The sequence below is a fragment of the Salvelinus fontinalis genome, unplaced genomic scaffold, assembly GCF_029448725.1.
Source record: "Salvelinus fontinalis isolate EN_2023a unplaced genomic scaffold, ASM2944872v1 scaffold_0046, whole genome shotgun sequence".
Taxonomy (NCBI): Eukaryota; Metazoa; Chordata; class Actinopteri; order Salmoniformes; family Salmonidae; genus Salvelinus; species Salvelinus fontinalis.
In genome coordinates, this window is record NW_026600255.1 from 440,896 (window position 1) to 512,984 (window position 72,089).

Below are 72,089 nucleotides of genomic sequence, written 5' to 3' on the forward strand. Positions count from 1 at the left end.
AGAGAGAGAGAGACTGTTACCTCTGTCTGTTGTAGTGGTTAGAGAGAGAGAGACTGTTACCTCTGTCTGTTGTAGTGGTTAGAGAGAGAGACTGTTACCTCTGTCTGTTGTAGTGGTTAGAGAGAGAGAGACTGTTACCTCTGTCTGTTGTAGTGGTTAGAGAGAGAGAGACTGTTACCTCTGTCTGTTGTAGTGGTTAGAGAGAGACTGTTACCTCTGTCTGTTGTAGTGGTTAGAGAGAGACTGTTACCTCTGTCTGTTGTAGTGGTTAGAGAGAGAGACTGTTACCTCTGTCTGTTGTAGTGGTTAGAGAGAGAGACTGTTACCTCTGTCTGTTGTAGTGGTTAGAGAGAGAGAGACTGCTTTGTTGTCCACTTCAAAACACCAACTGGCCGAGCATCAAAGGCCTCCACTCCACAGTAGCAACAGCAGTGGATTGTGTGTGTGTGTGTGTGTGTGTGTGTGTTCACGTGCGTCTGTGCGTGTGTTTACTGCACCAGTGATGTGAAGAGAGAGAAAGACTGGGACACTTTGGGCAAAAACACAAGTGAATCAGTCAGTCCCCATGCGTGGTCTACTGGTCACAACAAACAGGAAATATAACTATGTCTTGTGTGTGTGGGAGGGTCTTTATATATATGTGTGTGTGTGTGTGTGTGTGTGTGTGTGTGTGTGTGTGTGTGTGTGTGTGTGTGTGTGTGTGTGTGTGTGTGTGTGTGTGTGTGTGTGTGTGTGTGTGTGTGTGTGTGTGTGTGTGTGTGTGTGTGTGTGTTGATGCCAGGCCACTCTGCTGTCCACTGTCTCTACCTGGTTGACTTTGTCCTTCCCTCTGTCTGCTGCTGGGGGGTTGGATTGGTCCTGGTCTCGCTCTGAATCACCACACACACCAGCGATACACACACACACACACACACACACACACACACACACACACACACACACACACACACACACACACACACACACCCTCCCACACACACAAGACATAGTTAATGTTCCTGTTTGTTGTGACCAGTAGACCTCGCATGGGGACTGACTGGTTCACTTGTGTTTTTGCCCAAAGTGTCCCAGTCTTTCTTTCTCTTCACATCACTGGTGCAGAGGAATGGATTCCTCATAATTAATTATATTTAGATATATCATTTTTACATACCATTATTTGCTACCATTATAACCTAGCATTATTACCTACCAATATTAACTACCGTTATTACCTACTGTTATTACCTACCGTTATTTTTACCTACCGTTAGTATTACCTACCGTTACAACCTACCATTATGACCTACCGTTATAACCTACCGTTATTACCTACCGTTATTACCTACCGTTATAACCTACCGTTATGACCTACCGTTATTACGTACCGTTATAACCTACCATTATGACCTACCGTTATAACCTACCATTATGACCTACCGTTATAACCTACCGTTATGACCTACCGTTATTACGTACCGTTATAACCTACCATTATGACCTACCGTTATTACCTACCGTTATAACCTACCATTATGACCTACCGTTATTACCTACCGTTATAACCTACCATTATTACCTACCGTTATAACCTACCATTATGACCTACCGTTATTACCTACCATTATGACCTACCATTATGACCTACCGTTATTACCTACCGTTATAACCTACCATTATGACCTACCGTTATTACCTACCGTTATGACCTACCGTTATTACCTATTATTATGACCTACCGTTATTACCTACCGTTATAACCTACCATTATGACCTACCGTTATAACCTACCGTTATGACCTACCGGTATTACCTATTATTATGACCTACCGTTATTACCTACCGTTATAACCTACCATTATGACCTACCGTTATTACCTACCATTATGACCTACCGTTATAATCTACCATTATGACCTACCGTTATAACCTACCATTATGACCTACCGTTATAACCTACCATTATGACCTACCGTTATAACCTACCATTATGACCTTCCGTTATAAGCTACCGTTATGACCTACCGTTATAACCTACCATTATGACCTACCGTTATAACCTACCGTTATGACCTACCGTTATTACCTATTATTATTACCTTCCGTTAATACCTACTGTTATAACCTACCATTATGACCTACCGTTATTACCTACCATTATGACCTACCGTTATTACCTACCGTTATTACCTATAATTATGACCTACCGTTATTATCTACCGTTATTACCTACCATTATGACCTACCGTTATAACCTACCATTATGACCTACCGTTATAACCTACCATTATGACCTACCGTTATAACCTACCATTATGACCTACCGTTATTACCTATTATTATGACCTACCGTTATTATCTACCATTATCACCTACCATTAGCAGCTACCGTTATTACCTACCGTTATTACCTATAATTATGACCTACCGTTATTATCTACCATTATCACCTACCATTAGCAGCTACCGTTATTACCTACCGTTATTACCTACCATTATGACCTACCGTTATAACCTACCATTATGACCTACCGTTATAACCTACCATTATGACCTACCGTTATAACCTACCATTATGACCTACCGTTATTACCTATTATTATGACCTACCGTTATTATCTACCATTATCACCTACCATTAGCAGCTACCGTTATTACCTACCGTTATTACCTATAATTATGACCTACCATTATGACCTACCGTTATTATCTACCATTATCACCTACCATTAGCAGCTACCGTTATTACCTACCGTTATTACCTATTATTATGACCTAACATTTTTACTACCATATTTACAACCATTATTACCTTCCTTTGTTAACTACCATTGTTACCTACCATTAGGTAATAACGGTAGTTAGCGCCCCCGCCCCCCCCCCCCCCCCCTTGGGTTCGTGCCGTGGGGGAGATCTTCGTGGGCTATACTTGGCCTTGTCTCAGGGTAGTAAGTTTGTTGTTGAAGATATCTTCTAGTGGTGTGGGGGCTTTGCTTTGGCAAAGTGAGTGGGGTTATATCCTGCCTGGATGACCCTGTCCGGTGGTATCGTCGGACGGGGCCACAATGTCTCCCGACCGCTTCAGTCTCAGCCTGTAGTATTTCTGCTGCAGTAGTTTGAGTCGGGGGGCTAGTGTCAGTCTGTTATATCTGGAGTATTTCTCCAGTGTCCTGTGTGAATTTAAGTATGCTCTCTCTAAATCTCTCTCTCTTTCTTTCTCTCTCTAGGAGGACCTGAGCCCTAGGACTATGCCTCAGGACTACCTGGCATGATGACTCCTTGCTGTCCCCAGTCCACCTGGCCTTGCTGCTGCTCCAGTTTCAACTGTTCTGCCTGCGGCAATGGAACCCTGACCTGTTCACCGGATGTGCTACCTGTCCCTGACCTGCTGTTTTCAACTCTCTAGAGACAGCAAGAGCGGTAGAGATACTCTCAATGATTGGCTATGAAAAGCCAACTGACATTTACTCCTGAGGGGCTGACCTGTTGCACCCTCGACAACCACTGTGATTATTATTATCTGACCCTGCAGGTCATCTATGAACATTTGAACATCTTGGCCATGTTCTGTTATAATCTCCACCCGGCACAGCCAGAAGAGGACTGGCCACCCCTCATAGCCTGGTTCCTCTCAAGGTTTCTTAATAGGTTCTGGCCTTTCTAGGGAGTTTTTCCTAGCCACCGTGCTTCTACACCTGCATTGCTTGCCGTTTGGGGTTTTAGGCTGGGTTTCTGTACAGCACTTTGAGATATCAGCTGATGTTAGAAGGGCTATATAAATACATTTGATTGATTGATTATTAAGTCAAATTATTAAGCTGTTTAGTGTATCTTACAACATCAATAACTCAGTGAATCATCTGCGGTTAATAAAGGTGATGAGCAACGGAGCTGACTAACAGGCTAATGGACACACACACACACACACACACACACACACACACACACACACACACACACACACACACACACACACACACACACACACACACACACACACACACACACACACACACACACACACACACACACACAGTCTACACACACACACACACACACACACACACACACACACACACAAACACACACACACACAGACACACACACACACACACACACACACACACACACACACACACACACACACACACACACACACACACAGACTACACACAGAAACACACACAGACACACAAACACGGACTACACACACACACACACACACACACACGTGGACGACGAACAACCTAATGATATGTAACAGGAAGTAACATAGTGTTCTTCATATGATGTGGTAACGCTGGAACAGGAAGTGACATAGTGTTCTTCATATGATGTGGTAACTCTGGAACAGGAAGTAACATAGTGTTCTACATATGTTGTGGTAACTCTGGTACAGGAAGTAACATAGTGTTCATCATATGATGTGGTAACTCTGGAACAGGAAGTAACATAGTGTTCTTCATATGATGTGGTAACTCTGGAACAGGAAGTAACATAGTGTTCTTCATATGATGTGGTAACTCTGGAACAGGAAGTAACATAGTGTTCTTCATATGATGTGGTAACTCTGGAACAGGAAGTAACATAGTGTTCTACATATGATGTGGTAACTCTGGAACAGGAAGTAACATAGTGTTCTTCATATGATGTGGTAACTCTGGAACAGGAAGTAACATAGTGTTCTTCATATGATGTGGTAACTCTGGAACAGGAAGTAACATAGTGTTCTACATATGATGTGGTAACTCTGGAACAGGAAGTAACATAGTGTTCTTTATATTATGTGGTAACTCTGGAACAGGAAGTAACATAGTGTTCTTCATATGATGTGGTAACGCTGGAACAGGAAGTAACATAGTGTTCTACATATGATGTGGTAACTCTGGAACAGGAAGTAACATAGTGTTCTTCATATGATGTGGTAACTCTGGAACAGGAAGTAACATAGTGTTCTCCATATGATGTGGTAACTCTGGAACAGGAAGTAACATAGTGTTCTTTATATTATGTGGTAACTCTGGAACAGGAAGTAACATAGTGTTCTTTATATTATGTGGTAACTCTGGAACAGGAAGTAACATAGTGTTCTTTATATTATGTGGTAACTCTGGAACAGGAAGTAACATAGTGTTCTACATATGTTGTGGTAACTCTGGAACAGGAAGTAACATAGTGTTCATCATATGATGTGGTAACTCTGGAACAGGAAGTAACATAGTGTTCTACATATGATGTGGTAACTCTGGAACAGGAAGTAACATAGTGTTCTACATATGATGTGGTAACTCTGGAACAGGAAGTAACATAGTGTTCTTCATATGATGTGGTAACTCTGGAACAGGAAGTAACATAGTGTTCTACATATGATGTGGTAACTCTGGAACAGGAAGTAACATAGTGTTCTTCATATGATGTGGTAACTCTGGAACAGGAAGTAACATAGTGTTCTACATATGATGTGGTAACTCTGGAACAGGAAGTAACATAGTCACGTGTGTGTGTTCTGGTGCCAAGCTCTTTGTAGTGATTGGATGAAAGTGGGCACACTAAACAAGGCTGGTGGGCGTATTTCTGGCGACAGAGAGAGAGAAGAGAGAAGCGGGCTGAGGACATAGAAGAACAGAGCAGAGGGCTGAGGAAGTAGAAGAACAGAGCAGTGGGCTGAGGCCATAGAAGAACAGAGCAGAGGGCTGAGGAAGTAGAAGAACAGAGCACAGGGCTGAGGACATAGAAGAACAGAGCAGAGGGCTGAGGACATAGAAGAACAGAGCAGAGGGCTGAGGACATGGAAGATCAGAGCAGAGGGCTGAGGAAGTAGAAGAACAGAGCAGAGGGCTGAGGACACAGAAGAACAGAGCAGAGGGCTGAGGACACAGAAGAACAGAGCAGAGGGCTGAGGAAGTAGAATAACAGAGCAGTGGGCTGAGGACATAGAAGAACAGAGCAGAGGGCTGAGGAAGTAGAAGAACAGAGCAGTGGGCAGAGGAAGTAGAAGAACAGAGCAGTGGGCTGAGGAAGTAGAAGAACAGAGCAGAAGGCTGAGGACATAGAAGAACAGAGCTCTGGGCTGAGGACATAGAAGAACAGAGCAGAGGGCTGAGGAAGTAGAAGAGCACAGCAGTGGGCTGAGGACATAGAAGAACAGAGCAGAAGGCTGAGGACATAGAAGAACAGAGCAGAGGGCTGAGGACATAGAAGAACAGAGCAGAGGGCTGAAGACATAGAAGAACAGAGCAGAGGGCTGAGGACATAGAAGATCAGAGCAGAGGGCTGAGGACATAGAAGAACAGAGCAGTGGGCTGAGGACATAGAAGAACAGAGCAGTGGGCTGAGGAAGTAGAAGAACAGAGCAGAGGGCTGAGGAAGTAGAAGAACAGAGCAGAGGGCTGAGGAAGTAGAAGAACAGAGCACTGGGCTGAGGAAGTAGAAGAACAGAGCAGTGGGCTGAGGAAGTAAAAGAACAGAGCAGTGGGCTGAGGAAGTAGAAGAACAGAGCAGTGGGCTGAGGAAGTAGAAGAACAGAGCAGAGGGCTGAGGAAGTAGAAGACCAGAGCAGTGGGCTGAGGAAGTAGAAGAACAGAGCAGTGGGCTGAGGAAGTAGAAGAACAGAGCAGTGGGCTGAGGAAGTAGAAGAACAGAATGGATCCAATATGGTCCACATCCTGGTTGAAACCATGTAATGTTGAGGATGAACCAGAATTACTTTTCTACTAAATTAACAGTCTGCTATGGTACGTACTTGACAACCAAGTAAATATATATATATATTTATAAATATATATATATATATATATATATATATATATACAGTGAAACAAAGCATTAGGAACACCTAGGGCTTTGTCAGTTATGATATTTTGTCAGACGGTTATTGTCATAATGTCACGCCCTGGCCTTAGTTATCTTTGTTTTCTTTATTATTTTAGTTAGGTCAGGGTGTGACATGGGGGATGTTTGTGTGTTTTTGTCTCGTCGAGGGTGTTTGTAGTGTCTAGGGGGTTTTGGTAGAGTTTATGGGGTTGTGTTCATTGTAGGTGTCTAGGTATGTCTATGGTTGCCTGAATGGTTCTCAATCAGAGACAGCTGTCTATCGTTGTCTCTGATTGGGAGCCATATTTAAGGCAGCCATAGGCATTAGGCAGGTTGTGGGTAATTGTCTATGTCTAAACGGTAGTAGCTTGTGGCTGCACTCACGTTTGGTAGCTTCACGGTTGTTTTTGTTAGTTTGTAAAAGTGTTTTGTTTTCGTGTTCATCTTCTCTCAATAAAAAGGCAGATGTATTGGTATCGCGCTGCGCCTTGGTCCACTCTTTCACCAGAAGACGATCGAGTCAGACTGCCGGTCTCACGGTAACTGACCGTTAATGAACAGTAAACAGGTTTAGCGTCTCCAGGCCTCCACTCATACAAATAAAATACTTCGCTATTGGAAGCATAATTATGCAGTGTTTAGCAGATGTTACTGCAGGTAGAACGAAACGCTTGTGTTCATCGCTCCAACAGTGCAGGAATATCTGGCAATTTCTCACATGGAATAGATTTAATTTCTCAGAACAAGAATAGACTGAAGAGATTCAGAAGAAAGTTCTTTGTTTCTGGACATTGGTTTCTGGCTAACATAATTGCAAAAGGGTTTTCTGATCAATTAGCCTTTTAAAATGATAAACTTGGATTAGCTAACACAACGTGCCATTGGAACACAGGAGTGATGTTTGCTGATAATGGGCCTCTGTACACCTATGAAGATATTCCATAAAAAATCAGCCGTTTCCAGCTACAATAGTCATTTACAACATTAACAATGTCTTCACTGTATTTCTGATCAATTTTATGTTATTTTAATGGACGAAAACTAACTTTTCTTTTAAAAAACAGGGACATTTCTAAGTGACCCCAAACTTTTGAACGGTAGTGTGTATATACAGTGGGGAGACTATGAAATATTACATGAAATCATGTAGTAACCAAAAAAGGCCTGATTCACACAGTCTCCTCTGAACAGTTGATGTTGAGATGTGTCTGTTACTTGATCTCTGTAAATTATTATTTTGGGCTGCAATTTCTGAGGCTGGTAACTCTAATGAACTTATCCTCTGCAGCAGAGGTAACTCTGGGTCTTCCTTTCCTGTGGTGGTCCTCATGAGAGCCAGTTTCATCATAGTGCTTGGTGGTTTTTTGCGACTGCACTTGAAGAAACTTTTGAAGTTCTTGACATTTTTCGTATTGACTGAGCTTCATGTCTTAAAGTAATGATGGAGCTGTCATTTCTCTTTGCTTATTTGAGCTGTTCTTGCCATAATATGGACTTGGTCTTTTACCAAATAGGGCTATCTTCTGTTTACCACCCCTACCGTGTCATAACACAACCGACTGGCTCAAACGCATTAAGGAAAGAAAATCCACAAATTAACTTTTAACAAGGTACACCTGTTAATTGAAATGCATTCCAAGAATGTGCAAATCTGTCATCAAGGCAAAGGGTGGCTACTTTGAAGAATCTGAAATCTGAAATATATTTTGATTTGTTTAAGACTTTTTTGGTTACTACATTATTTCATAGATTTGATGTCTTCAATATTATTCTACGATGTAGAAAATAGTAAAAATAAAGAAAAACCCTTGAATGAGTAGGTGTGTCCAAACTTTTAACTGGTCAACCAGATTGAAACAGTCTGCCGACTGGTCATATCTAGCCGGCCGACACTATCTGGTCCTAGCTGGTCGGCCGACTGGTCCCTTCTGGCCCACTGGTCCTGTCCGGCCGGACGACTGGTTCCATGAAAATTGTAGCTTGCAGTTACAGCTTATTTTGCGCTGGGGTAGAGAGACTCGGGGGGTGAGAGGTAGAGGGTAGGATAGAATACAGGAGAGATATAGAGCTGTAGAGGGTAGGATAGTAGACAGGAGAGATATAGAGGTAGAGGGTAGGATATGAGACAGGAGCGATAGAGAGGGTAGGGAAGGAAAAATGAGAGATAGAGAGGGTAGGAAAAAGGAGAGTTGGAGAGGTAGAGGGTAGGATATGAGACAGGAGAGATAGAGAGGTAGAGGGTAGGATAGGAGACAGGAGATGTGTAGAGGGTAGGATAGGAGACAGGAGAGATAGAGAGGTAGAGGGTAGGATAGGAGACAGGAGATGTGTAGAGGGTAGGATAGGAGACAGGAGAGATAGAGAGGTAGAGGGTAGGATAGGAGACAGGAGATGTGTAGAGTGCAGGATAGGAGACAGGAGAGACAGAGACGTGAGGGTAGGATAGGAGACAGGAGAGATAGAGACGTGAGGGTAGGATAGGAGACAGGAGAGATAGAGAGGTAGAGGGTAGGATAGGAGACAGGATATATGTAGAGGGTAGGAAAGGAGACAGGAGAGATGTAGAGGGTAGGATAGGAGACAGGAGAGATAGAGAGGTAGAGGGTAAGATAGGAGACAGGAGAGGTGTAGAGGGTAGGATAGGAGACAGGAGCGATAGAGAGGTAGAGGGTAGGATAGGAGAAAGGAGAGATAGAGAGGTTAAAGGTGGAGCGGGGGAGCAGGGACAGAGTAGGGCGGGGAGAGGTAGAGGGTAGGATGGGGAGAGAGAGGTTAAGACAGTAGAGTGGGGAGAGGTAGAGGGTAGGATGGGGAGAGAGAGATGTTTAGACAGTAGAGTGGGGGAGAGGTAGAGGGTAGGATGGAGAGAGAGAGGTTTAGACAGTAGAGTGGGGGAGAGGTAGAGAGTAGGATGGGGAGAGAGAGGTTTAGACAGTAGAGTGGGGGAGAGGTAGAGGGTAGGATGGGGAGAGAGAGAGGTTTAGACAGTAGAGTGGGGGAGAGGTAGAGGGTAGGATGGAGAGAGAGAGATGTTTAGACAGTAGAGTGGTGGAGAGGTAGAGGGTAGGATGGGGAGAGAGAGAGGTTTAGACAGTAGAGTGGTGGAGAGGTAGAGGGTAGGATGAGGGAGAGGGAGGTTTAAACAGTAGAGTGGTGGAGAGGTAGAGGGTAGGATGGGGAAAGAGAGGTTTAGACAGTAGAGTGGGGAGAGGTAGAGGGTAGGATGGGGAGAGAGAGGTTTAGACAGTAGAGTGGTGGAGAGGTAGAGGGTAGGATGGGGAAAGAGAGGTTTAGACAGTAGAGTGGGGAGAGGTAGAGGGTAGGATGGGGAGAGAGAGGTTTAGACAGTAGAGTGGGGGAGAGGTAGAGGGTAGGATGGGGAGAGAGAGAGAGGTTTAGACAGTAGAGTGGGGGAGAGGTAGAGGGTAGGATGGAGAGAGAGAGGTTTAGACAGTAGAGTGGGGGAGAGGTAGAGGGTAGGATGGGGAGAGAGAGAGAGATTTAGACAGTAGAGTGGGGGAGAGGTAGAGGGTAGGATGGAGAGAGAGAGGTTTAGACAGTAGAGTGGGGGAGAGGTAGAGGGTAGGATGGAGAGAGAGAGGTTTAGACAGTAGAGTGGGGAGAGGTAGAGGGTAGGATGGGGGAGAGAGAGAGGTTTAGACAGTAGAGTGGTGGAGAGGTAGAGGGTAGGATGGGGAGAGAGAGAGGTTTAGAGAGTAGAGTGGTGGAGAGGTAGAGGGTAGGAAGGGGAGAGAGAGAGGTTTAGACAGTAGAGTGGGGGAGAGGTAGAGGGTAGGATGGGGAGAGAGAGAGAGGTTTAGACAGTAGACTGATGGAGAGGTAGAGAGGTAATATTTCCGCCATAGTTTCCTAATACCGAAAATAACTTCTGGACATCAGAACAGCGAGAACTCACCTGAAATCACTGGAGAATAAACTGGATGATGTCTATTCTATAAACGGGACATTAACTGTGTAATATCATATGTTTCACTGAGTTGTAGCTGAACAAGGACACGGATAATATACAGCTGAGTTTTCCGTTCATCGGCAAGACAGAGCATAGAGGGTACGGTCTCATACAGCCCGGGGTAGTCTGTCTCTTTATTAGGATCAGCTGTTGCGCAATTTCTAATATTAAGGAAGTATCTCGGTTTTCATCTATTTACCACCACAAACCGATGCTGGCACTAAGACTGCACTCAACAAGCTGTATGGGGCCGTAATCTAACAAGAAAATGCTCCCGGTGACTGGGGATTTTAATGCAGGAAAACTGAAATCCGTTTAACCTAACTTCTACCAGTGTGCAACTAGAGGGGAAAAAACCTCTAGATTCCCTTTACACAGAGACACATACAAAGCTGCATTTAGTGAGGAGGAGAGGTGAGAAGAGCAAGAGAGAGGAAAGAGAGAGAGAGAGGGAGATGAGGAGCGAGGAGAAGATGAGAGAGAGACAGAGAGAGAGACAGACAGAGACAGAGACAGAGACAGAGAGAGAGACAGAGAGAGAGACAGACAGACAGAGACAGAGACAGAGACAGAGAGAGAGACAGAGAGGTCCAACAGGGGGAGTTGGGAGAAAAAAGGACCATTTGTATAGGCTGTGGCCCTGGGTAGATTTAGTGTTTGCTGTGTTGTCTCCAGGATACGTTCTGTTTAATAGACAGTATTTATTTTACATTAGCTGACGTACATCAGTAGAACAAGTCCTATTCCGTATAATGGATATCATGTTATAGGATCATTTGTCAGTAAAAACACTACTGTTATTCCTCATTAGTCATTTACTTTTATACTTCTTCCCTTTGTTGCTGCTGTAACTATTTATTAGAAATCTAATATGCCTTGAAAATAAATCACAAGAGGCTTAGTCATGTATGTAGTCATTCATGTGGGTATTCATGTAGTCATGCATGTGGGTATTCATGTAGCCATTCATGTAGCCATGCATGTGGGTATTCATGTAGTCATGCATGTGGGTATTCATGTAGTCATGCATGTGGGTAGTCATGTAGCCATTCATGTAGTCATGCATGTGGGCATTAATGTGGGTATTCATGTAGCCATTCATGTAGCCATGCATGTAGTCATTCATGTAGTCGTTCATGTAGCCAATCATGTAGTCGTGCATGTGGTCATTCATGTAGTCATTCATGTAGTCATTCATGTAGCCATTCATGTGGCCGCCCATGCAGTCATTCATGTAGCCATTCATGTAGTCATTCATGTAGTCATTCATGTAGGCATTCATGTGGCCACCCATGTAGTCACCCATGTAGTCATTCATGTAGTAATTCATGTTGCCGCCCATGTAGTCATTCATGTAGGTATTCATGTGGTCAACCATGTAGTCATTAATGTAGTCATTCATGCGGGCATTCATGTAGTCATTCATGTTGGTATTCATATAGTCATGCATGTGGGCATTAATGTGGGTATTCATGTAGTCATGCATGTATTCATTCATGTAGTCATGCATGTAGTCATTCATGTGGCCACCGATGCAGTCATTCATGTAGGTATTCATGTGGTCACCCATGTAGTCATTCATGTAGTCATTCATGTGGGTATTCATGTAGTCATGCATGTGGGCAATAATGTGGGTATTCATGTAGGCATTCATGTGGGTATTCATGTAGTCATTCATGTAGGTATTAATGTAGTCATTCATGTGGTTACCCATGTAGTCATTCATGTGGCCACCCATGTAGTCATTCAAGTAGTCATTCATGTATGTATTTATGTAGTCATCCATGTAGTCATTCATGTGGGTATTCATGTAGTCATTCATGTGGGTATTCATGTAGTCATGCATGTGGGCATTAATGTGGGCATTCATGTAGTCATTCATGTGGGTATTCATGTAGTCATTCATGTAGGCATTCATGTAGTCATTCAAGTAGTCATTCATGTATGTATTTATGTAGTCATTCATGTAGTCATTCATGTAGGTATTCTACATAATGGACATGTTGATTTTTAACTCATAAAACGAGAATAGGCTCTATTAAAACGTCTCTTCCCTCAATAATGTTGTCATTGTAGTAGTGTACAGAAGCAGAGACGGTAAGGAGACTCTCAGTAGCTCATAAACACAACAGATCTTGCCTATGTAGTATAAGATGACAAGTGTCTGCAACTAGTCCGCCTCAGCCACCTTTTGATTTGTCTTGAAGGTGGGGTGACTTAGAGACATTTGCTGTTATAGCATGAACCTTCTTAAAACCCCTGCACTTGGGATTAATATAGCCTCACAAAGCACTTCATGATAACAGAAGAGAGTGCTACGGGGCGATAGTAGTTTAGTTCAGTTACTGTCACGGCATTCATGGGAAGAAGAAGAGGAATCGTCAGACCGAAATGCAGCGGGGTACGTGTTCATCTTTATTCGCTTAACTGACTGAACACTGAATACAAAATAACAAAAATACTAGCCGGAACAGTTCTGCAAGGTGCCACCAACACTAAACAGAAAATAACCACCCACAACTAACAGTGGGAAAACAGGCTACCTAAGTATGGTTCTCAATCAGAGACAACGAAAGACAGCTGCCTCTGATTGGGAACCATACCAGGCCAAAACATAGAAATACAAAACCTAGACATACAAACATAGAATGCCCACCCACATCACACCCTGACCAAACAAAAAATAGAAACATACAAAGCAATCTACGGTCAGGGCGTGACAGTTACCTTCGCTTTCTTGGGTACAGGAACAATGGTGGCCATCTTGAAGCATGTGGGGACAACAGACTGTGATAGGGAGAGATTGAATATGTTCGTAAACACTCCGGCCAGCTGGTCTGCTCATGCTCTGAAGAGGCGGCTAGGGATGCCGTCTGGGCCGGCAGCCCTGCGAGTTTTAACACGCTTAAATGTCTTACTCACGTCGGCCACGGAGAACGAGAGCTCACAGTCCTCAGGATCGGCCCTGTCGGTGGCACTGTGTTATCCTCAAAAGCAGGCGAAGAAGGTGTTTATCTAGTCCGGGAGAAAGACGTCGGTGTCCGCGACGTGGCTGGTTTTCCCTCCGTGATGGTCTTGAGTCCCTGCCACATACGTCTCGTGTCTGAGCCGTTGAATTGCAACTCCACTCTATCTCTGTACTGACCTTTTGCCTGTTTTATTGCCTTACGGAGGTCATAACTGGACTGTTTGTACTCAACCATATTCCCAGTCACCTTGCCGTAGTTAAATGTGGTTGTTCACGATTTCAGTTTTGCGCGAATGCTGCCATCTATCCAGGGTTTCTGGTTTGGGTTGGTTTTAATAGGCACAGTGGGAACAACATCCCCTATATACTTCCTGATGAACTCAGTCACCGTATCAGTGTATACGTCAATGTAATTCTCAGAGTCAACCCGGAACATATCCCAGTACTTGTGATCAAAACAATCTTGAAGCATGCATTCTGATTGGTCAGACCAGCATTGAATTGACCTTAGCACGGGTACTTAATGTTTGTTTTTATGGCGGTTTTGGAGCAGTGGCTTCTTCCTTGCTGAGCGGTCTTTCAGGTTATGGCGATATAGGACTCGTTTTTACTGTGGATATAGATACTTTTGTACCTGTTTCCTCCAACATCTTCACAAGGTCCTTTGCTGTTGTTCTGGGAATGATTTGCACTTTTAGCACCAAAGTACGTTCATCTCTAGGAGACAGAACGCATCTCCTTCCTGAGCGGTATGACGGCCACGTGGTCCCATGGTGTTTATACTTGCGTACTATTGATTGTACAAATGAACGTAGTACCTTCAGGTATTTGGAAATTGCTCCCAACGATGAACCAAACTTGTGGAGGTCTATACATTTTTTCCGAGGTCTTGGCTGATTTATTTTGATTTTCCCATGATGTCAAGCAAAGAGGTACTGAGTTTGAAGGTAGGTTTTGAAATACATCCACAGGTACACCTCCAATTGACTCAAATTATGTCAAATAGCCTATCAGAAGCTTCTAAAGCCATGACATAATTTTCTCGAATTTTCCAAGCTGTTTAAAGGCACAGTCATCTTAGTGTATGTAAACTTCTTACCCACTGGAATTCTGATACAGTGAATTATAAGTGAAATAATCTGTCTGTAAACAATTTTTGGAAAAATTACTTGTGTCATGCACAAAGTAGATGTCCTTACCAACTTGCCAAAAAACTGTAGTTTGTTAACAAGACATTTGTGGACTGGTTGAAAAACGAGTTTTAATGACTCCAACCTAAGTGTATGTAAACTTCCGACTTCAACTGTACATATCATACCTGTTTTCAGTAAGTATGAGACTGAATACATATTCATATTCATATCATACCTGTTTTCAGTAAGTATGAGACTGAATACACATTCATATTCATATCATACCTGTTTTCAGTAAGTATGAGACTGAATACACATTCATATTCATATCATACCTGTTTTCAGTGAGTATGAGACTGAATACATATTCATATCATACCCGTTTTCAGTAAGTATGCGACTGAATACATATTCATATCATACCTGTTTTCAGTAAGTATGCAACTGAATACATATTCATATCATACCTGTTTTCAGTAAGTATGAGACTGAATACATATTCGTATCATACCTGTTTTCAGTAAGTATGAGACTGAATCCATATTCATATTAATATCATACCTGTTTTCAGTAAGTATGCGACTGAATACATATTCATATCATACCTGTTTTCAGTAAGTATGAGACTGAATACATATTCATATCATACCTGTTTTCAGTAAGTATGAGACTGAATACATATTCATATCATACCTGTTTTCAGTAAGTATGAGACTGAATACATATTCATATACATATCATACCTGTTTTCAGTAAGTATGAGACTGAATACATATTCATATACATATCATACCTGTTTTCAGTAAGTATGAGACTGAATACATATTCATATCATACCTGTTTTCAGTAAGTATGAGACTGAATACATATTCATATCATACCTGTTTTCAGTAAGTATGAGACTGAATACATATTCATATCATACCTGTTTTCAGTAAGTATGAGACTGAATACATATTCATATACATATCATACCTGTTTTCAGTAAGTATGAGACTGAATACATATTCATATCATACCTGTTTTCAGTAAGTATGAGACTGAATACATATTCATATACATATCATACCTGTTTTCAGTAAGTATGAGACTGAATACATATTCATATCATACCTGTTTTCAGTAAGATGAAGGAAACACAACAACACAGCTCCACACCAGCTTATCGATGTGACATCACTTCCTCATCAAGATACGCGCTGCAGACGATAACGCATTAGTAGAAACTAATCAGGTGAGAGAAAATAATATAACATTTGTTTTATAGCGTATTAGTTTGCGAATCATTTAACAATTCATGTAATTAAATCTTCCATTGAAAAGAACATTGGAAATAGAAACAATTAAAAAATGTATCTGATTATTATTGAGGTATGAAACTGTGTTGTCCCAAATGGTACCCTGTTACCTCTATAGAGATCCCTTTTGACCAGGGCCCAGAGCAATAGATAGGGAATAGGCTGCCACTTGGGATTCACACACAGCCTTTATATATAAGTGTGTCACAGTACCTATGGGTTCTATAGATGAAATCTCAGGGTTGAGCCTGAAGGAATGAAACACAGCATAGGTCCATGGAGGTGACTGGACGCACAGGATGAATCACGTACATAGTTTACATTAAAAGAGACCAGGTGTTATTGAAGGTATCAGGGCAGGATGGAGAGATCCATAGAGGATATTAGAGCTGTTAAAAGAGACCAGGTGTTATTGAAGGTATCAGGTCAGGATGGAGAGATCCATAGAGGATATTAGAGCTGTTAAAAGAAATGGACATTATTGAAAGTCTCGGGGCATCAGACATTATTGAAGGTATCACGGCAGGATGGAGAGATCCAGAGAGGATATTAGAGCTGTAACAAAGTTTGGCTGAGACATTTATAGGTTCATAATGTCTCTTCTCTGTGTCCTTCTGTCTGCTTGTCTGTGTCCTTCTGTGTGCTTGTCTGTGTCCTTCTGTGTGCTTGTCTGTGTCCTTCTGTGTGCTTGTCTGTGTCCTTCTGTGTGCTTGTCTGTGTCCTTCTGTGTGCTTGTCTGTGTCCTTCTGTGTCATTCTGTGTCATTCTGTGTCCTTCTGTGTCCTTCTGTGTCCTTCTGTGTCCTTCTGTGTCCTTCTGTGTTCTTCTGTGTGCTTCTGTGTGCTTGTCTGTGTTCTGCTTGAATTCAGTGTAAAACATTCATTACCAAAGTGATCACCAGGTTCCAAAATGGCCGTGCCACAAATATTGGTTTCAAAAAGAACATTGCGTCAGCCCAGTTCCCTAGGACACTTAGATCTGACTGTTACCGTCCACACACACACACACACACACACACACACACACACACACACACACACACACACACACACACACACACACACACACACACACACACACACACACACACACACACACACACACACACACACACACACACACACACACACACGCCGAACTGTAATGTCCCCCCAGACGGGTAATGAGGAAGGATCTCCTGGTTCAACGTGTGTTTGGGAAGGAGAGGAAATGTTACTGAGACTCTAATTTATCGTCAAATTAACGCTCCAACGATTAGATTACAGCAAAAAAATACATAAAATATAGATTTTAATAAGATTCATGCCTGTCATTATAGGTTTATTTAAATTGCACAAACTGCAATGATAATATTAAGAGTTTGAGTTTATTGTGTTGTTTTTACAGGAACAGAACACATTAATCAACGTTTCAGTAAAAGTGACGGTTTTAGTCAGACGGCTAATGTTCAACCGCGGTCCCTGGCCTTGTTATTAAACACTATTACAATAACAATACGGACATACAATGAGCAGTTACCACAGACAGATCAACATAGGGCAAGCAACACGTAGCGCATAGACAGAGTAACGTAGGGCAAGCAACACGTAGCGGACAGATAGAGCAACATAGGGCAAGCAGCACATGGCACACAGACAGAGTAACATAGGGCAAGCAACACGTAGCATTGAGACAGAGCAAAATGGTGCAAGCAACACGTAGCATGCAGACAGAGTAACATAGGACAAGCAACACGCAGCATGCAGACAGAGTAACATAGGACAAGCAACACACAGCATGCAGACAGAGAAACATAGGACAAGCAACACGTAGCATGCAGACAGAGTAACATAGGACAAGCAACACGTAGCATGCAGACAGATCAACATATGACAAGCAACACGCAGCATGCAGACAGAGTAACATAGGGCAAGCAACATGTAGCACACAGACAGAGCAACATAGGGCAAGCAACACGTAGCACTGAGACAGAGTAACATAGGGCAAGCAACACGTAGCATTGAGACAGAGCAACATAGGGCAAGCAACACGCAGCATGCAGACAGATCAACATAGGACAAGCAACACGTAGCATGCAGACAGAGAAACATAGGACAAGCAACAATCAGCATGCAGACAGATCAACGTAAGACAAGCAACACGCATCATGCAGACAGATCAACATAGGAAAAGCAACATGCAGCATGCAGACAGATAAACATAGGACAAGCAACACATATCATGCAGACAGAGTAACAAAGGACAAGAAACACACAGCATGCAGACAGAGTAACATAGGACAAGCAACACACAGCATGCAGTCAGAGAAACATATGACAAGCAACACACAGCATGCAGACAGATCAACGTAAGACAAGCAACACACAGCATGCAGACATATCAACAAAGGACAAGCAACACACAGCATGCAGACAGAGAAACATAGGACAAGCAACACGCAGCATGCAGACAGAGCAACATAGGGCAAGCAACATGTTGAACACAGACAGAGTAACATCCGGGAAAGCAACACGCAGCATGCAGACAGATCAACATAGGACAAGCAACCCGTAGCATGCAGACAGAGTAACATATGACAAGCAACACACAGCATGCAGACAGATCAACGTAAGACAAGCAACACACAGCATGCAGACATATCAACAAAGGACAAGCAACACACAGCATGCAGACAGAGAAACATAGGACAAGCAACACGCAGCATGCAGACAGAGCAACATAGGGCAAGCAACATGTAGAACACAGACAGAGTAACATCCGGGAAAGCAACACGCAGCATGCAGACAGATCAACATAGGACAAGCAACCCGTAGCATGCAGACAGATCAACGTAAGACAAGCAACACGCAGCATGCAGACAGATCAACGTAAGACAAGCAACATGCAGCATGCAGACAGAGTAACAAAGGACAAGCAACACACAGCATGCAGACAGAGAAACATAGGACAAGCAACACGCAGCATGCAGATAGATCAACATAGGACAAGCAACACACAGCATGCAGACAGATCAACAAAGGACAAGCAACACACAGCATGCAGACAGAAAAACATAGGACAAGCAACACAGAGCATGCAGACAGATCAACATACGACAAGCAACACACAGCGTGCAGACAGAGAAACATAGGACAAGCAACACGCAGCATGCAGACAGAGAAACATAGGGCAAGCAACACGTAGCATGCAGACAGATCAACATAGGAAAGCAACACGTAGTATGTAGACAGATCAACGTAAGACAAGCAACACGCAGCATGCAGACAGATTAACAATAGACAAGCAACACGCAGCATGCAGAAAGAGAAACATATGACAAGCAACACTCAGCATGCAGACAGAGTAACAAAGGACAAGCAACACGCAGCATGCACACAGATCAACGTAAGACAAGCAACACACATCATGCAGACCGATCAACAAAGGACAAGCAACACACAGCATGCAGACAGAGAAACATAGGACAAGCAACACGCAGCATGCAGACAGAGTAACAAAGGACAAGCAACACACAGCATGCAGACAGAGAAACATTGGACAAGCAACACGCAGCATGCAGACAGAGAAACATAGGACAAGCAACACGCAGCATGCAGACAGATTAACATATGACAAGCAACACTCAGCATGCAGACAGAGAAACATAGGACAAGCAACACGCAGCATGCAGACAGAGTAACATAGGACAAGCAACACTCAGCATGCAGACAGATCAACATAGGACAAGCAACACGCAGCATGCAGACAGAGAAAAAAGCACAAAAAGCAACAAAACTAAATCCATGAAAGCAACACAAATATGTTTCCACACCTCACCAGCTACAAACAACAGATAACATGGAAAGTGTCAATACACAGCTAGGGATTATGTTCATTAGTCTGATTGGCCTTGAGCCATGTCTTCATCTGTTTTCTGTGAAGGTGTGATAGGTGGTTCCGATATGTGTGTCTAATGGCACAGTGTTCCAGACAGGGGAAGCTCTCACAGTGTTCCAGACAGGGGAAGCTCTCACAGTGACCCAGACAGGGGAAGTTCTCACAGTGTTCCAGACAGGGGAAGCTCTCACAGTGACCCAGACAGGGGAAGCTCTCACAGTGTTCCAGACAGGGGAAGCTCTCACAGTGTTCCAGACAGGGGAAGCTCTCACAGTGTTCCAGACAGGGGAAGCTCTCACTGTGTTCCAGACAGGGGAAGCTCGCACAGTGTTCCAGACAGGGGAAGCTCTCACAGTGTTCCAGACAGGGGAAGCTCTCACTGTGTTCCAGACAGGGGAAGCTCTCACTGTGTTCCAGACAGGGGAAGCTCTCACAGTGTTCCAGACAGGGGAAGCTCTCACAGTGTTCCAGACAGGGGAGGTTCTCACAGTGTTCCAGACAGGGGAAGCTCTCACAGTGTTCCAGACAGGGGAGGTTCTCACAGTGTTCCAGACAGGGGAAGCTCTCACAGTGTTCCAGACAGGGGAAGCTCTCACAGTGTTCCAGACAGGGGAGGTTCTCACAGTGTTCCAGACAGGGGAAGCTCTCACAGTGTTCCAGACAGGGGAGGTTCTCACAGTGTTCCAGACAGGGGAAGCTCTCACAGTGTTCCAGACAGGGGAAGCTCTCACAGTGTTCCAGACAGGGGAAGCTCTCACAGTGTTCCAGACAGGGGAGGTTCTCACAGTGTTCCAGACAGGGGAAGCTCTCACAGTGTTCCAGACAGGGGAAGCTCTCACAGTGTTCCAGACAGGGGAAGCTCTCACAGTGTTCCAGACAGGGGAAGCTCTCACAGTGTTCCAGACAGGGGAAGCTCTCACAGTGTTCCAGACAGGGGAAGCTCTCACAGTGTTCCAGACAGGGGAAGCTCTCACAGTGTTCCAGACAGGGGAAGCTCTCACAGTGTTCCAGACAGGGGAAGCTCTCACAGTGTTCCAGACAGGGGAAGCTCTCACAGTGTTCCAGACAGGGGAAGCTCTCACAGTGTTCCAGACAGGGGAAGCTCTCACAGTGTTCCAGACAGGGGAGGTTCTCACAGTGTTCCAGACAGGGGAAGCTCTCACAGTGTTCCAGACAGGGGAAGTTCTCACAGTGTTCCAGACAGGGGAAGCTCTCACAGTGTTCCAGACAGGGGAGGTTCTCACAGTGTTCCAGACAGGGGAAGCTCTCACAGTGTTCCAGACAGGGGAAGCTCTCACAGTGTTCCAGACAGGGGAAGCTCTCACAGTGTTCCAGACAGGGGAAGCTCTCACAGTGTTCCAGACAGGGGAAGCTCTCACAGTGTTCCAGACAGGGGAAGCTCTCACAGTGTTCCAGACAGGGGAAGCTCTCACAGTGTTCCAGACAGGGGAAGCTCTCACAGTGTTCCAGACAGGGGAAGCTCTCACAGTGTTCCAGACAGGGGAAGCTCTCACAGTGTTCCAGACAGGGGAAGCTCTCACAGTGTTCCAGACAGGGGAAGCTCTCACAGTGTTCCAGACAGGGGAAGCTCTCACAGTGTTCCAGACAGGGGAAGCTCTCACAGTGTTCCAGACAGGGGAAGCTCTCACAGTGTTCCAGACAGGGGAAGCTCTCACAGTGTTCCAGACAGGGGAAGCGCTCACAGAGAAAGTAGATTGACAGAAGGTGCTTTTTCTTTAAGGGAACTATACAGTTACCTCTCATGACCGACCTTGTGGATCAGCTGCCATGTGTTTGGGTTTTCTGTTTGACTGGAGTACTGACTGGAGGGGGAGGGGCCGTTTAGGATCTTGAATACAAGACATGCGTCGGTGTATTGCACCAGATTTTTTTTTCCATCTCAGGAGGTCATCCTTCCTGAGGATGTAAGAGTGATGATGGCTGTTGGGTTTCCTATCAAGCACTTTGAGAGCCTGTTTTGTAGGCAGGCTGAATTTGTTTTAATGTTGTACAGCAAGCTTGGGTCCAACCAGTCAAGCGGTATGTTAAGTGGCGAGAGTATCATAGTATTGATGTACAGTTTTGCTGCCTCTGTAGTCAAACAGTTTAGTATGAATCGGAAATGAGCTAGGTTGAATTTGAGTTATTTGAGTTACCGTGGAAATAGGTTAAAAAAATATATAAAAAAAAATTATTTAACCTTTATTTTCCTAGGCATGTCAGTTATGAACAAATTCTTATTTCCAATGACGGCCTGCCTACAGGGTCAGCCGTAGTAGTACGTCTCTCCTGGAGCAGATTAGGTTTGAGTGGCTTGCTCAAGGACACGTCGACAGGTTTTACATCTTGTCGAATCAGGTATTCGAACCAGCGACCTTTCGGTTACTGGTCCAACGGTCTAACCCGCTAGGCTACCTGCCGCCACTGGATCAATACCCTTTATAATAATGTCTTAGTGAGGACTTGTGCATTATGGACAAAGAGGCATCAAAGATTTCTGGGATCTAAGCTTTGGCCTGAGATGAAGTGTAGAAACAAAAAACACCAGAATCTCCATAGGTCCACGCTGACTGTCAACCAACCAATCAAATGTATTTATAAAGCCCTTCTTACATCGGCTGATATCTCAAAGTGCTGTACAGAAACCCAGTCTAAAACCCCAAACAGCAAGCAATGCAGGTGTAGAAGCACGGTGGCTAGGAAAAACTCCCTAGAAAGGCCAGAACCTAGGAAGAAACCTAGAGAGGAACCAGGCTATGAGAGGGTGGCCAGTCCTCTTCTGGCTGTGCCGGGTAGAGAGGAACCAGGCTATGAGGTGTGACCAGTCCTCTTCTGGCTGTGCCGGGTAGAGAGGAACCAGGCTATGAGGGGTGGCCAGTCCTCTTCTGGCTGTGCCGGGTAGAGAGGAACCAGGCTATGAGGGGTGGCCAGTCCTCTTCTGACTGTGCCTGGTAGAGAGGAACCAGGCTATGAGGGGTGGCCAGTCCTCTTCTGGCTGTGCCGGGTAGAGAGGAACCAGGCTATGAGGGGTGGCCAGTCCTCTTCTGGCTGTGCCGGGTAGAGAGGAACCAGGCTATGAGGGGTTGCCAGTCCTCTTCTGGCTGTGCCGGGTAGAGAGGAACCAGGCTATGAGGGGTGGCCAGTCCTCTTCTGGCTGTGCCGGGTAGAGAGGAACCAGGCTATGAGGGGTGGCCAGTCCTCTTCTGGCTGTGCCTGGTAGAGAGGAACCAGGCTATGAGGAGTGGCCAGTCCTCTTCTGGCTGTACCAGGTAGAGAGGAACCAGGCTATGAGGGGTGGCCAGTCCTCTTCTGGCTGTGCCGGGTAGAGAGGAACCAGGCTATGAGGGGTGGCCAGTCCTCTTCTGGCTGTGCCGGGTAGAGAGGAACCAGGCTATGAGGGGTGGCCAGTCCTCTTCTGGCTGTGCCGGGTAGAGAGGAACCAGGCTCTGAGGGGTGGCCAGTCCTTTTCTGGCTGTTCCAGGTGGACTCCATGTCCCCCTCCAGAAAGAGGTTTCTAAACTGAAGGGTATTTTCCTGTTTAAATAAAGATCACATCTAGCACCAAACAGTGGAGCCAGCAGTGTGTGTTTGTGTGTGTGTGTGTGTGTTTTGTTGTGTGTGTTTGGTTGGTTGCGTGTGTGTGTGTGTGTGTGTGTGTGTGTGTGTGTTTGGTTGCGTGTGTGTGTGTGTGTTTGGTTGGTTGAGTGCGTGTGTGTGTGTTTTTGGTTGTGTGTGTGTGTGTGTGTGTGTGTGTGTGTTTGTTTGGTTGCGTGCGTGAGTGCGTGTGTGTGTGTGTCTTTGGTTGCGTGTGTGTGTGTGTGTGTGTGTGTGCTACTCAACACAGCTAATCAAATGAAGTAGCAATACCCTTGAGTCACTCATTCCAGTCCTGCGTTTGATGTGAGGCCCATATTTACATCGAACAGAGAATATTTACACATTTGGACTGCAGGCAGATACTTGCCCAGGAACGTGGACAGCAACTTCAAACAGAATAGGCAATGCGTATGTACCAAATGGCTCCCTATTCCCTATATAGTGCACTACTTTACTTAGGCCTCTGGTTATAGGTAGTGCACTACTTTACATAGGCTTCTTGTTAAAAGTAGTGCACTACTTTACGTAGGCCTCTGGTTATAGGTAGTGCACTACTTTACATAAGGATCCGGTCCAAAGTAGTGCACTACATAGAAAATAGGGAACCATTTGGGATGTAAATAATACATATTCTGTTTTGAGTTTCTGTCCACGTTCCTTGGCAAGAATCTGACAGTGATATGATTAGACCGCTAAACAGATCAACTATGGGATTTAATAGTGGTCAGAACAAAGGGTTGTTTTTCAAGAAGAGAACTGGTGCCCTCTATAGTATAGTGCTTCTCTATAATGATCCCTAGTCACAAATGGCACCCTATTCCCTATATAGTGCACTTCTTTTGACCAGAACCCTATCGAACCTACTCAAGAAGTAGTGCACTAAGTATAGGGAATAGCGTGCCATAGGGCTCTGGTCTAAAGTAGTGCACTATATAGGGAATAGGGTTCCAATTGGGACAAGGACATAACAATGAGAAGAGGCGGTTAGTTCATGTAGTTACTCATCTCTCCATCATGTTGTAGTGTTACTCATCTCTCCATCATGTTGTAGTGTTCCTCATCTCTCCATCATGTTGTAGTGTTCCTCTCATCTCTCCATCATGTTGTAGTGTTACTCATCTCTCCATCATGTTGTAGTGTTCCTCTCATCTCTCCATCATGTTGTAGTGTTACTCATCTCTCCATCATGTTGTAGTGTTACTCATCTCTCCATCATGTTGTAGTGTTACTCATCTCTCCATCATGTTGTAGTGTTCCTCTCATCTCTCCATCATGTTGTAGTGTTACTCATCTCTCCATCATGTTGTAGTGTTACTCATCTCTCCATCATGTTGTAGTGTTCCTCTCATCTCTCCATCATGTTGTAGTGTTCCTCTCATCTCTCCATCATGTTGTAGCGTTACTCATCTCTCCATCATGTTGTAGTGTTACTCATCTCTCCATCATGTTGTAGTGTTACTCATCTCTCCATCATGTTGTAGTGTTCCTCTCATCTCTCCATCATGTTGTAGCGTTACTCATCTCTCCATCATGTTGTAGTGTTACTCATCTCTCCATCATGTTGTAGTGTTCCTCATCTCTCCATCATGTTGTAGTGTTCCTCTCATCTCTCCATCATGTTGTAGTGTTACTCATCTCTCCATCATGTTGTAGTGTTACTCTCATCTCTCCATCATGTTGTAGTGTTCCTCATCTCTCCATCATGTTGTAGTGTTCCTCATCTCTCCATCATGTTGTAGTGTTCCTCTCATCTCTCCATCATGTTGTAGTGTTACTCATCTCTCCATCATGTTGTAGTGTTCCTCTCATCTCTCCATCATGTTGTAGTGTTCCTCTCATCTCTCCATCATGTTGTAGTGTTCCTCTCATCTCTCCATCATGTTGTAGTGTTCCTCTCATCTCTCCATCATGTTGTAGTGTTCCTCATCTCTCCATCATGTTGTAGTGTTCCTCATCTCTCCATCATGTTGTAGTGTTCCTCTCATCTCTCCATCATGTTGTAGTGTTACTCATCTCTCCATCATGTTGTAGTGTTCCTCTCATCTCTCCATCATGTTGTAGTGTTCCTCTCATCTCTCCATCATGTTGTAGTGTTCCTCTCATCTCTCCATCATGTTGTAGTGTTCCTCTCATCTCTCCATCATGTTGTAGTGTTACTCATCTCTCCATCATGTTGTAGTGTTCCTCTCATCTCTCCATCATGTTGTAGTGTTCCTCTCATCTCTCCATCATGTTGTAGTGTTCCTCTCATCTCTCCATCATGTTGTAGTGTTCCTCTCATCTCTCCATCATGTTGTAGTGTTACTCATCTCTCCATCATGTTGTAGTGTTCCTCATCTCTCCATCATGTTGTAGTGTTCCTCTCATCTCTCCATCATGTTGTAGTGTTACTCATCTCTCCATCATGTTGTAGTGTTCCTCTCATCTCTCCATCATGTTGTAGTGTTCCTCTCATCTCTCCATCATGTTGTAGTGTTCCTCTCATCTCTCCATCATGTTGTAGTGTTACTCATCTCTCCATCATGTTGTAGTGTTCCTCTCATCTCTCCATCATGTTGTAGTGTTCCTCTCATCTCTCCATCATGTTGTAGTGTTACTCATCTCTCCATCATGTTGTAGTGTTACTCATCTCTCCATCATGTTGTAGTGTTCCTCTCATCTCTCCATCATGTTGTAGCGTTACTCATCTCTCCATCATGTTGTAGTGTTACTCATCTCTCCATCATGTTGTAGTGTTCCTCTCATCTCTCCATCATGTTGTAGTGTTACTCATCTCTCCATCATGTTGTAGTGTTACTCATCTCTCCATCATGTTGTAGTGTTCCTCTCATCTCTCCATCATGTTGTAGCGTTACTCATCTCTCCATCATGTTGTAGTGTTACTCATCTCTCCATCATGTTGTAGTGTTACTCATCTCTCCATCACGTTGTAGTGTTCCTCTCATCTCTCCATCATGTTGTAGTGTTTCTCTCATCTCTCCATCATGTTGTAGTGTTCCTCATCTCTCCATCATGTTGTAGTGTTACTCATCTCTCCATCATGTTGTAGTGTTACTCATCTCTCCATCATGTTGTAGTGTTCCTCATCTCTCCATCATGTTGTAGTGTTCCTCTCATCTCTCCATCATGTTGTAGTGTTACTCATCTCTCCATCATGTTGTAGTGTTACTCATCTCTCCATCATGTTGTAGTGTTCCTCTCATCTCTCCATCATGTTGTAGTGTTACTCATCTCTCCATCATGTTGTAGTGTTCCTCTCATCTCTCCATCATGTTGTAGTGTTCCTCTCATCTCTCCATCATGTTGTAGTGTTACTCTCATCTCTCCATCATGTTGTAGTGTTACTCATCTCTCCATCATGTTGTAGTGTTCCTCATCTCTCCATCATGTTGTAGTGTTCCTCATCTCTCCATCATGTTGTAGTGTTACTCATCTCTCCATCATGTTGTAGTGTTCCTCTCATCTCTCCATCATGTTGTAGTGTTACTCATCTCTCCATCATGTTGTAGTGTTCCTCTCATCTCTCCATCATGTTGTAGTGTTACTCATCTCTCCATCATGTTGTAGTGTTACTCATCTCTCCATCATGTTGTAGTGTTCCTCATCTCTCCATCATGTTGTAGTGTTACTCATCTCTCCATCATGTTGTAGTGTTCCTCTCATCTCTCCATCATGTTGTAGTGTTACTCATCTCTCCATCATGTTGTAGTGTTACTCATCTCTCCATCATGTTGTAGTGTTCCTCTCATCTCTCCATCATGTTGTAGTGTTCCTCTCATCTCTCCATCATGTTGTAGTGTTACTCTCATCTCTCCATCATGTTGTAGTGTTACTCATCTCTCCATCATGTTGTAGTGTTCCTCATCTCTCCATCATGTTGTAGTGTTCCTCATCTCTCCATCATGTTGTAGTGTTACTCATCTCTCCATCATGTTGTAGTGTTCCTCTCATCTCTCCATCATGTTGTAGTGTTACTCATCTCTCCATCATGTTGTAGTGTTCCTCTCATCTCTCCATCATGTTGTAGTGTTACTCATCTCTCCATCATGTTGTAGTGTTACTCATCTCTCCATCATGTTGTAGTGTTCCTCTCATCTCTCCATCATGTTGTAGTGTTACTCATCTCTCCATCATGTTGTAGTGTTCCTCTCATCTCTCCATCATGTTGTAGTGTTCCTCTCATCTCTCCATCATGTTGTAGTGTTCCTCTCATCTCTCCATCATGTTGTAGTGTTACTCATCTCTCCATCATGTTGTAGTGTTCCTCTCATCTCTCCATCATGTTGTAGTGTTACTCATCTCTCCATCATGTTGTAGTGTTACTCATCTCTCCATCATGTTGTAGTGTTACTCATCTCTCCATCATGTTGTAGTGTTCCTCTCATCTCTCCATCATGTTGTAGTGTTCCTCTCATCTCTCCATCATGTTGTAGTGTTACTCATCTCTCCATCATGTTGTAGTGTTACTCATCTCTCCATCATGTTGTAGTGTTCCTCTCATCTCTCCATCATGTTGTAGTGTTACTCATCTCTCCATCATGTTGTAGTGTTCCTCTCATCTCTCCATCATGTTGTAGTGTTACTCATCTCTCCATCATGTTGTAGTGTTCCTCTCATCTCTCCATCATGTTGTAGTGTTACTCATCTCTCCATCATGTTGTAGTGTTCCTCTCATCTCTCCATCATGTTGTAGTGTTACTCATCTCTCCATCATGTTGTAGTGTTACTCATCTCTCCATCATGTTGTAGTGTTCCTCATCTCTCCATCATGTTGTAGTGTTACTCATCTCTCCATCATGTTGTAGTGTTCCTCTCATCTCTCCATCATGTTGTAGTGTTCCTCTCATCTCTCCATCATGTTGTAGTGTTCCTCTCATCTCTCCATCATGTTGTAGTGTTACTCATCTCTCCATCATGTTGTAGTGTTACTCATCTCTCCATCATGTTGTAGTGTTCCTCATCTCTCCATCATGTTGTAGTGTTACTCATCTCTCCATCATGTTGTAGTGTTACTCTTCTCTCCATCATGTTGTAGTGTTACTCATCTCTCCATCATGTTGTAGTGTTCCTCATCTCTCCATCATGTTGTAGTGTTCCTCATCTCTCCATCATGTTGTAGTGTTATTCATCTCTCCATCATGTTGTAGTGTTCCTCTCATCTCTCCATCATGTTGTAGTGTTACTCATCTCTCCATCATGTTGTAGTGTTCCTCTCATCTCTCCATCATGTTGTAGTGTTACTCATCTCTCCATCATGTTGTAGTGTTACTCATCTCTCCATCATGTTGTAGTGTTACTCATCTCTCCATCATGTTGTAGTGTTCCTCTCATCTCTCCATCATGTTGTAGTGTTACTCATCTCTCCATCATGTTGTAGTGTTACTCATCTCTCCATCATGTTGTAGTGTTCCTCTCATCTCTCCATCATGTTGTAGTGTTCCTCTCATCTCTCCATCATGTTGTAGTGTTACTCATCTCTCCATCATGTTGTAGTGTTACTCATCTCTCCATCATGTTGTAGTGTTACTCATCTCTCCATCATGTTGTAGTGTTCCTCATCTCTCCATCATGTTGTAGTGTTATTCATCTCTCCATCATGTTGTAGTGTTCCTCTCATCTCTCCATCATGTTGTAGTGTTACTCATCTCTCCATCATGTTGTAGTGTTACTCATCTCTCCATCATGTTGTAGTGTTCCTCTCATCTCTCCATCATGTTGTAGTGTTCCTCATCTCTCCATCATGTTGTAGTGTTCCTCTCATCTCTCCATCATGTTGTAGTGTTACTCATCTCTCCATCATGTTGTAGTGTTCCTCTCATCTCTCCATCATGTTGTAGTGTTACTCATCTCTCCATCATGTTGTAGTGTTCCTCTCATCTCTCCATCATGTTGTAGTGTTACTCTCATCTCTCCATCATGTTGTAGTGTTCCTCTCATCTCTCCATCATGTTGTAGTGTTACTCATCTCTCCATCATGTTGTAGTGTTCCTCTCATCTCTCCATCATGTTGTAGTGTTCCTCTCATCTCTCCATCATGTTGTAGTGTTACTCATCTCTCCATCATGTTGTAGTGTTCCTCATCTCTCCATCATGTTGTAGTGTTCCTCATCTCTCCATCATGTTGTAGTGTTACTCATCTCTCCATCATGTTGTAGTGTTACTCATCTCTCCATCATGTTGTAGTGTTACTCATCTCTCCATCATGTTGTAGTGTTCCTCTCATCTCTCCATCATGTTGTAGTGTTCCTCATCTCTCCATCATGTTGTAGTGTTACTCATCTCTCCATCATGTTGTAGTGTTACTCATCTCTCCATCATGTTGTAGTGTTCCTCTCATCTCTCCATCATGTTGTAGTGTTACTCATCTCTCCATCATGTTGTAGTGTTCCTCTCATCTCTCCATCATGTTGTAGTGTTCCTCATCTCTCCATCATGTTGTAGTGTTACTCATCTCTCCATCATGTTGTAGTGTTCCTCTCATCTCTCCATCATGTTGTAGTGTTACTCATCTCTCCATCATGTTGTAGTGTTACTCATCTCTCCATCATGTTGTAGTGTTACTCATCTCTCCATCATGTTGTAGTGTTCCTCTCATCTCTCCATCATGTTGTAGTGTTCCTCATCTCTCCATCATGTTGTAGTGTTCCTCTCATCTCTCCATCATGTTGTAGTGTTCCTCTCATCTCTCCATCATGTTGTAGTGTTACTCATCTCTCCATCATGTTGTAGTGTTCCTCATCTCTCCATCATGTTGTAGTGTTACTCATCTCTCCATCATGTTGTAGTGTTCCTCTCATCTCTCCATCATGTTGTAGTGTTCCTCTCATCTCTCCATCATGTTGTAGTGTTCCTCATCTCTCCATCATGTTGTAGTGTTCCTCTCATCTCTCCATCATGTTGTAGTGTTCCTCTCATCTCTCCATCATGTTGTAGTGTTACTCATCTCTCCATCATGTTGTAGTGTTACTCATCTCTCCATCATGTTGTAGTGTTCCTCTCATCTCTCCATCATGTTGTAGTGTTCCTCATCTCTCCATCATGTTGTAGTGTTACTCATCTCTCCATCACGTTGTAGTGTTACTCATCTCTCCATCATGTTGTAGTGTTCCTCTCATCTCTCCATCATGTTGTAGTGTTCCTCTCATCTCTCCATCATGTTGTAGTGTTACTCATCTCTCCATCATGTTGTAGTGTTACTCATCTCTCCATCATGTTGTAGTGTTACTCATCTCTCCATCATGTTGTAGTGTTACTCATCTCTCCATCATGTTGTAGTGTTACTCATCTCTCCATCATGTTGTAGTGTTACTCATCTCTCCATCATGTTGTAGTGTTCCTCTCATCTCTCCATCATGTTGTAGTGTTCCTCTCATCTCTCCATCATGTTGTAGTGTTACTCATCTCTCCATCATGTTGTAGTGTTCTCTCATCTCTCCATCATGTTGTAGTGTTCCTCTCATCTCTCCATCATGTTGTAGTGTTACTCATCTCTCCATCATGTTGTAGTGTTACTCATCTCTCCATCATGTTGTAGTGTTCCTCTCATCTCTCCATCATGTTGTAGTGTTACTCATCTCTCCATCATGTTGTAGTGTTCCTCTCATCTCTCCATCATGTTGTAGTGTTACTCATCTCTCCATCATGTTGTAGTGTTACTCATCTCTCCATCATGTTGTAGTGTTACTCATCTCTCCATCATGTTGTAGTGTTCCTCTCATCTCTCCATCATGTTGTAGTGTTCCTCATCTCTCCATCATGTTGTAGTGTTCCTCTCATCTCTCCATCATGTTGTAGTGTTCCTCTCATCTCTCCATCATGTTGTAGTGTTCCTCATCTCTCCATCATGTTGTAGTGTTACTCATCTCTCCATCATGTTGTAGTGTTACTCATCTCTCCATCATGTTGTAGTGTTCCTCTCATCTCTCCATCATGTTGTAGTGTTACTCATCTCTCCATCATGTTGTAGTGTTACTCATCTCTCCATCATGTTGTAGTGTTCCTCTCATCTCTCCATCATGTTGTAGTGTTCCTCTCATCTCTCCATCATGTTGTAGTGTTACTCATCTCTCCATCATGTTGTAGTGTTACTCATCTCTCCATCATGTTGTAGTGTTACTCATCTCTCCATCATGTTGTAGTGTTCCTCTCATCTCTCCATCATGTTGTAGTGTTACTCATCTCTCCATCATGTTGTAGTGTTACTCATCTCTCCATCATGTTGTAGTGTTACTCATCTCTCCATCATGTTGTAGTGTTCCTCTCATCTCTCCATCATGTTGTAGTGTTACTCATCTCTCCATCATGTTGTAGTGTTCCTCTCATCTCTCCATCATGTTGTAGTGTTCCTCTCATCTCTCCATCATGTTGTAGTGTTACTCATCTCTCCATCATGTTGTAGTGTTACTCATCTCTCCATCATGTTGTAGTGTTCCTCTCATCTCTCCATCATGTTGTAGTGTTACTCATCTCTCCATCATGTTGTAGTGTTACTCATCTCTCCATCATGTTGTAGTGTTACTCATCTCTCCATCATGTTGTAGTGTTCCTCTCATCTCTCCATCATGTTGTAGTGTTACTCATCTCTCCATCATGTTGTAGTGTTCCTCATCTCTCCATCATGTTGTAGTGTTCCTCTCATCTCTCCATCATGTTGTAGTGTTCCTCTCATCTCTCCATCATGTTGTAGTGTTACTCATCTCTCCATCATGTTGTAGTGTTACTCATCTCTCCATCATGTTGTAGTGTTACTCATCTCTCCATCATGTTGTAGTGTTCCTCTCATCTCTCCATCATGTTGTAGTGTTACTCATCTCTCCATCATGTTGTAGTGTTACTCATCTCTCCATCATGTTGTAGTGTTACTCATCTCTCCATCATGTTGTAGTGTTCCTCATCTCTCCATCATGTTGTAGTGTTCCTCATCTCTCCATCATGTTGTAGTGTTCCTCTCATCTCTCCATCATGTTGTAGTGTTACTCATCTCTCCATCATGTTGTAGTGTTCCTCTCATCTCTCCATCATGTTGTAGTGTTCCTCATCTCTCCATCATGTTGTAGTGTTACTCATCTCTCCATCATGTTGTAGTGTTACTCATCTCTCCATCATGTTGTAGTGTTACTCATCTCTCCATCATGTTGTAGTGTTACTCATCTCTCCATCATGTTGTAGTGTTCCTCTCATCTCTCCATCATGTTGTAGTGTTCCTCATCTCTCCATCATGTTGTAGTGTTACTCATCTCTCCATCATGTTGTAGTGTTACTCATCTCTCCATCATGTTGTAGTGTTCCTCATCTCTCCATCATGTTGTAGTGTTACTCATCTCTCCATCATGTTGTAGTGTTCCTCATCTCTCCATCATGTTGTAGTGTTTCTCTCATCTCTCCATCATGTTGTAGTGTTACTCATCTCTCCATCATGTTGTAGTGTTACTCATCTCTCCATCATGTTGTAGTGTTCCTCTCATCTCTCCATCATGTTGTAGTGTTACTCATCTCTCCATCATGTTGTAGTGTTACTCATCTCTCCATCATGTTGTAGTGTTACTCATCTCTCCATCATGTTGTAGTGTTCCTCTCATCTCTCCATCATGTTGTAGTGTTCCTCTCATCTCTCCATCATGTTGTAGTGTTCCTCTCATCTCTCCATCATGTTGTAGTGTTCCTCTCATCTCTCCATCATGTTGTAGTGTTCCTCATCTCTCCATCATGTTGTAGTGTTCCTCTCATCTCTCCATCATGTTGTAGTGTTCCTCATCTCTCCATCATGTTGTAGTGTTCCTCATCTCTCCATCATGTTGTAGTGTTACTCATCTCTCCATCATGTTGTATTGTTCCTCATCTCTCCATCATGTTGTAGTGTTCCTCATCTCTCCATCATGTTGTAGTGTTACTCATCTCTCCATCATGTTGTAGTGTTCCTCTCATCTCTCCATCATGTTGTAGTGTTACTCATCTCTCCATCATGTTGTAGTGTTCCTCTCATCTCTCCATCATGTTGTAGTGTTACTCATCTCTCCATCATGTTGTAGTGTTACTCATCTCTCCATCATGTTGTAGTGTTACTCATCTCTCCATCATGTTGTAGTGTTACTCATCTCTCCATCATGTTGTAGTGTTCCTCTCATCTCTCCATCATGTTGTAGTGTTCCTCTCATCTCTCCATCATGTTGTAGTGTTACTCATCTCTCCATCATGTTGTAGTGTTCCTCTCATCTCTCCATCATGTTGTAGTGTTCCTCTCATCTCTCCATCATGTTGTAGTGTTCCTCATCTCTCCATCATGTTGTAGTGTTACTCATCTCTCCATCATGTTGTAGTGTTACTCATCTCTCCATCATGTTGTAGTGTTCCTCTCATCTCTCCATCATGTTGTAGTGTTCCTCTCATCTCTCCATCATGTTGTAGTGTTACTCATCTCTCCATCATGTTGTAGTGTTCCTCTCATCTCTCCATCATGTTGTAGTGTTCCTCTCATCTCTCCATCATGTTGTAGTGTTCCTCTCATCTCTCCATCATGTTGTAGTGTTCCTCTCATCTCTCCATCATGTTGTAGTGTTCCTCATCTCTCCATCATGTTGTAGTGTTACTCATCTCTCCATCATGTTGTAGTGTTACTCATCTCTCCATCATGTTGTAGTGTTACTCATCTCTCCATCATGTTGTAGTGTTCCTCTCATCTCTCCATCATGTTGTAGTGTTCCTCTCATCTCTCCATCATGTTGTAGTGTTCCTCATCTCTCCATCATGTTGTAGTGTTACTCATCTCTCCATCATGTTGTAGTGTTACTCATCTCTCCATCATGTTGTAGTGTTACTCATCTCTCCATCATGTTGTAGTGTTACTCATCTCTCCATCATGTTGTAGTGTTACTCATCTCTCCATCATGTTGTAGTGTTCCTCTCATCTCTCCATCATGTTGTAGTGTTACTCATCTCTCCATCATGTTGTAGTGTTCCTCTCATCTCTCCATCATGTTGTAGTGTTACTCATCTCTCCATCATGTTGTAGTGTTCCTCTCATCTCTCCATCATGTTGTAGTGTTACTCATCTCTCCATCATGTTGTAGTGTTACTCATCTCTCCATCATGTTGTAGTGTTACTCTCATCTCTCCATCATGTTGTAGTGTTCCTCTCATCTCTCCATCATGTTGTAGTGTTACTCTCATCTCTCCATCATGTTGTAGTGTTCCTCTCATCTCTCCATCATGTTGTAGTGTTCCTCTCATCTCTCCATCATGTTGTAGTGTTACTCATCTCTCCATCATGTTGTAGTGTTCCTCTCATCTCTCCATCATGTTGTAGTGTTACTCATCTCTCCATCATGTTGTAGTGTTCCTCTCATCTCTCCATCATGTTGTAGTGTTACTCATCTCTCCATCATGTTGTAGTGTTACTCATCTCTCCATCATGTTGTAGTGTTACTCTCATCTCTCCATCATGTTGTAGTGTTCCTCTCATCTCTCCATCATGTTGTAGTGTTCCTCTCATCTCTCCATCATGTTGTAGTGTTCCTCTCATCTCTCCATCATGTTGTAGTGTTACTCATCTCTCCATCATGTTGTAGTGTTACTCATCTCTCCATCATGTTGTAGTGTTACTCATCTCTCCATCATGTTGTAGTGTTCCTCTCATCTCTCCATCATGTTGTAGTGTTACTCATCTCTCCATCATGTTGTAGTGTTACTCATCTCTCCATCATGTTGTAGTGTTACTCATCTCTCCATCATGTTGTAGTGTTACTCATCTCTCCATCATGTTGTAGTGTTACTCATCTCTCCATCATGTTGTAGTGTTACTCATCTCTCCATCATGTTGTAGTGTTACTCATCTCTCCATCATGTTGTAGTGTTACTCATCTCTCCATCATGTTGTATTGTTCCTCATCTCTCCATCATGTTGTAGTGTTACTCATCTCTCCATCATGTTGTAGTGTTCCTCATCTCTCCATCATGTTGTAGTGTTACTCATCTCTCCATCATGTTGTAGTGTTCCTCATCTCTCCATCATGTTGTAGTGTTCCTCATCTCTCCATCATGTTGTAGTGTTACTCATCTCTCCATCATGTTGTAGTGTTCCTCTCATCTCTCCATCATGTTGTAGTGTTCCTCTCATCTCTCCATCATGTTGTAGTGTTACTCATCTCTCCATCATGTTGTAGTGTTCCTCTCATCTCTCCATCATGTTGTAGTGTTCCTCATCTCTCCATCATGTTGTAGTGTTCCTCATCTCTCCATCATGTTGTAGTGTTCCTCTCATCTCTCCATCATGTTGTAGTGTTACTCATCTCTCCATCATGTTGTAGTGTTCCTCATCTCTCCATCATGTTGTAGTGTTCCTCTCATCTCTCCATCATGTTGTAGTGTTACTCATCTCTCCATCATGTTGTAGTGTTACTCATCTCTCCATCATGTTGTAGTGTTCCTCTCATCTCTCCATCATGTTGTAGTGTTCCTCTCATCTCTCCATCATGTTGTAGTGTTCCTCTCATCTCTCCATCATGTTGTAGTGTTCCTCTCATCTCTCCATCATGTTGTAGTGTTACTCATCTCTCCATCATGTTGTAGTGTTACTCATCTCTCCATCATGTTGTAGTGTTACTCATCTCTCCATCATGTTGTAGTGTTCCTCTCATCTCTCCATCATGTTGTAGTGTTACTCATCTCTCCATCATGTTGTAGTGTTCCTCTCATCTCTCCATCATGTTGTAGTGTTACTCATCTCTCCATCATGTTGTAGTGTTCCTCATCTCTCCATCATGTTGTAGTGTTCCTCATCTCTCCATCATGTTGTAGTGTTCCTCATCTCTCCATCATGTTGTAGTGTTCCTCATCTCTCCATCATGTTGTAGTGTTCCTCATCTCTCCATCATGTTGTAGTGTTCCTCATCTCTCCATCATGTTGTAGTGTTACTCATCTCTCCATCATGTTGTAGTGTTCCTCATCTCTCCATCATGTTGTAGTGTTCCTCATCTCTCCATCATGTTGTAGTGTTCCTCATCTCTCCATCATGTTGTAGTGTTCCTCATCTCTCCATCATGTTGTAGTGTTCCTCATCTCTCCATCATGTTGTAGTGTTCCTCATCTCTCCATCATGTTGTAGTGTTCCTCATCTCTCCATCATGTTGTAGTGTTACTCATCTCTCCATCATGTTGTAGTGTTCCTCTCATCTCTCCATCATGTTGTAGTGTTCCTCTCATCTCTCCATCATGTTGTAGTGTTCCTCTCATCTCTCCATCATGTTGTAGTGTTACTCATCTCTCCATCATGTTGTAGTGTTACTCATCTCTCCATCATGTTGTAGTGTTCCTCTCATCTCTCCATCATGTTGTAGTGTTACTCATCTCTCCATCATGTTGTAGTGTTACTCATCTCTCCATCATGTTGTAGTGTTCCTCTCATCTCTCCATCATGTTGTAGTGTTCCTCTCATCTCTCCATCATGTTGTAGTGTTCCTCTCATCTCTCCATCACGTTGTAGTGTTACTCTCATCTCTCCATCATGTTGTAGTGTTACTCTCATCTCTCCATCATGTTGTAGTGTTCCTCATCTCTCCATCATGTTGTAGTGTTCCTCTCATCTCTCCATCATGTTGTAGTGTTACTCTCATCTCTCCATCATGTTGTAGTGTTACTCATCTCTCCATCATGTTGTAGTGTTACTCATCTCTCCATCATGTTGTAGCGTTCCTCTCATCTCTCCATCATGTTGTAGTGTTACTCTCATCTCTCCATCATGTTGTAGTGTTCCTCATCTCTCCATCATGTTGTAGTGTTACTCTCATCTCTCCATCATGTTGTAGTGTTCCTCTCATCTCTCCATCACGTTGTAGTGTTCCTCTCATCTCTCCATCATGTTGTAGTGTTACTCATCTCTCCATCATGTTGTAGTGTTACTCATCTCTCCATCATGTTGTAGTGTTCCTCTCATCTCTCCATCATGTTGTAGTGTTACTCATCTCTCCATCATGTTGTAGCGTTACTCATCTCTCCATCATGTTGTAGCGTTACTCATCTCTCCATCATGTTGTAGTGTTACTCATCTCTCCATCATGTTGTAGTGTTACTCATCTCTCCATCATGTTGTAGCGTTACTCATCTCTCCATCATGTTGTAGTGTTCCTCATCTCTCCATCATGTTGTAGTGTTACTCATCTCTCCATCATGTTGTAGTGTTACTCATCTCTCCATCATGTTGTAGTGTTACTCATCTCTCCATCATGTTGTAGTGTTACTCATCTCTCCATCATGTTGTAGTGTTCCTCATCTCTCCATCATGTTGTAGTGTTCCTCTCATCTCTCCATCATGTTGTAGTGTTCCTCTCATCTCTCCATCATGTTGTAGTGTTACTCATCTCTCCATCATGTTGTAGTGTTCCTCATCTCTCCATCATGTTGTAGTGTTACTCATCTCTCCATCATGTTGTAGTGTTCCTCATCTCTCCATCATGTTGTAGTGTTCCTCTCATCTCTCCATCATGTTGTAGTGTTACTCATCTCTCCATCATGTTGTAGTGTTACTCATCTCTCCATCATGTTGTAGTGTTCCTCATCTCTCCATCATGTTGTAGTGTTACTCATCTCTCCATCATGTTGTAGTGTTACTCATCTCTCCATCATGTTGTAGTGTTCCTCATCTCTCCATCATGTTGTAGTGTTACTCATCTCTCCATCATGTTGTAGTGTTACTCATCTCTCCATCATGTTGTAGTGTTACTCATCTCTCCATCATGTTGTAGTGTTACTCATCTCTCCATCATGTTGTAGTGTTACTCATCTCTCCATCATGTTGTAGTGTTCCTCTCATCTCTCCATCATGTTGTAGTGTTCCTCTCATCTCTCCATCATGTTGTAGTGTTCCTCTCATCTCTCCATCATGTTGTAGTGTTCCTCTCATCTCTCCATCATGTTGTAGTGTTCCTCATCTCTCCATCATGTTGTAGTGTTACTCATCTCTCCATCATGTTGTAGTGTTACTCATCTCTCCATCATGTTGTAGTGTTACTCATCTCTCCATCATGTTGTAGTGTTCCTCTCATCTCTCCATCATGTTGTAGTGTTCCTCTCATCTCTCCATCATGTTGTAGTGTTCCTCATCTCTCCATCATGTTGTAGTGTTACTCATCTCTCCATCATGTTGTAGTGTTACTCATCTCTCCATCATGTTGTAGTGTTACTCATCTCTCCATCATGTTGTAGTGTTACTCATCTCTCCATCATGTTGTAGTGTTACTCATCTCTCCATCATGTTGTAGTGTTCCTCTCATCTCTCCATCATGTTGTAGTGTTACTCATCTCTCCATCATGTTGTAGTGTTCCTCTCATCTCTCCATCATGTTGTAGTGTTACTCATCTCTCCATCATGTTGTAGTGTTCCTCTCATCTCTCCATCATGTTGTAGTGTTACTCATCTCTCCATCATGTTGTAGTGTTACTCATCTCTCCATCATGTTGTAGTGTTACTCTCATCTCTCCATCATGTTGTAGTGTTCCTCTCATCTCTCCATCATGTTGTAGTGTTACTCTCATCTCTCCATCATGTTGTAGTGTTCCTCTCATCTCTCCATCATGTTGTAGTGTTCCTCTCATCTCTCCATCATGTTGTAGTGTTACTCATCTCTCCATCATGTTGTAGTAATCCTCTCATCTCTCCATCATGTTGTAGTGTTACTCATCTCTCCATCATGTTGTAGTGTTCCTCTCATCTCTCCATCATGTTGTAGTGTTACTCATCTCTCCATCATGTTGTAGTGTTACTCATCTCTCCATCATGTTGTAGTGTTACTCTCATCTCTCCATCATGTTGTAGTGTTCCTCTCATCTCTCCATCATGTTGTAGTGTTCCTCTCATCTCTCCATCATGTTGTAGTGTTCCTCTCATCTCTCCATCATGTTGTAGTGTTACTCATCTCTCCATCATGTTGTAGTGTTACTCATCTCTCCATCATGTTGTAGTGTTACTCATCTCTCCATCATGTTGTAGTGTTCCTCTCATCTCTCCATCATGTTGTAGTGTTACTCATCTCTCCATCATGTTGTAGTGTTACTCATCTCTCCATCATGTTGTAGTGTTACTCATCTCTCCATCATGTTGTAGTGTTACTCATCTCTCCATCATGTTGTAGTGTTACTCATCTCTCCATCATGTTGTAGTGTTACTCATCTCTCCATCATGTTGTAGTGTTACTCATCTCTCCATCATGTTGTAGTGTTACTCATCTCTCCATCATGTTGTATTGTTCCTCATCTCTCCATCATGTTGTAGTGTTACTCATCTCTCCATCATGTTGTAGTGTTCCTCATCTCTCCATCATGTTGTAGTGTTACTCATCTCTCCATCATGTTGTAGTGTTCCTCATCTCTCCATCATGTTGTAGTGTTCCTCATCTCTCCATCATGTTGTAGTGTTACTCATCTCTCCATCATGTTGTAGTGTTCCTCTCATCTCTCCATCATGTTGTAGTGTTCCTCTCATCTCTCCATCATGTTGTAGTGTTACTCATCTCTCCATCATGTTGTAGTGTTCCTCTCATCTCTCCATCATGTTGTAGTGTTCCTCATCTCTCCATCATGTTGTAGTGTTCCTCATCTCTCCATCATGTTGTAGTGTTCCTCTCATCTCTCCATCATGTTGTAGTGTTACTCATCTCTCCATCATGTTGTAGTGTTCCTCATCTCTCCATCATGTTGTAGTGTTCCTCTCATCTCTCCATCATGTTGTAGTGTTACTCATCTCTCCATCATGTTGTAGTGTTACTCATCTCTCCATCATGTTGTAGTGTTCCTCTCATCTCTCCATCATGTTGTAGTGTTCCTCTCATCTCTCCATCATGTTGTAGTGTTCCTCTCATCTCTCCATCATGTTGTAGTGTTCCTCTCATCTCTCCATCATGTTGTAGTGTTACTCATCTCTCCATCATGTTGTAGTGTTACTCATCTCTCCATCATGTTGTAGTGTTACTCATCTCTCCATCATGTTGTAGTGTTCCTCTCATCTCTCCATCATGTTGTAGTGTTACTCATCTCTCCATCATGTTGTAGTGTTCCTCTCATCTCTCCATCATGTTGTAGTGTTACTCATCTCTCCATCATGTTGTAGTGTTCCTCATCTCTCCATCATGTTGTAGTGTTCCTCATCTCTCCATCATGTTGTAGTGTTCCTCATCTCTCCATCATGTTGTAGTGTTCCTCATCTCTCCATCATGTTGTAGTGTTCCTCATCTCTCCATCATGTTGTAGTGTTCCTCATCTCTCCATCATGTTGTAGTGTTACTCATCTCTCCATCATGTTGTAGTGTTCCTCATCTCTCCATCATGTTGTAGTGTTCCTCATCTCTCCATCATGTTGTAGTGTTCCTCATCTCTCCATCATGTTGTAGTGTTCCTCATCTCTCCATCATGTTGTAGTGTTCCTCATCTCTCCATCATGTTGTAGTGTTCCTCATCTCTCCATCATGTTGTAGTGTTCCTCATCTCTCCATCATGTTGTAGTGTTACTCATCTCTCCATCATGTTGTAGTGTTCCTCTCATCTCTCCATCATGTTGTAGTGTTCCTCTCATCTCTCCATCATGTTGTAGTGTTCCTCTCATCTCTCCATCATGTTGTAGTGTTACTCATCTCTCCATCATGTTGTAGTGTTACTCATCTCTCCATCATGTTGTAGTGTTCCTCTCATCTCTCCATCATGTTGTAGTGTTACTCATCTCTCCATCATGTTGTAGTGTTACTCATCTCTCCATCATGTTGTAGTGTTCCTCTCATCTCTCCATCATGTTGTAGTGTTCCTCTCATCTCTCCATCATGTTGTAGTGTTCCTCTCATCTCTCCATCACGTTGTAGTGTTACTCTCATCTCTCCATCATGTTGTAGTGTTACTCTCATCTCTCCATCATGTTGTAGTGTTCCTCATCTCTCCATCATGTTGTAGTGTTCCTCTCATCTCTCCATCATGTTGTAGTGTTACTCTCATCTCTCCATCATGTTGTAGTGTTACTCATCTCTCCATCATGTTGTAGTGTTACTCATCTCTCCATCATGTTGTAGCGTTCCTCTCATCTCTCCATCATGTTGTAGTGTTACTCTCATCTCTCCATCATGTTGTAGTGTTCCTCATCTCTCCATCATGTTGTAGTGTTACTCTCATCTCTCCATCATGTTGTAGTGTTCCTCTCATCTCTCCATCACGTTGTAGTGTTCCTCTCATCTCTCCATCATGTTGTAGTGTTACTCATCTCTCCATCATGTTGTAGTGTTACTCATCTCTCCATCATGTTGTAGTGTTCCTCTCATCTCTCCATCATGTTGTAGTGTTACTCATCTCTCCATCATGTTGTAGCGTTACTCATCTCTCCATCATGTTGTAGCGTTACTCATCTCTCCATCATGTTGTAGTGTTACTCATCTCTCCATCATGTTGTAGTGTTACTCATCTCTCCATCATGTTGTAGCGTTACTCATCTCTCCATCATGTTGTAGTGTTCCTCATCTCTCCATCATGTTGTAGTGTTACTCATCTCTCCATCATGTTGTAGTGTTACTCATCTCTCCATCATGTTGTAGTGTTACTCATCTCTCCATCATGTTGTAGTGTTACTCATCTCTCCATCATGTTGTAGTGTTCCTCATCTCTCCATCATGTTGTAGTGTTCCTCTCATCTCTCCATCATGTTGTAGTGTTCCTCTCATCTCTCCATCATGTTGTAGTGTTACTCATCTCTCCATCATGTTGTAGTGTTCCTCATCTCTCCATCATGTTGTAGTGTTACTCATCTCTCCATCATGTTGTAGTGTTCCTCATCTCTCCATCATGTTGTAGTGTTCCTCTCATCTCTCCATCATGTTGTAGTGTTACTCATCTCTCCATCATGTTGTAGTGTTACTCATCTCTCCATCATGTTGTAGTGTTCCTCATCTCTCCATCATGTTGTAGTGTTACTCATCTCTCCATCATGTTGTAGTGTTACTCATCTCTCCATCATGTTGTAGTGTTCCTCATCTCTCCATCATGTTGTAGTGTTACTCATCTCTCCATCATGTTGTAGTGTTACTCATCTCTCCATCATGTTGTAGTGTTACTCATCTCTCCATCATGTTGTAGTGTTACTCATCTCTCCATCATGTTGTAGTGTTACTCATCTCTCCATCATGTTGTAGTGTTACTCATCTCTCCATCATGTTGTAGTGTTACTCATCTCTCCATCATGTTGTAGTGTTACTCATCTCTCCATCATGTTGTAGTGTTACTCATCTCTCCATCATGTTGTAGTGTTACTCATCTCTCCATCATGTTGTAGTGTTCCTCTCATCTCTCCATCATGTTGTAGTGTTACTCATCTCTCCATCATGTTGTAGTGTTACTCATCTCTCCATCATGTTGTAGTGTTCCTCTCATCTCTCCATCATGTTGTAGTGTTCCTCATCTCTCCATCATGTTGTAGTGTTCCTCTCATCTCTCCATCATGTTGTAGTGTTCCTCTCATCTCTCCATCATGTTGTAGTGTTCCTCTCATCTCTCCATCATGTTGTAGTGTTCCTCTCATCTCTCCATCATGTTGTAGTGTTCCTCTCATCTCTCCATCATGTTGTAGTGTTCCTCATCTCTCCATCATGTTGTAGTGTTCCTCTCATCTCTCCATCACGTTGTAGTGTTACTCATCTCTCCATCATGTTGTAGTGTTCCTCTCATCTCTCCATCATGTTGTAGTGTTACTCATCTCTCCATCATGTTGTAGTGTTACTCATCTCTCCATCATGTTGTAGTGTTCCTCTCATCTCTCCATCATGTTGTAGTGTTACTCATCTCTCCATCATGTTGTAGTGTTACTCATCTCTCCATCATGTTGTAGTGTTACTCATCTCTCCATCATGTTGTAGTGTTACTCATCTCTCCATCATGTTGTAGTGTTCCTCTCATCTCTCCATCATGTTGTAGTGTTACTCATCTCTCCATCATGTTGTAGTGTTACTCATCTCTCCATCATGTTGTAGTGTTCCTCATCTCTCCATCATGTTGTAGTGTTACTCATCTCTCCATCATGTTGTAGTGTTCCTCTCATCTCTCCATCATGTTGTAGTGTTCCTCTCATCTCTCCATCATGTTGTAGTGTTCCTCTCATCTCTCCATCATGTTGTAGTGTTACTCATCTCTCCATCATGTTGTAGTGTTCCTCTCATCTCTCCATCATGTTGTAGTGTTCCTCTCATCTCTCCATCATGTTGTAGTGTTCCTCTCATCTCTCCATCATGTTGTAGTGTTACTCATCTCTCCATCATGTTGTAGTGTTCCTCTCATCTCTCCATCATGTTGTAGTGTTCCTCTCATCTCTCCATCATGTTGTAGTGTTACTCATCTCTCCATCATGTTGTAGTGTTCCTCTCATCTCTCCATCATGTTGTAGTGTTCCTCTCATCTCTCCATCATGTTGTAGTGTTCCTCTCATCTCTCCATCATGTTGTAGTGTTCCTCATCTCTCCATCATGTTGTAGTGTTCCTCTCATCTCTCCATCATGTTGTAGTGTTCCTCTCATCTCTCCATCACATCCAGAACGCCGCAGCCCGGCTGGTGTTCAACCTTCCCAAGTTCTCTCACGTCACCCCGCTCCTCCGCTCTCTCCACTGGCTTCCAGTTGAAGCTCGCATCCGCTACAAGACCATGGTGCTTGCCTACGGAGCTGTGAGGGGAACGGCACCTCAGTACCTTCAGGCTCTGATCAGGCCCTACACCCAAACAAGGGCACTGCGTTCATCCACCTCTGGCCTGCTCGCCTCCCTACCACTGAGGAAGTACAGTTCCCGCTCAGCCCAGTCAAAACTGTTCGCTGCTCTGGCACCCCAATGGTGGAACAAACTCCCTCACGACGCCAGGACAGCGGAGTCAATCACCACCTTCCGGAGACACCTGAAACCCCACCTCTTCAAGGAATACCTAGGATAAAGCAATCCTTCTGCCCCCCCCCCCCCCCCCCCCCCCCCCTTAAAAGATCTAGATGCACTATTGTAAAGTGGCTGTTCCACTGGATGTCATAAGGTGAATGCACCAATTTGTAAGTCGCTCTGGATAAGAGCGTCTGCTAAATGACTTAAATGTAAATGTTGTAGTGTTCCTCTCATCTCTCCATCATGTTGTAGTGTTACTCATCTCTCCATCACGTTGTAGTGTTCCTCTCATCTCTCCATCACGTTGTAGTGTTTCTCTCATCTCTCCATCACGTTGTAGTGTTCCTCTGAGGAGTGATCAGGGTTTGATTAGATGTGGAGGAGCGGATATTAAACTGTACATAAGGTCTGCAGTACGTGCTGCTAGTTAACACTGAGACAGTTTCTATAAGAGACCTGTTCTGTAATGTATTATAGAGCAGTAGCTATACAGTATATTAATATCAGACACCTGTTCTGTAATGTATTATAATCAGTAGGTATACAGTATATTTATATAAACCACCTGCATTATAAAGCAGTAGGTCTACAGTATATAGTATATATAAAACAGTAGGTCTACAGTATGTAGTATATATAAAACAGTAGGTCTACAGTATATAGTATATACTATATGTAAAACAGTAGGTCTACAGTATATAGAATATATAAATCAGTAGGTCTACAGTATATAGTATATACTATATATAAAACAGTAGGTCTACAATATATAGTAGATAGTATATATAAAGCAGTATGTCTACAGTATATAGTATATATAAAACAGTAGGTCTACAGTAGGTAGTATATATAAAACAGTAGGTATATAGTATATAGTATATATAAAACAATAGGTCTACAGTATATAGTATATAGTATATATAAAACAGTAGGTCTACAGCATATAGTATATAGTAAAAATAAAAGAGTAGGTTTACAGTATATAGTATATATAAAACACTGGGTCTTCAGTATATAGTATATAGTATATATAGTATATATAGGTCTACAGTATATAGTACATATAAATCAGTAGGTCTACAGTATATATTATATATAAAACAGTAGGTCTACAGTATATAGTATATAGTATATATAAAACAGTAGGTCTACAGTATATAGTATATATAAAACAGTAGGTCTACAGTATATAGTATATATAAAACAGTAGGTCTACAGTATATAGTATATATAAAACAGTAGGTCTACAGTATATAGTATATAGATAATATAGACAGTAGGTCTACAGTATATAGTATATAGTATATATTAAACGGTAGGTCTACAGTATATAGTATATATAAAACAGTAGGTCTGCAGTATATAGTATATATAAAACAGTAGGTCTACAGTATATAGTATATAGATAATATAGACAGTAGGTCTACAGTATATAGTATATAGTATATATAAAACAGTAGGTCTACAGTATATAGTATATATAAAACAGTAGGTCTACAGTATATAGTATATAGTATATATAAAACAGTAGGTCTACAGTATATAGTATAAATGAATCAGTAGGTCTACAGTATATAGTATATAGTATATATAAAACAGTAGGTCTAGAGTATATAGTATATATAAATCAGTAGGTCTACAGTATATAGTATATATAAAACAGTAGGTCTACAGTATATAGTATTTAGTATATATAAATCAGTAGGTCTACAGTATATAGTATATAGTGTATATATATATCAGTAGGTCTACAGTATATAGTATATATAAAACAGTAGGTCTACAGTATATAGTATATATAAATCAGTAGGTCTCCAGTATACAGTATATAGTATATATAAAACAGTAGGTCTACAGTATATAGTATATATAAATTAGTAGGTCTAGAGTATACAGTATATAGTATATATAAAACAGTAGGTCTAAAGTATATAGTATATAGTATATATAAATCAGTAGGTCTACAGTATACAGTATATAGTATATATAAAACAGTAGGTCTAAAGTATATAGTATATAGTATATATAAATCAGTAGGTCTACAGTATACAGTATATAGTATATATAAAACAGTAGGTCTAAAGTATATAGTATATATAAATCAGTAGGTCTACAGTATACAGTATATAGTATATATAAAACAGTAGGTCTAAAGTATATAGTATATAGTATATATAAATCAGTAGGTCTACAGTATATAGTATATATATATAGACCTACTGATATATATATATATAGACCTATATATATATATATATATCAGTAGGCCTAAAGTATATAGTATATAATATATATAAATCAGTAGGTCTAAAGTATATAGTATATATAAAACAGTAGGTCAACAGTATATAGTGTATAGTATATATAAATCAGTAGGTCTACAGTATATAGTATACATAAAACAGTAGGTCTACAGTATATAGTATGTAGTATATATAAAACAGTAGGTCTAGAGTATATAGTATATATAAATCAGTAGGTCTACAGTATATGGTATATATATATCAGTAGGTCTACAGTGTATAGTATATATAAAACAGTAGGTCAACAGTATATAGTAAACATAAAACAGTAGGTCTACAGTATATAGTATATAGTATATATAAATCAGTAGCTCTACAGTATATAGTATATATATATCAGTAGGCCTACAGTATATTGTATATATAAAACAGTAGGTCTACAGTATACAGTATATAGAATATAAAAATCAGTTGGTCTACAGTATACAGTATATAGTATATATAAAACAGTAGGTCTACAGTATATAGTATATATAAAACAGTAGGTGTACAGTATATAGTATATAGTATATATAAATCAGTAGGTCTAAAGTATATAGTATATATATTTATCAGTAGGCCTACAGTATATAGTATATATAAAACAGTAGGTCTACAGTATACAGTATATAGTATATATAAAACAGTAGGTCTACAGTATATAGTATATATAAAACAGTAGGTCTACAGTATATAGTATTTATAAAACAGTAGGTCTACAGTATATAGTATATAGTATATATAAATCAGTAGCTCTACAGTATATAGTATATATATATCAGTAGGCCTACAGTATATAGTATATATAAAACAGTATGTCTACAGTATACAGTATATAGTATATATAAAACAGTAGGTCTACAGTATATAGTATATATAAAACAGTAGGTGTACAGTGAATAGTATATAGTATATTTAAAACAGTAGGTCTATAGTATATAGTATATAGTATATAAAGAACAGTAGGTCTACAGTATATAGTATATAGTATATATAAATCAGTAGGTCTACAGTATACAGTATATAGTATATATAAAACAGTAGTTCTAAAGTATATAGCATATAGTATATATAAAACAGTAGGTCTACAGTATACAGTATATAGCATATATAAATCAGTAGGTCTACAGTATATAGTATATATAAATCAGTAGGTCTACAGTATATAGTATATAGTATATATCAGTAAGTCTACAGTATATAGTATATAGTATATATAAATCAGTAGGTCTACAGTATATAGTATATATATATAGACCTACTGATATATATATATATAGACCTATATATATATATATATATCAGTAGGCCTAAAGTATATAGTATATAATATATATAAATCAGTAGGTCTACAGTATATAGTATATATAAAACAGTAGGTCAACAGTATATAGTGTATAGTATATATAAATCAGTAGGTCTACAGTATATAGTATACATAAAACAGTAGGTCTACAGTATATAGTATGTAGTATATATAAAACAGTAGGTCTACAGTATATAGTATATATAAAACAGTAGGTCTACAGTATATAGTATATAGTATATATAAATCAGTAGCTCTACAGTATATAGTATATATATATCAGTAGGCCTACAGTATATAGTATATATAAAACAGTAGGTCTACAGTATACAGTATATAGAATATATAAATCAGTTGGTCTACAGTATACAGTATATAGTATATATAAAACAGTAGGTCTACAGTATATAGTATTTATAAAACAGTAGGGGTACAGTATATAGTATATAGTATATATAAATCAGTAGGTCTACAGTATATAGTATATATATATATCAGTAGGCCTACAGTATATAGTATATATAAAAAAGTATGTCTACAGTATACAGTATATAGTATATATAAAACAGTAGGTCTACAGTATATAGTATATATAAAACAGTAGGTGTACAGTGAATAGTATATAGTATATTTAAAACAGTAGGTCTATAGTATATAGTATATAGTATATAAAGAACAGTAGGTCTACAGTATATAGTATATAGTATATATAAATCAGTAGGTCTACAGTATACAGTATATAGTATATATAAAACAGTAGTTCTAAAGTATATAGCATATAGTATATATAAAACAGTAGGTCTACAGTATACAGTATATAGCATATATAAATCAGTAGGTCTACAGTGTATAGTATATATAAATCAGTAGGTCTACAGTATATAGTATATAGTATATATCAGTAGGTCTACAGTATATAGTATATAGTATATATAAATCAGTAGGTCTACAGTATATAGTATATATATATAGACCTACTGATATATATATATATAGACCTATATATATATATATATATATATATATATATATATATATATATATATATCAGTAGGCCTAAAGTATATAGTATATAATATATATAAATCAGTAGGTCTACAGTATATAGTATATATAAAACAGTAGGTCAACAGTATATAGTGTATAGTATATATAAATCAGTAGGTCTACAGTATATAGTATACATAAAACAGTAGGTCTACAGTATATAGTATGTAGTATATATAAAACAGTAGGTCTAGAGTATATAGTATATATAAATCAGTAGGTCTACAGTATATGGTATATATATATCAGTAGGTCTACAGTATATAGTATATATAAAACAGTAGGTCTACAGTATATAGTATATATAAAACAGTAGGTCTACAGTATATAGTATATAGTATATATAAATCAGTAGCTCTACAGTATATAGTATATATATATGAGTAGGCCTACAGTATATAGTATATATAAAACAGTAGGTCTACAGTATACAGTATATAGAATATAAAAATCAGTTGGTCTACAGTATACAGTATATAGTATATATAAAACAGTAGGTCTACAGTATATAGTATATATAAAACAGTAGGTGTACAGTATATAGTATATAGTATATATAAATCAGTAGGTCTACAGTATATAGTATATATATTTATCAGTAGGCCTACAGTATATAGTATATATAAAACAGTAGGTCTACAGTATACAGTATATAGTATATATAAAACAGTAGGTCTACAGTATATAGTATATATAAAACAGTAGGTCTACAGTATATAGTATATAGTATATATAAATCAGTAGCTCTACAGTATATAGTATATATATATCAGTAGGCCTACAGTATATAGTATATATAAAACAGTAGGTCTACAGTATACAGTATATAGAATATATAAATCAGTTGGTCTACAGTATACAGTATATAGTATATATAAAACAGTAGGTCTACAGTATATAGTATATATAAAACAGTAGGGGTACAGTATATAGTATATAGTATATATAAATCAGTAGGTCTACAGTATATAGTATATATATATATATATATATATCAGTAGGCCTACAGTATATAGTATATATAAAACAGTATGTCTACAGTATACAGTATATAGTATATATAAAACAGTAGGTCTACAGTATATAGTATATATAAAACAGTCGGTGTACAGTGAATAGTATATAGTATATATAAAACAGTAGGTCTATAGTATATAGTATATAGTATATAAAGAACAGTAGGTCTACAGTATATAGTATATAGTATATATAAATCAGTAGGTCTACAGTATACAGTATATAGTATATATAAAACAGTAGTTCTAAAGTATATAGCATATAGTATATATAAAACAGTAGGTCTACAGTATATAGTATATAGCATATATAAATCAGTAGGTCTACAGTATATAGTATATATAAATCAGTAGGTCTACAGTATATAGTATATAGTATATATCAGTAGGTCTACAGTATATAGTATATATAAATCAGTAGGTCTACATTATATAGTATATAGTATATATAAATCAGTAGGTCTACAGTATATAGTATATATAAAACAGTAGGTTTACAGTATACAGTATATAGTATATATAAATCAGTAGGTCTACAGTATACAGTATATAGTATATATAAATCAGTAGGTCTACAGTATACAGTATATAGTATATATAAATCAGTAGGTCTACAGTATATAGTATATATAAATCAGTAGGTCTACAGTATATAGTATATAGTATATATCAGTAGGTCTACAGTATATAGTATATATAAATCAGTAGGTCTACAGTATACAATATATAGTATATATAAATCAGTAGGTCTACAGTATATAGTATATATAAAACACTAGGTCTACAGTATATAGTATATAGTATATATAAAACAGTATGTCTACAGTATATAGTATATATAAAACAGTATGTCTACAGTATATAGTATATAGTATATATCAGTAGGTATATAGTATATATCAGTAGGTATATAGTATATATAAACAGTAGGTGCATGCTGCAGGTATTCCTAGAGCCCAGTCTCTTATGAGGAGCATCAAGCCAGTATGAACACAGTCTTATAATGCGCCTTTTGAAGTGTTTGTTTACACAGATGAAGCGTAATGTATAAGAGCACACTCCAAGTGTTCACTTGAACACTACTTTTCAGGTCTCCTAATAGCACCTTTTCCCTCTGAGCTTTAAACCAGCCATAATTACACAGACTGAAAGTAATTAAAGTCATAAAATGACCATTAACACAGAAGCGATGAATGGATATCGATCCTAAAAACAACAGCAGGAAATATTTAGCATATTAGAATATGAGAAATTAGGAAGTGTGTATAATGGGGGCGCTTTAATTCAGAGGATAATTAAAGACTTTTTAGTTATTCATGAAGGAGACTTGGGTGAGGCACCTTTTTAATATCTGAAAATACAAGATGTCACATCATTTACTACCATAACATTAAACAAATGTAATGTCATACTTGAAGGAAATCTTTCAGTACTGACTGGTAAAGTGGAGATCATTGAACATTAACCTGTAATGAGGGTATATTATGGAACATAGGCCTGTAATGAGGGTAGATTATTGAACACAGGCCTGTAATGAGGGGAGATTATTGAACATAGGTCTGTAATGAGGGTAGATTATTGAACATGAACCTGTAATGAGGGTAGATTATTGAACATGAACCTGTAATGAGGGCATATTATGGAACATAGGTCTGTAATGAGGGTAGATTATTGAACATAGGTCTGTAATGAGGGCATATTATTGAACATAGGTCTGTAATGAGGGGAGATCATTGAACATTAACCTGTAATGAGGGGAGATCATTGAACATTAACCTGTAATGAGGGTAGATTATTGAACATAGGTCTGTAATGAGGGCATATTATGGAACATAAACCTGTAATGAGGGTAGATTATTGAACACAGGCCTGTAATGAGGGTAGATTATTGAACACAGGCCTGTAATGAGGGCATATTATGGAACATAGGTCTGTAATGAGGGTAGATTATTGAACATAGGTCTGTAATGAGGGCATATTATGGAACATAAACCTGTAATGAGGGTGGATTATTGAACACAGGCCTGTAATGAGGGTAGATTATGGAACATAGGCCTGTAATGAGGGTAGATAATGGAACAAAGACCTGTAATGAGGGTAGATTGTGGAACATAAACCTGTAATGAGGGTAGATTATTGAACATTAACCTGTAATGAGGGTAGATTATTGAACACAGGCCTGTAATGAGGGTAGATTATTGAACATAGGCCTGTAATGAGGGTAGATTATTGAACACAGGCCTGTAATGAGGGTAGATTATTGAACATTAACCTGTAATGAGGGTAGATATTTGAACACCGGCCTGTAATGAGGGTAGATTATTGAACATAGGCCTGTAATGAGGGTAGATTATTGAACATAGGCCCAGTGTCGTCCGGGTTAGGGGTGGGTTTGGCCGGGGTAGGCCATCAATGCAAATAATTATTGGTTCTTAGCTGACTTGCCTAGTTAAATAAAGGTGTATAAATAAATACTGTACTGTCATGTATAGGCTGTAATGTGTGGAATATGTACATTAAAACACTGTCTCCTGTCTGATTTACACTGGAAATTACAACATACAACAACACTAATGATCTGACCATTGTCCTTTCTTCATCTCCATCCCTCTCTCCCAGCCCCTCCATCCCACCTCTCTCCTCTCTCCCAGCCCCTCCATCCCACCTCTCTCCCTCTCTCCTCTCTCCCTCTCTCCTCTCTCCCAGCCCCTCCATCCCTACCTCTCTCCCAGCCCCTCCATCCCTACCTCTCTCCCAGCCCCTCCATCTCTCTCTCCCAGCCCCTCCATCCCTACCTCTCTCCCTCTCTCCCAGCCCCTCCATCTCTCTCTCCCAGCCCCTCCATCTCTACCTCTCTACCTCTCTCCCAGCCCCTCCATCCCTACCTCTCTCCCAGCCCCTCCATCCCTCTCTCCCAGCCCCTCCATCCCTACCTCTCTCCTCTCTCCCAGCCCCTCCATCCCACCTCTCTCCCTCTCTCCCAGCCCCTCCATCCCACCTCTCTCCCTCTCTCCCAGCCCCTCCATCCCACCTCTCTCCTCTCTCCCAGCCCCTCCATCCCACCTCTCTCCCTCTCTCCCAGCCCCTTCATCCCTACCTCCCTCCCTCTCTCCCAGCCCCTTCATCCCTACCTCTCTCCCTCTCTCCCAGCCCCTCCATCTCTACCTCTCTCCCTCTCTCCCAGCCCCTCCATCCCACCTCTCTCCCTCTCTCCCAGCCCCTCCATCCCACCTCTCTCCCTCTCTCCCAGCCCCTCCATCCCACCTCTCTCCCTCTCTCCCAGCCCCTCCATCCCTCTCTCCCTCTCTCCCAGCCCCTCCATCCCACCTCTCTCCCTCTCTCCCAGCCCCTCCATCCCACCTCTCTCCCTCTCTCCCAGCCCCTCCATCCCTCTCTCCCAGCCCCTCCATCCCTACCTCTCTCCCTCTCTCCCAGCCCCTCCATCCCTACCTCTCTCCCTCTCTCCCAGCCCCTCCATCCCACCTCTCTCCCTCTCTCCCAGCCCCTTCATCCCTACCTCTCTCCCTCTCTCCCAGCCCCTTCATCCCTACCTCTCTCCCTCTCTCCCAGCCCCTCCATCCCTACCTCTCTCCCTCTCTCCCAGCCCCTCCATCCCACCTCTCTCCCTCTCTCCCAGCCCCTTCATCCCTACCTCTCTCCCTCTCTCCCAGCCCCTTCATCCCTACCTCTCTCCCTCTCTCCCAGCCCCTCCATCTCTACCTCTCTCCCTCTCTTCCAGCCCCTCCATCCCACCTCTCTCCCTCTCTCCCAGCCCCTCCATCCCACCTCTCTCCCTCTCTCCCAGCCCCTCCATCCCACCTCTCTCCCTCTCTCCCAGCCCCTCCACCCCTCTCTCCCAGCCCCTCCATCCCTACCTCTCTCCCTCTCTCCCAGCCCCTCCATCCCTACCTCTCTCCCTCTCTCCCAGCCCCTCCATCCCTACCTCTCTCCCTCTCTCCCAGCCCCTCCATCCCTACCTCTCTCCCTCTCTCCCAGCCCCTCCATCCCTACCTCTCTCCCTCTCTCCCAGCCCCTCCATCCCACCTCTCTCCCTCTCTCCCAGCCCCTCCATCCCACCTCTCTCCCTCTCTCCCTCTCTCCCAGCCCCTCCATCCCACCTCTCTCCCTCTCTCCCTCTCTCCCAGCCCCTCCATCCCACCTCTCTCCCTCTCTCCCAGCCCCTCCATCCCTACCTCTCTCCCAGCCCCTCCATCTCTCTCTCCCAGCCCCTCCATCCCACCTCTCTCCCTCTCTCCCAGCCCCTCCATCCCTACCTCTCTCCCTCTCTCCTCTCTCCCAGCCCCTCCATCCCACCTCTCTCCCTCTCTCCCAGCCCCTCCATCCCTACCTCTCTCCCTCTCTCCCAGCCCCTCCATCTCTCTCTCCCAGCCCCTCCATCCCTACCTCTCTCCCTCTCTCCCAGCCCCTCCATCTCTCTCTCCCAGCCCCTCCATCCCTACCTCTCTCCCTCTCTCCCAGCCCCTCCATCTCTACCTCTCTCCCTCTCTCCCAGCCCCTCCATCTCTCTCTCCCAGCCCCTCCATCCCTACCTCTCTCCCTCTCTCCTCTCTCCCTCTCTCCTCTCTCCCAGCCCCTCCATCTCTCTCCCAGCCCCTCCATCCCTACCTCTCTCCTCTCTCCCAGCCCCTCCATCCCTACCTCTCTCCCTCTCTCCTCTCTCCCTCTCTCCTCTCTCCCAGCCCCTCCATCCCTACCTCTCTCCCAGCCCCTCCATCCCTACCTCTCTCCCAGCCCCTCCATCTCTCTCTCCCAGCCCCTCCATCCCTACCTCTCTCCCTCTCTCCCAGCCCCTCCATCGCACCTCTCTCCCTCTCTCCCAGCCCCTCCATCCCACCTCTCTCCCTCTCTCCCTCTCTCCCAGCCCCTCCATCCCACCTCTCTCCCTCTCTCCCTCTCTCCCAGCCCCTCCATCCCACCTCTCTCCCTCTCTCCCAGCCCCTCCATCCCTACCTCTCTCCCAGCCCCTCCATCTCTCTCTCCCAGCCCCTCCATCCCACCTCTCTCCCTCTCTCCCAGCCCCTCCATCCCTACCTCTCTCCCTCTCTCCTCTCTCCCAGCCCCTCCATCCCACCTCTCTCCCTCTCTCCCAGCCCCTCCATCCCTACCTCTCTCCCTCTCTCCCAGCCCCTCCATCTCTCTCTCCCAGCCCCTCCATCCCTACCTCTCTCCCTCTCTCCCAGCCCCTCCATCTCTCTCTCCCAGCCCCTCCATCCCTACCTCTCTCCCTCTCTCCCAGCCCCTCCATCTCTACCTCTCTCCCTCTCTCCCAGCCCCTCCATCTCTCTCTCCCAGCCCCTCCATCCCTACCTCTCTCCCTCTCTCCTCTCTCCCTCTCTCCTCTCTCCCAGCCCCTCCATCTCTCTCCCAGCCCCTCCATCCCTACCTCTCTCCTCTCTCCCAGCCCCTCCATCCCTACCTCTCTCCCTCTCTCCTCTCTCCCTCTCTCCTCTCTCCCAGCCCCTCCATCCCTACCTCTCTCCCAGCCCCTCCATCCCTACCTCTCTCCCAGCCCCTCCATCTCTCTCTCCCAGCCCCTCCATCCCTACCTCTCTCCCTCTCTCCCAGCCCCTCCATCCCTACCTCTCTCCCAGCCCCTCCATCTCTCCCCCAGCCCCTTCATCCCTACCTCTCTCCCTCTCTCCTCTCTCCTCCATCCCTACCTCTCTCCCTCTCTCCTCTCTCCTCCATCCCTACCTCTCTCCCTCTCTCCTCTCTCCTCCATCCCTACCTCTCTCCCTCTCTCCTCTCTCCTCCATCCCTACCTCTCTCCCTCTCTCCTCTCCCCCAGCCCTCCATACCTACCTCTCTCCCTCTCTCCTCTCTCCTCTCTCCCAGCCCCTCCATCTCTCTCTCCCAGCCCCTCCATACCTACCTCTCTCCCTCTCTCCTCTCCCTCTCTCCTCTCTCCCAGCCCCTCCATCTCCCTCTCCAAGCCCCTCCATCCCTACCTCTCTCCCTCTCTCCTCTCTCCTCCATCCCTACCTCTCTCCCTCTCTCCTCTCTCCCAGCCCCTCCATCTCTCTCTCCCAGCCCCTCCATCCCTACCTCTCTCCCACTCTCCTCTCTCCCAGCCCCTCCATCTCTCTCTCCCAGCCGCTCCTTCACTCTCTCCAAGCCCCTCCAGGCCTTCCCTCCTCACCCCATCCCTATCTCCTCTCTCCTCTCTCCTCTCTCTATCCCTCTCTCCTCTCCCCATCCCTATCTCCTCTCTCCTCTCTCCTCTCTCCATCCCTCTCTCCTCTCCCCATCCCTATCTCCTCTCTCCATCCCTATCTCCTCTCTCCTCTCTCCATCCCTCTCTCCTCTCCCCATCACTATCTCCTCTCTCCTCTCTCCTCTCCCATCCCCCTCTCCTCTCCCCATCCCTCGCTCCTCTCCTCTCTCCTCTCTCCTCTCTCCTCTCCCGTGCCTCGTCATGGCTGACTCACTCTATTATCTGAGTCATATGCTGCCTAGTTTCTGAATGCGTCACAAATGGCACCCTATTCCCTATACAGTGCACTACTGTTAACTTTATCTCTGTGAGACCTGGTAAAAAGTAGTGCACTATGTAGGTAATAGTCTACCATTTGGGACGCATTCTCTGACGGTGATCAGAGAGGCATGGAGCCCTATTTCCACAACAGACTGCACAGTGAAAGACTCCCCATGCCAGCGTGTGTGTGATACTGTGTGACACTCCAGCCTGGCGTCTACACCTTGTGTGTATATAGACATTGTGAATCATGTGTCTGAGTGGACCAAGTGGCACTGCACTCTACTCCTCAATTAAACACCTCTCTCTCACTCTGTCTTCTTTCTCACTCTGTCCTCTCTCTCTCTCTCTCTCTCTCTCTCTCTCTCTCTCTCTCTCTCTCTCTCTCTCTCTCTCTCTCTCTCTCTGTCTCTCTGTCTCTCTGTCTCTCTCTCTCGATCTGCTCTCTCTCTCTCGATCTGCTCTCTCTCTCGATCTGCTCTTTCCTTCTCTCTCCTTTCTCTACTCTCTCCCACTTGCTCTCCCTCCCAAACTTCTCTCTCTCTCTCTCTCTCTCTCTCTCTCTCTCTCTCTCTCTCTCTCTCTCTCTCTCTCTCTCTCTCTCTCTCTCTCTCTCTCTCTCTCTGTCTCTCTGTCTCTCTGTCTCTCTCTCTCGATCTGCTCTCTCTCTCTCGATCTGCTCTCTCCTTCTCTCTCCTTTCTCTACTCTCTCCCACTTGCTCTCCCTCCCAAACTTCCTCTCTCCTTCTCTCTCTGTCTCACTACCTTAAAATGCTGCTGATCACTTCAGCCTATTTGGAATGTCATTACACCAGAGGGACAAAGCGTCACATTGTGTGTGTGTGTGTGTGTGTGTGCGTGTGTGTGCGTGCGAGCGAGCGTGCCACGGTGAACTGGGGTGAGCCATTTCAGAAAAATCATTAACACCTCCTCTATCACTGACAGAACCCTGATGACTGGAGAGACATCAACAGAACCCTGGTGACTGGAGAGACAACAACAGAACCCTGATGACTAGAGAGACAACAACAGAACCCTGATGGAGAGACAACAACAGAACCCTGATGACTAGAGAGACAACAACAGAACCCTGATGACTAGAGAGACGTCAGCAGAACCCTGGTGACTGGAGAGACAACAACAGAACCCTGATGACTAGAGAGACAACAACAGAACCCTGATGGAGAGACAACAACAGAACCCTGGTGACTGGAGAGACAACAACAGAACCCTGGTGACTGGAGAGACAACAACAGAACCCTGGTGACTGGAGAGACGTCATCAGAACCCTGGTGACTGGAGAGACAACAACAGAACCCTGGTGACTGGAGAGACCTCAACAGAACCCTGGTGACTGGAGAGACAACAACAGAACCCTGATGACTGGAGAGACGTCAACAGAACCCTGGTGACTGGAGAGACGTCAACAGAACCCTGGTGACTGGAGAGACAACAACAGAACCCTGATGACTGGAGAGACGTCAACAGAACCCTGATGACTAGAGAGACGTCAACAGAACCCTGATGACTGGAGAGACGTCAACAGAACCCTGATGACTGGAGAGACAACTACAGAACCCTGATGACTGGAGAGACAACAACAGAACCCTGATGACTGGAGAGACAACAACAGAACCCTGATGGAGAGACAACAACAGAACCCTGATGGAGAGACAACAACAGAACCCTGATGACTAGAGAGACAACAACAGAACCCTGATGACTAGAGAGACGTCAGCAGAACCCTGGTGACTGGAGAGACAACAACAGAACATTGATGACTGGAGAGACAACAACAGAACCCTGGTGACTGTAGAGACAACAACAGAACCCTGATGACTGGAGAGACGTCAACAGAACCCTGGTGACTGGAGAGACAACAACAGAACCCTGATGACTGGAGAGACAACAACAGAACCCTGATGACTGGAGAGACGTCAACAGAACCCTGGTGACTGGAGAGACGTCAACAGAACCCTGGAGACTGGAGAGACGTCAACAGAACCCTGATGACTGGAGAGACAACAACAGAACCCTGGTGACTGGAGAGACGTCAACAGAACCCTGATGACTGGAGAGACGTCAGCAGAACCCTGATGACTGGAGAGACGTCAACAGAACCCTGATGACTGGAGAGACAACAACAGAACCCTGATGACTAGAGAGACGTCAACAGAACCCTGATGACTAGAGAGACAACAACAGAACCCTGATGACTAGAGAGACAACAACAGAACCCTGATGACTGGAGAGACAACAACAGAACCCTGATGACTGGAGAGACAACAACAGAACCCTGATGGATGGAGAGAAGTCAACAGAACCCTGATGACTGGAGAGACGTCAACAGAACCCTGATGACTGGAGAGACAACAACAGAACCCTGATGACTGGAGAGACAACAACAGAACCCTGGTGACTGGAGAGACGTCAACAGGACCCTGATGACTGGAGAGACAACAACAGAACCCTGGTGACTGGAGAGACGTCAACAGAACCCTGATGACTGGAGAGACGTCAGCAGAACCCTGATGACTGGAGAGACGTCAGCAGAACCCTGGTGACTGGAGAGACAACAACAGAACCCTGGTGACTGGAGAGACAACAACAGAACCCTGGTGACTGGAGAGACGTCAACAGAACCCTGATGCCTGGAGAGACAACAACAGAACCCTGATGGAGAGACGTCAACAGAACCCTGATGACTGGAGAGACAACAACAGAACCCTGATGACTGGATAGACAACAACAGAACCCTGATGACTGGAGAGACAACAACAGAACCCTGATGGATGGAGAGACAACAACAGAACCCTGATGGATGGAGAGACAACAACAGAACCCTGATGACTGGAGAGACCAACAGAACCCTGATGACTAGAGAGACAACAACAGAACCCTGATGACTAGATAGACAACAACAGAACCCTGGTGACTGGAGAGACGTCAACAGAACCCTGATGGATGGAGAGACGTCAACAGAACCCTGATGACTAGAGAGACAACAACAGAACCCTGGTGACTAGAGAGACGTCAACAGAACCCTGGTGACTAGAGAGACAACAACAGAACCCTGATGACTAGAGAGACAACAACAGAACCCTGATGACTGGAGAGACAACAACAGAACCCTGGTGACTGGAGAGACGTCAACAGAACCCTGGTGACTAGAGAGACAACAACAGAACCCTGATGACTAGAGAGACAACAACAGAACCCTGGTGACTAGAGAGACGTCAACAGAACCCTGGTGACTAGAGAGACAACAACAGAACCCTGATGACTAGAGAGACAACAACAGAACCCTGATGACTGGAGAGACAACAACAGAACCCTGATGACTTGAGAGACAACAACAGAACCCTGGTGACTGGAGAGACAACAACAGAACCCTGATGACTGGAGAGACGTCAACAGAACCCTGATGACTGGAGAGACAACAACAGAACCCTGGTGACTGGAGAGACAACAACAGAACCCTGGTGACTGGAGAGACGTCAACAGAACCCTGGTGACTGGAGAGACAACAACAGAACCCTGGTGACTGGAGAGACGTCAACAGAACCCTGTTGACTGGAGAGACAACAACAGAACCCTGGTGACTGGAGAGACAACAACAGAACCCTGGTGACTGGAGAGACAACAACAGAACCCTGGTGACTGGAGAGACGTCAACAGAACCCTGGTGACTGGAGAGACAACAACAGAACCCTGGTGACTGGAGAGACCTCAACAGAACCCTGGTGACTGGAGAAACAACAACAGAACCCTGATGACTGGAGAGACGTCAACAGAACCCTGGTGACTGGAGAGACGTCAACAGAACCCTGGTGACTGGAGAGACAACAACAGAACCCTGATGACTGGAGAGACGTCAACAGAACCCTGATGACTAGAGAGACGTCAACAGAACCCTGATGACTGGAGAGACGTCAACAGAACCCTGATGACTGGAGAGACAACTACAGAACCCTGATGACTGGAGAGACAACAACAGAACCGTGATGACTGGAGAGACAACAACAGAACCCTGATGACTAGAGAGACAACAACAGAACCCTGATGGAGAGACAACAACAGAACCCTGATGACTAGAGAGACAACAACAGAACCCTGATGACTAGAGAGACGTCAGCAGAACCCTGGTGACTGGAGAGACAACAACAGAACATTGATGACTGGAGAGACAACAACAGAACCCTGGTGACTGGAGAGACAACAACAGAACCCTGATGACTGGAGAGACGTCAACAGAACCCTGGTGACTGGAGAGACAACAAAAGAACCCTGATGACTGGAGAGACAACAACAGAACCCTGATGACTGGAGAGACGTCAACAGAACCCTGGTGACTGGAGAGACGTCAACAGAACCCTGGAGACTGGAGAGACGTCAACAGAACCCTGATGACTGGAGAGACAACAACAGAACCCTGGTGACTGGAGAGACGTCAACAGAACCCTGATGACTGGAGAGACGTCAGCAGAACCCTGATGACTGGAGAGACGTCAACAGAACCCTGATGACTGGAGAGACAACAACAGAACCCTGATGACTAGAGAGACGTCAACAGAACCCTGATGACTAGAGAGACAACAACAGAACCCTGATGACTAGAGAGACAACAACAGAACCCTGATGACTGGAGAGACAACAACAGAACCCTGATGACTGGAGAGACAACAACAGAACCCTGATGGATGGAGAGACGTCAACAGAACCCTGATGACTGGAGAGACGTCAACAGAACCCTGATGACTGGAGAGACAACAACAGAACCCTGATGACTGGAGAGACAACAACAGAACCCTGGTGACTGGAGAGACGTCAACAGAACCCTGATGACTGGAGAGACAACGACAGAACCCTGGTGACTGGAGTGACGTCAACAGAACCCTGATGACTGGAGAGACGTCAGCAGAACCCTGATGACTGGAGAGACGTCAGCAGAACCCTGGTGACTGGAGAGACAACAACAGAACCCTGGTGCCTGGAGAGACAACAACAGAACCCTGGTGACTGGAGAGACGTCAACAGAACCCTGATGCCTAGAGAGACGTCAACAGAACCCTGATGACTGGAGAGACAACAACAGAACCCTGATGACTGGAGAGACAACAACAGAACCCTGATGACTAGAGAGACAACAACAGAACCCTGATGGAGAGACGTCAACAGAACCCTGATGACTGGAGAGACAACAACAGAACCCTGATGACTGGATAGACAACAACAGAACCCTGATGACTGGAGAGACAACAACAGAACCCTGATGACTGGAGAGACCAACAGAACCCTGATGACTAGAGAGACAACAACAGAACCCTGATGACTGGAGAGAAAACAACAGAACCCTGATGACTAGATAGACAACAACAGAACCCTGGTGACTGGAGAGACGTCAACAGAACCCTGATGGATGGAGAGACGTCAACAGAACCCTGATGACTAGAGAGACAACAACAGAACCCTGGTGACTAGAGAGACGTCAACAGAACCCTGGTGACTAGAGAGACAACAACAGAACCCTGATGACTAGAGAGACAACAACAGAACCCTGATGACTGGAGAGACAACAACAGAACCCTGGTGACTGGAGAGACAACAACAGAACCCTGATGACTAGAGAGACAACAACAGAACCCTGATGACTAGAGAGACGTCAGCAGAACCCTGGTGACTGGAGAGACGTCAACAGAACCCTGATGACTGGAGAGACAACAACAGAACCCTGATGACTGGAGAGACAACAACAGAACCCTGATGACTGGAGAGACAACAACAGAACCCTGGTGACTGGAGAGACAACAACAGAACCCTGGTGACTGGAGAGACGTCAACAGAACCCTGGTGACTGGAGAGACAACAACAGAACCCTGGTGACTGGAGAGACGTCAACAGAACCCTGGTGACTGGAGAGACAACAACAGAACCCTGGTGACTGGAGAGACAACAACAGAACCCTGGTGACTGGAGAGACGTCAACAGAACCCTGGTGACTGGAGAGACAACAACAGAACCCTGGTGACTGGAGAGACGTCAACAGAACCCTGGTGACTGGAGAGACAACAACAGAACCCTGATGACTGGAGAGACGTCAACAGAACCCTGGTGACTGGAGAGACGTCAACAGAACCCTGGTGACTGGAGAGACAACAACAGAACCCTGATGACTGGAGAGACGTCAACAGAACCCTGATGACTAGAGAGACGTCAACAGAACCCTGATGACTGGAGAGACGTCAACAGAACCCTGATGACTGGAGAGACAACAACAGAACCCTGATGACTGGAGAGACAACAACAGAACCCTGATGACTGGAGAGACAACAACAGAACCCTGATGACTAGAGATACAACAACAGAACCCTGATGGAGAGACAACAACAGAACCCTGATGACTAGAGAGACAACAACAGAACCCTGATGACTGGAGAGACAACAACAGAACCCTGATGACTGGAGAGACAACAACAGAACCCTGATGACTGGAGAGACGTCAACAGAACCCTGATGACTAGAGAGACGTCAACAGAAACCTGATGACTGGAGAGACGTCAACAGAACCCTGATGACTGGAGAGACAACAACAGAACCCTGATGACTGGAGAGACAACAACAGAACCCTGATGACTGGAGAGACAACAACAGAACCCTGATGACTAGAGATACAACAACAGAACCCTGATGGAGAGACAACAACAGAACCCTGATGACTAGAGAGACAACAACAGAACCCTGATGACTGGAGAGACAACAACAGAACCCTGATGACTGGAGAGACAACAACAGAACCCTGGTGACTGGAGAGACGTCAACAGAACCCTGATGACTGGAGAGACAACAACAGAACCCTGGTGACTGGAGAGACGTCAACAGAACCCTGATGACTGGAGAGACGTCAGCAGAACCCTGGTGACTGGAGAGACAACAACAGAACCCTGGTGACTGGAGAGACAACAACAGAACCCTGGTGACTGGAGAGACGTCAACAGAACCCTGATGACTGGAGAGACGTCAACAGAACCCTGATGACTGGAGAGACAACAACAGAACCCTGATGACTGGAGAGACAACAACAGAACCCTGATGACTAGAGAGACAACAACAGAACCCTGATGACTGGAGAGACAACAACAGAACCCTGGTGACTGGAGAGACGTCAACAGAACCCTGGTGACTGGAGAGACGTCAACAGAACCCTGATGACTGGAGAGACGTCAACAGAACCCTGATGACTGGAGAGACAACAACAGAACCCTGATGACTAGAGAGACGTCAACAGAACCCTGATGACTAGAGAGACAACAACAGAACCCTGATGACTAGAGAGACAACAACAGAACCCTGATGACTAGAGAGACAACAACAGAACCCTGATGGAGAGACGTCAACAGAACCCTGATGACTGGAGAGACAACAACAGAACCCTGATGACTGGAGAGACAGCAACAGAACCCTGATGACTGGAGAGACAACAACAGAACCCTGATGGATGGAGAGACAACTACAGAACCCTGATGACTGGAGAGACCAACAGAACCCTTATGACTAGAGAGACAACAACAGAACCCTGATGACTGGAGAGACAACAACAGAACCCTGATGACTAGATAGACAATAACAGAACCCTGGTGACTGGAGAGACGTCAACAGAACCCTGATGGATGGAGAGACGTCAACAGAACCCTGATGACTGGAGAGACGTCAACAGAACCCTGGTGACTGGAGAGACGTCAACAGAACCCTGGTGACTGGAGAGACAACAACAGAACCCTGATGACTGGAGAGACGTCAACAGAACCCTGGTGACTAGAGTGTAAGATCTAAATGACTCACCTCTTCTGCTCCTCTTTGATAGAGCGGCTTTGGGTTGGCTACTTCGCTATGAAATATCATGTCATCTTTTTCCATTTCAATGTTTAAGAAGATGAGAAAAAAGAAGGAACACGCACATCGATGGTGTCACTGCTCTGCGTATCGCTTTGCGTATCGGCCGCTTTGCGTATCGGTCTTTTAGGTGTTGGCCTCTCGGCCTTTAGGTGTCGGGCTCTCGTCCTTTAGGTGTCGGCTTCTCGGACTTTAGGTATCGGCCTCGCATCCTTTAGGTGTCGGCCTCACGGCCTTTATGTGTCGTCCTCACGGCCTTTAGGTGTCGGCCTCACGGCCTTTAGGTGTCGGCCTCTCGGCCTTTAGGTGTCGGTCTCACGTCCTTTAGGTGTCGGCCTCACGGCCTTTAGGTGTCGGCCTCACGGCCTTTGGGTGTCGGCCTCACGGCCTCACGTCCTTTAGGTGTCGGCCTCACGGCCTTTAGGTGTCTGCCTCACGGCCTTTAGGTGTCTGCCTCACGGCCTTTAGGTGTCGGCCTCACGGCCTTTAGGTGTCGGCCTCACGGCCTTTAGGTGTCGGCCTCTCGGCCTTTAGGTGTCGGCCTCTCGGCCTTTAGGTGTCGGCCTCTCGGCCTTTAGGTGTCGGCCTCTCGGCCTTTAGGTGTCGGCCTCTCGGCCTTTAGGTGTCGGCCTCTCGGCCTTTAGGTGTCGGCCTCTCGGCCTTTAGGTGTCGGCCTCGCGGCCTTTAGGTGTCGGCCTCGGGTCCTTTAGGTGTCGGCCTCACGGCCTTTAGGTGTCGGCCTCTCGTCCTTTAGGTGTCGGCCTCCCGGCCTTTAGGTGTCGGCTTCTCGGCCTTTAGGTGTCGGCCTCTCGGCCTTTAGGTGTCGGCCTCTCGGCCATTAGGTGTCGGCATCACGGTCTTTAGGTGTCGGCCTCGGGTCCTTTAGGTGTCGGCCTCTCGGCCTTTAGGTGTCGGCCTCTCGGCCTTTAGGTGTCGGCCTCACGGACTTTAGGTGTCGGCCTCGGGTCCTTTAGGTGTCGGCCTCACGGTCTTTAGGTGTCGGCCTCTCGGCCATTAGGTGTCGGCCTCACGGCCTTTAGGTGTCGGCCTCGGGTCCTTTAGCTGTCGGCCTTACGGTCTTTAGGTGTCAGCCTCGGGTCCTTTAGGTGTCGGCCTCTAAGCCTTTAGGTGTCGGCCTCTCGGCCTTTAGGTGTCGGCCTCGCGGCCTTTAGGTGTCGTCCTCTCGGCCTTTAGGTGTCGCCCTCACGTCCTTTAGGTGTCGGCCTCGCGGCCTTTAGGTGTCGGCCTCGCGGCCTTTAGGTGTCGGCCTCTCGGCCTTTAGGTGTCGGCCTCACGTCCTTTAGGTGTCGGCCTCACGGCCTTTAGGTGTCGGCCTCTCGGCCTTTAGGTGTCGGCCTCTCGGCCATTAGGTGTCGGCCTCTCGGCCATTAGGTGTCGGCGTCTCGGACTTTAGGTGTCGGCCTCACGTCCTTTGGGTGTCGGCCTCACGGCCTTTATGTGTCGTCCTCACGGCCTTTAGGTGTCGGCCTCACGGCCTTTAGGTGTCGGCCTCTCGGCCTTTAGGTGTCGGTCTCACGTCCTTTAGGTGTCGGCCTCACGGCCTTTAGGTGTCGGCCTCACGGCCTTTGGGTGTCGGCCTCACGGCCTCACGTCCTTTAGGTGTCGGCCTCACGGCCTTTAGGTGTCTGCCTCACGGCCTTTAGGTGTCTGCCTCACGGCCTTTAGGTGTCGGCCTCACGGCCTTTAGGTGTCGGCCTCACGGCCTTTAGGTGTCGGCCTCTCGGCCTTTAGGTGTCGGCCTCTCGGCCTTTAGGTGTCGGCCTCTCGGCCTTTAGGTGTCGGCCTCTCGGCCTTTAGGTGTCGGCCTCTCGGCCTTTAGGTGTCGGCCTCTCGGCCTTTAGGTGTCGGCCTCGCGGCCTTTAGGTGTCGGCCTCGGGTCCTTTAGGTGTCGGCCTCACGGCCTTTAGGTGTCGGCCTCTCGTCCTTTAGGTGTCGGCCTCCCGGCCTTTAGGTGTCGGCTTCTCGGCCTTTAGGTGTCGGCCTCTCGGCCTTTAGGTGTCGGCCTCTCGGCCATTAGGTGTCGGCATCACGGTCTTTAGGTGTCGGCCTCGGGTCCTTTAGGTGTCGGCCTCTCGGCCTTTAGGTGTCGGCCTCTCGGCCTTTAGGTGTCGGCCTCACGGACTTTAGGTGTCGGCCTCGGGTCCTTTAGGTGTCGGCCTCACGGTCTTTAGGTGTCGGCCTCTCGGCCATTAGGTGTCGGCCTCACGGCCTTTAGGTGTCGGCCTCGGGTCCTTTAGCTGTCGGCCTTACGGTCTTTAGGTGTCAGCCTCGGGTCCTTTAGGTGTCGGCCTCTAAGCCTTTAGGTGTCGGTCTCTCGGCCTTTAGGTGTCGGCCTCGCGGCCTTTAGGTGTCGTCCTCTCGGCCTTTAGGTGTCGCCCTCACGTCCTTTAGGTGTCGGCCTCGCGGCCTTTAGGTGTCGGCCTCGCGGCCTTTAGGTGTCGGCCTCTCGGCCTTTAGGTGTCGGCCTCACGTCCTTTAGGTGTCGGCCTCACGGCCTTTAGGTGTCGGCCTCTCGGCCTTTAGGTGTCGGCCTCTCGGCCATTAGGTGTCGGCCTCTCGGCCATTAGGTGTCGGCGTCTCGGACTTTAGGTGTCGGCCTCACGTCCTTTGGGTGTCGGCCTCACGGCCTTTAGGTGTCGGCCTCTCGTCCTTTAGGTGTCGGCCTCTCGGCCTTTTGGTGTCGGCCTCTCGGCCTTCAGGTGTCGGCCTCTCGGCCTTCAGGTGTCGGCCTCTCGGCCTTCAGGTATCGGCCTCTCGGCCTTCAGGTGTCGGCCTCAAGGCCTTTAGGTGTCGGTCTCACGGCCTTTAGGTGTCGGCCTCACGGCATTTAGGTGTCGGCCTCACGGCCTTTAGGTGTCGGCCTCTCGGCCTTTAGGTGTCGGCCTCACGTCCTTTAGGTGCCGGCCTCTCAGCCTTTAGGTGTCGGGCTCTCGGCCTTCAGGTTTCGGCATCACGGCCTTTAAGTGTCGGCCTCAGGGACTTTAGGTGTCGGCCTCACGGACTTTAGGTGTCGGCCTCACGGCATTTAGGTGCCGCCCTCTCGGCCTTTAGGTGTCGGCCTCTCGGCCTTTAGGTGTCGGCCTCACGGCATTTAGGTGTCGTTCTCACGTCCTTTAGGTATCGGCCTCTCGTCCTTTAGGTGTCGGCCTCACGGTCTTAAGGTGTCGGCCTCTCGGCCTTTAAGTGTCGGCCTCAGGGACTTTAGGTGTCGGCCTCACGGACTTTAGGTGTCGGCCTCACGGCATTTAGGTGCCGCCCTCTCGGCCTTTAGGTGTCGGCCTCTCGGCCTTTAGGTGTCGGCCTCACGGCATTTAGGTGTCGTTCTCACGTCCTTTAGGTATCGGCCTCTCGTCCTTTAGGTGTCGGCCTCACGGTCTTAAGGTGTCGGCCTCTCGGCCTTTAGGTGTCGGCCTCTCGGTCTTTAGGTGTCGGCCTCACGTCCTTTAGGTGTCGGCCTCACGGCATTTAGGTGTCGGCCTCACGGCCTTTAGGTGTCGGCCTCTCGGCCTTTAGGTGTCGGCCTCACGTCCTTTAGGTGCCGGCCTCTCAGCCTTTAGGTGTCGGGCTCTCGGCCTTCAGGTTTCGGCATCACGGCCTTTAAGTGTCGGCCTCAGGGACTTTAGGTGTCGGCCTCACGGACTTTAGGTGTCGGCCTCACGGCATTTAGGTGCCGCCCTCTCGGCCTTTAGGTGTCGGCCTCTCGGCCTTTAGGTGTCGGCCTCACGGCATTTAGGTGTCGTTCTCACGTCCTTTAGGTATCGGCCTCTCGTCCTTTAGGTGTCGGCCTCACGGTCTTAAGGTGTCGGCCTCTCGGCCTTTAGGTGTCGGCCTCTCGGTCTTTAGGTGTCGGCCTCACGTCCTTTAGGTGTCGGCCTCACGGCATTTAGGTGTCGGCCTCACGGCCTTTAGGTGTCGTCCTCTCGGCCTTTAGGTGTCGGCCTCACGTCCTTTAGGTGCCGGCCTCTCGGCCTTTAGGTGTCGGCCTCTCGGCCTTTAGTTGTCGGCCTCACGGCCTTTAGGTGGCGGCCTCTCGGCCTTTAGGTGTCGGCCTCTCGGCCTTTAGGTGTCGGCCTCACGGCCTTTAAGTGTCGGCCTCTCTGCCTTTAGGTGTCGGCCTCACGGCCTTTAGGTGTCGGCCTCTCGGCCTTTAGGTGTCGGCCTCACGGCCTTTAGGTGTCGGCCTCTCGGCCTTTAGGTGTCGGCCTCTCGGCCTTTAGGTGTCGGCCTCACGGCCTTTAGGTGTCGGCCTCTCGGCCTTTAGGTGTCGGCCTCTCGGCCTTTAGGTGTCGGCCTCTCGGCCTTTAGGTGTCGGCCTCTCGGCCTTTAGGTGTCGGCCTCTCGGCCTTTAGGTGTCGGCCTCTCGGCCTTTAGGTGTCGGCCTCACGGCCTTTAGGTGTCGGCCTCTCGGCCTTTAGGTGTCGGCCTCTCGGCCTTTAGGTGTCGGCCTCACGGCCTTTAGGTGTCGGCCTCTCGGCCTTTAGGTGTCGGCCTCACGGCCTTTAGGTGTCGGCCTCTCGGCCTTTAGGTGTCGGCCTCTCGGCCTTTAGGTGTCGGCCTCACGGCCTTTAGGTGTCGGCCTCACGGCCTTTAGGTGTCGGCCTCTCGGCCTTTAGGTGTCGGCCTCACGGACTTTCCTTTCTTTTTTCTAAATGTATTCGACTGTTACCATGCACCTGCAAGAAAGAAAGCTCAGATGTGTGAGTTCTTTTTGAATTTTGAATATTTAAGAAGATGTTCATTGGCTGTGACTGAATTCAAGGGTATTTGATACATTTCTCATTCCTTTTGATTGAAAAAGAGTGTTTCTGTGTGTTTGGTAGCGTAAACATGTTAACATCCCAGAGGCCATAGTCCAAATACTGTGAACATTCTCTTTTAGGTAGAGGGGAGTTAGATAGATAACACAATGTACCTGAAATCACCTCAACTGTCTGTCTCCATTAGGAGTCTATTATATCAAAGGCAATATGGGATATATTTGTTAACTTCAACTGGCCTTAAAGAAAAGACATGGGAGAAACCTTCAGTAATGACAGCATGGATTTAAATCAACAGTCCATTCATTCTAATGACAGCATGGAGTTAAATCAACAGTCCATTCATTCTAATGACAGCATGGAGTTAAATCAACAGTCCATTCATTCTAATGACAGCAAGGAGTTAAATCAACAGACCATTCATTCTAATGACAGCATGGAGTTAAATCAACAGTCCATTCATTCTAATGACAGCAAGGAGTTAAATCAACAGTCCATTCATTCTAATGACAGCATGGTGTTAAATCAACAGTCCATTCATTCTAATGATAGCAAGGAGTTAAATCAACAGTCCATTCATTCTAATGATAGCATGGAGTTAAATCAACAGTCCATTCATTCTAATGACAGCATGGAGTTAAATCAACAGTCCATTCATTCTAATGACAGCATGGAGTTAAATCAACAGTCCATTCATTCTAATGACAGCATGGAGTTAAATCAACAGTCCATTCATTCTAATGACAGCATGGAGTTAAATCAACAGTCCATTCATTCTAATGACAGCATGGAGTTAAATCAACAGTCCATTCATTCTAATGACAGCATGGAGTTAAATCAACAGTCCATTCATTCTAATGACAGCATGGAGTTAAATCAACAGTCCATTCATTCTAATGACAGCATGGAGTTAAATCAACAGTCCATTCATTCCAATGATAGCATGGAGTTAAATCAACAGTCCATTCATTCCAATGACAGCATGGAGTTAAATCAACAGTCCATTCATTCTAATGACAGCATGGAGTTAAATCAACAGTCCATTCATTCCAATGATAGCATGGAGTTAAATCAACAGTCCATTCATTCTAATGACAGCATGGAGTTAAATCAACAGTCCATTCATTCTAATGACAGCATGGAGTTAAATCAACAGTCCATTCATTCTAATGACAGCATGGTGTTAAATCAACAGTCCATTCATTCTAATGACAAGCATGGAGTTAACTCAACAGTCCATTCATTCTACATTCCATGGAAGAAGTTGGGTTCTTTTGACACACGAGTTGGCTTTCCTGATTATCTTCCAGCCTGTGAGATCTGAAGATCAGAGGCATCCAGACTCTTTCTATTACTGAGCTCAACGGGGGGTTATGAAACGTTACGCAAGAGGCTGACACAGACTGGCTGATCTTTGACATGTGGTGGACCCATGGGGAATAGGGTGCACTCCTTTTGACCAGGGCCCATAGGGAATAGGGTGCACTCCTTTTGACCAGGGCCCATAGGGAATAGGGTGCACTCCTTTTGACCAGGGCCCATAGGGAATAGGGTGCACTCCTTTTGACCAGGGCCCAATAGGGAATAGGGTGCACTCCTTTTGACCAGGGCCCATAGGGAATAGGGTGCACTCCTTTTGACCAGGGCCCAATAGGGAATAGGGTGCACTCCTTTTGACCAGGGCCCAATAGGGAATAGGGTGCACTCCTTTTGACCAGGGCCCAATAGGGAATAGGGTGCACTCCTTTTGACCAGGGCCCATAGGGAATAGGGTGCACTCCTTTTGACCAGGGCCCAATAGGGAATAGGGTGCACTCCTTTTGACCAGGGCCCAATATGGAATAGGGTGCACTACTTTAGACCAGGGCCCATAGGGAATAGGGTGCACTACTTTAGACCAGGGCCCATAGGGAATAGGGTGCACTACTTTAGACCAGGGCCCAATAGGGAATAGGGTGCACTACTTTAGACCATGGCCCAATAGGGAATAGGGTGCACTACTTTAGACCAGGGCCCAATAGGGAATAGGGTGCACTACTTTAGACCAGGGCCCAATAGGGAATAGGGTGCACTCCTTTTGACCAGGGCCCAATAGGGAATAGGGTGCACTCCTTTTTACCAGGGCCCAATAGGGAATAGGGTGCACTACTTTAGACCAGGGCCCAATAGGGAATAGGGTGCACTACTTTAGACCAGGGCCCAATAGGGAATAGGGTGCACTCCTTTTGACCAGGGCCCAATAGGGAATAGGGTGCACTCCTTTTTACCAGGGCCCAATAGGGAATAGGGTGCACTACTTTAGACCAGGGCCCAATAGGGAATAGGGCTCCATTTGGGATGCAGACATCTGCTGTATGCAGAGGAATCAAACGTTTATCTGTTGTCAATAATTGATTGGAATAGTGGTGTGATTGAGAGGCTGCCTGGTCATTATTGACTCAGTCTAAGGAGGTCAGATATTGTCTGCCTGGTCATTATTGACTCAGTCTAAGGAGGTCAGATATTGTCTGCCTGGTCATTATTGACTCAGTCTAAGGAGGTCAGATATTGTCTGCCTGGTCATTATTGACTCAGTCTAAGGTCAGATTTTGGGGGAAGTGCAAATCAGAGGGGTAATGAGGATGGAAAGGGATTGCTTGTGATCCTAAAATGCAGTTGATGGCTAAGTTAGCAACGTAGTTAGCAACTTAGCCAGCTGATATATAGCAGATAGTCAAGCTAGCAGGCTGAGGTATAGCGAATAGTTAAGTTAGCATGCTGACATA